The sequence below is a fragment of the Neopsephotus bourkii genome, unplaced genomic scaffold (genome assembly GCF_033783945.1).
Source record: "Neopsephotus bourkii isolate Nb327-2 ecotype Australia unplaced genomic scaffold, CSIRO-AGI_Nbou_v1 NB_1346, whole genome shotgun sequence".
In the NCBI taxonomy this organism is placed as follows: domain Eukaryota; kingdom Metazoa; phylum Chordata; class Aves; order Psittaciformes; family Psittacidae; genus Neopsephotus; species Neopsephotus bourkii.
The window spans coordinates 5283853-5354021 of NW_026901826.1; the positions used below are offsets into that span (position 1 = coordinate 5283853).

Below are 70169 nucleotides of genomic sequence, written 5' to 3' on the forward strand. Positions count from 1 at the left end.
AGCCACAGCTTCTTTGGGCAACTTGTGCCAGTGCCTCACCACCTGCATAGAGAGGAACTTCTCGTTTATATCCAATCTAAATCTACCCTCTTTCAGTTTATTCAAGAACTATCGCAACGGGGCTGTGTGGTGCTAACGTGGCTCCTACGACACGGAATCTGTGTCTGTCCCTCTTTATTTAAGCCTGCCGCTGGTGCTGTACAGCTGGTACAGCTGCTGCTCCCCACACACTAACCCTTCCGTTGCCAGCTGCGCCCGGAGGCCGCCAGGGCCCGGAAACAGCGGCTCGGGCGCCAGCCTGCTCCCGGGCGGGCCGTGAGGCAGCACTTCCTGCCTTCTCCACTCCCGCCGCTTGCCCCACCTTCGCTCCGCGGTGTCTCCGCAACAAGCTGGGACGGTCACAGCCCGGCCCCGCCCCGCGGCCCTGCTGTCATATAAGGCCGCTGCCGCCACTACGGCTTATCCCGAGCTTATGTGGAGCGGCGAGCTGGGGTGTTGCCGCCATGGTGTTGCACCCGGTGCTGGGGAAGCTGGTCAGCAAGAGGGTGGTGCTGGCCAGCGCCTCGCCACGCCGGCAGGAGATCCTCACCAACGTGGTGAGTGCGTGCCCGCCTCGCCTCGCCCCGCCTGGGCCGGGGGGGAAGGCCGGTGGTGCTGCAGCTCGACCCCAGGGCCCGGGCGCTGAGGGTGTGCAGGTGCTCAGCGCCCGGCTGGGCCTGCGGCATGCGCCGCCTCTCCGGCCGCCGGTCCGCCTGCACAGAGCCGGAACAAGCCCGCGCCGTGCTTCCTGCGGCAGCCGCGTGTGCTGCGCCCCGGGGCGATACCGGCGGCCCTTCCCCAGGCCGCCCCGCCAGCCGGCCTGGGCAGAGGCAGAAAGGGCCAGGGTTGCGCTTCGAACGGCTGGTGCTGCCCCTGAGTGCACGCTGTCTTACATAGGAATGTTACTGCTTTTTTCACTACCAGTATTTCTTGGTCAGGTTTCCTCTGTAAGCAAGTACCATGTGCGTCAGTTTCATTTACCATCAAGGTTTATATGAGAATGGATTAAAGTATCCTGCTGAGAGGTGGTGGTGTGATCAGGCAAATGGAAGACTTGCTCAGACTGGAAAATACCAACATAATTGTCTCTGGCGTCCTCAACATAAAAAGGACATGGAACTGTTGGAACAAGTCCAGAGGAGGGCCACGAGGATGATCAGGGGACTAGAGCACCTCCCATATGACGACAGGCTAAGAAGGTTGGGGCTGTTCAGCCTGGAGAAGAGAAGGCTGCGTGGAGACCTCATGGAAGCCTTCCAGTATCTGAAGGGGGCCTATAGGGGTGCTGGGGAGGGACTCTTCATTAGGGACTGTAGTGATAGGACAAGGGGCAATGGGTTAAAACTTAGATTGGATATAATGGGAAAGTTCTTTCCTGTTAGGGTGGTGAGGCACTGGAATGGGTTGCCCAGGGAAGTTGTGAATGCTCCATCCCTGGTGGTGTTCAAGGCCAGGTTGGACAGCGCCTTGGGTGACATGGTGTAGTGTGAGGTGTCCCTGCCCATGGCAAGGGGGTTGGAACTAGATGATCTTAAGGTCCTTTCCAATCCTAACTGTTCTATGATTCTATATAATAGTAAAATTTGGAAGATCTTACAACAGACTAAATGAATTAAAAATGTGTTTCCATTACCTTCTCTTTATCTATTTAATACCAAAATTTGTGAAAATTTTACTTCGGCTTCTGAAATTATGAAAATTTCATGGGATTAGTATTATGAGGCGGAGAGACAGGAGAATAGGTATCTGTCCCTTAGTCATTCTGCAGAGCGCTTTTGGGACACTAAGGGAGCTGTAATCCATAATTTAGACCATTCAGGCTCCATGGAAGCACATGCTGACCTCACTGGGCAGGCTGCAGGGAGCTTTTGAATGGCACTTGGCTATTATAATACATCAGGTTTAGATTGTTTGCTCTTGTTATTCTTCATGAGAGAAGTTGAATTTACATAGGAAGAGGTCGTTTTCAGAACAGAGACTTGGGGAAGCACCAAGGTTCAAGTATGCACAAAGTTAATAGAAGCACGGTGTGCCTGCTGGGTGTAGTAAATTTACAGGTATAACCTGAAGGCAAGACGTAGGAAGGGGGGGAGGGGAGATTTTGATAAAACCACACAGAAACTGTCTCATGTTTTCTGTTTATTACGTGTAATGACAAATAAAGTGTGGGTGGCAAATCTCCTGTAAGAGTGTGTACTACTGATATGCAAGTAAAGTGCAGTGGATGGATTCAATAAAAAATACCCTGTATCAGAATAGTTGTGAAATGTATAAGTTTTGTACTGTTAGATTTTTATGGAAGAAACCTTTAATAACAAGCTCAGATTGACTGTATTGCATTCCTTTGTTACAGGGCCTGCGGTTTGAGGTCGTTCCATCCTGGTTTAAGGAGACACTCGAGAAGTCATATTTTGCAGCCCCTTATGAATATGCTGTGGAAACAGCAAAACAGAAAGCTCTTGAAGTAGCAAACAGAATGCACATAGTAAGTCACCAGCTATTTCGGCAATAAGATTTTCGTCTTTAACTGGTGTGTGTTACTGTGACTTAATTTGCATGTATTTCTTAGGTGGTCTCTGAGTGCTTTTTCCCCACTGAAAGCAAATGCATGTTGTCATGTCATTTGTAAAAGATAGCTTCCTGAAATTAGCTAACCAAATCATAAGAAGTACTTGTGACTGCAGTTCAGGCTTGCCACAAACAGAAGTGACATATCTTTTCTTAGCAGCATACCTATGCCTGCTTGGGATACATACACTTCATAGTTCCTTCCAGCAGTCGGGTGTGTGGCTGGACAGTTGTGCACTCCAGGTATTTGTTGCTTCTGGAGGCATACTCTATGGAAAAACTCACCAGGGCTTTGCTGTATCTTTCATTGAACAGTAGTTAAATTTGAACAGTTGTGACAGGAGTATAACTGTCCTGATTTCAGCTGGGATAGAGTTAATTTTCTTCCTAGTAGCTGGTGCAGTGCTGTGTTTTTTACTTTACTCTGAGAACAGCACTGATAACACACCAGTGCTTTCGTTGTTGCTGAGTAATGCTTGCCCTGATTAAGGACTTTTTGGTCTCCCGTGCTCTGCCAGTAAGGAGGGGCACAGGAAGCTGGGAGCAAGCAGAAACAGGACACCTGACCCAAACTAGCCAAAGGGGTATTCCATACCATAGCATGTCATGCCCAGTATATAAACTGGAGGGAGTTACCCGGAAGGACCAGATCGTTGCTCAGGTCGGGCTGGGTATCAGTTGATGGGTGGTGAGTGGGTTGTATTGTGCATCACTGCTGTTTCTTGTCGATTTCTTTTTTTCCTTTCCCCTTTTAATTTTATATTGTCTCCCCTTGTTATTTCCTTTATCATTATTATTAGTAATATATTGTACTCTAGTTACTAAACTGTTGTCATCTCAGCCTTCAGGTTTTACATTCCTTTGATTCTTCTCCCTGCCCTGCAGGGGGGGGGAAGGAGGGAGGGATGAATAAGTGACTTGCGTGGTACTGAGTTACCAGCTGGGTTTAAACCACAACAAGCTCAGAGTGTAGAGGTGCTGGGGGAAAGCAGAAAAAGAAGACAAATTCAGTTTTAAAGCATTCTGGGCAAAGAAACAGCCAATTTTCTTTTAAGAAAGGAGAAGCTGACATGATTTCAGGTTCTGTAGTCATTGCATCCATTTTATATCTTCAGTATTGTCAAAACCAGTGATACAACTTACACTGTAAATGGTATATTTGACTTCTGCCTTGGCTGTGATAACTCTTGAGTACGTAAGGTTGTTCCCTACCAGAACCTATTTCAAAGTCTATCTGATTAAGAACCCACAAAATGTACCATAATACAACTCTGGAAGAGAGAAGCATGTTTGTTTGAACCTATACTGATGTCAGAAAAGGAATTTTAAACACTTTAAACCAACAGTGCTGCCAGAAGTCACCACTCTTTAGAGCAAATATTGCATGATGTCCAATGTAAATTGTTACCCAGGTTTCTGTCAGCTTCTTTTCAGAGTATGTTATAACATTAGGAGAGTGAATTTTAAACCCAGCCTTGCTAACTGACTTGTATTGGCCTTTCATTGCAAAACACTATGCTGTGATAAAATGGAATTTTTTTTAATGGTGCCTGGAATTAGTTTTATTCAAAGCACATCTTCAGCCTTTCTATAGAAAAATCACCTCCCTACAAACTTTTACTAATATAACGATCACAGTTGCAGACAAGCTTCGTCTTGCTGTATTAAATAATAACCATGTACCTCATAACATGCAAGTCAATCAAATCTCAGCTATGACAACAGATACAAGTTTTAACTTTATACTCTTACCTCTCAATTCCCCAAAACAAAGAGTATGTGTTCCCTTTTTGAGCAAAACGTGTCTTGGAAGAACAATCCTAGAGGGCTGTATTCCCTGGCTTCTATACACTTGGCACTTTCTTTAAAGGAATTGTGCCTGCCACCTTGAAGACCATGACTTTTGAGAATGCAGGTAGTTCTTTCCTGGATGTATTTGTTCATCAGTAATGTATTTAGGCGAAATCATGACCTAGGAATTGTCTGCTCATGCCTCCTGTTTTCCTCACTTTTATGGTGACATAAATTATTACTATTTTGTAAACACTACAAAAGGAGTGTCTTGTTCTCAGGCCAGTGCTGAGTCCCACCTGTAAACCAGCAAACTTTGTTTTCTTACCATAAGTTATAAAAGGTTTTGTTCTTCCTCTTTTGAGAAATACCTTCTTTTTTTTTTATGCCTTTGCAGAAACACCTGAGAACACCGGATGTTGTCATAGGAGCAGACACTATTGTGGTAAGAAGTCTTCTGTGGTTTAGCATTGTTTTAATTTATAACAAGTGTAGAAAGTACTTGTATCTTTAGGTTTAAAGTTTGAAAGCTGTCTTCACTGAGATGTTATACCTGCAGTATGATGTATCTTGTGGGTTTTGTGGGTGTGGGTTTTAGGGTATTTTTTCCCAACAAGGCAGGTTTTGGTATCCTGAGTGCTAAAAGCTTTGCTGCTGTTTTTGCAGAGACGCTAATGTTACATTAAATATTGCCTTGGATCATCTAGTATGTAAGGGAAATTCTGTTCTTGGGCAGTTGCTGACTGTCTAGAAGTCCAGATCTTGTGAACTACCTCGTAGTGGGGATCACTTTATACCTGTCATCTCCATAGAGACGGTGAAAGGTTAAGGACAGAAGAGGTTCAATTACCCTTTTGTTTGAGAGCTGCAGCCACTGGAGTGTAGAGTGTTGCACTCATTATGTGCTTGGTAATAAATCACCTGTTCTGACAAAATACCTGTGATTCTTGCTCTACCCAGCGACTCATTTTTTAAGCCCTACTTGAAATTATGGTTCAAATATAATTTCCGACCCCAGTTCCTGAAAAGTAAGAAAAAGCCTCACACTTTCTCTGTCTTTGTTTTAGTCTGTGGATGAACAAATTCTGGAGAAACCAGTTGATAAGCAAGATGCATATAGGATGCTCTCAAGGTCTGTAGTTTTAAGTAAGATTCTAAATGTGTGTGTTAAGTTGTTCTAAAAGGAGCTGTACAGATTCATTGATGTATATGAAGAGCTCCATGGCTGGTTGGTTGGTTGATTGTTTTGGTTTGGGTTTGTATGTTTGTTTGTTTTGGTGGGTTTTTTTTGCTTAAGTTCAGTAGGTCAGTTGCTAAATCATGGGCATGAAATGCACTTAAAATTTATCCTTTTAGAACTCCTCTTGATTTTTTTCTATATGAAAAGAATAAGGTGCAGACACTCACTGTTTCATCTTACGATTAATTAGGTAGAATGCTAGGGGGGATAATAAGAATGTGAGATGGATTACATGAAATAGGCTGGCTATTATTTAGGAGACTATTCCTTAACTACTCTCTTCAAAGATTCAAGTTCTTATGCTATTTATTACACTCCCATTGCTTACACATTAAATTAAAAGCTTGAAGCTCTCAAAAGGAATCGGCCACAATGTGGCGCTCTGGAGTCACTACCAAAGAGCCCGTGGGAAGGTCTTCCTCTGCACTCTGCAAATGTTCCTCTGGCTTGCCATGGGATCCCTGGGGGCAGTCTAGCTGAAATGAGTACATAACCTCTACTTGCCTATCAAATGTTTGGTCTAAATTACGTCACCTAGCTATTCATTGCCAGCTTTCAGTGAAGATGCCTGCAAGAGTAGTGTTTATGCTGATTGGCGTTTTCTTATGCATTTGAAATAGTCACTTCCTCCTGTTTACAGTAAATAAGCTGGTATCGTAGACTGCTGTGGACATCAGTACAAGTGAGATTTTGGAGACTTGAAATGTCTGAATCTCTTTATAGTATTTTTTTGTTTTGTCAATGTCTTTTCACCTATATTGGAATAAAAAAAATATTTGTTTAAGATAATACATCAAGCATATATATTAATATAATGGTCTGTCTCTCAGGCTGTAGTGACATAATCATGTAGAACATTTTTGCACATGGCAGATTTCATAAAACTGTTGCTTAAACCATGGGGTTTTTTCTCCTCACAGGTTGAATGGGAAAGAGCACAGTGTTTTCACAGGAGTGGCTATTATACATTGCAGCAGTAAAGGTATATGTGGCATTTTATTAAAACTCAGTGTTTGCATTAAAAATCATAAGGATTTGTACAAATGAAGAAACAGAATGGAAATGTTTCATACATAGTCTGAACCGGCTTCCTACTCAGATGAGAATTACTTTATCAATATGTAAATTAAAAGCTTCCCACAAAAGTCAGCTTTCTCATTGCATTCAGTTTTCACCTAGGAAGGAGGATGACAAAATACAGTAGACTTCAGAAATGCTGTCTCTGAAAGCTATAGGACTAGTTAAAAGACTAGTGTAAACTGTGGGAACACTACAAAATGTGGGGCTGAGCAGATTCAAACCATATTAACTATTCCTGTGTTCTGTTTACACTAGCTGATGAATAAAAGCAGTTTCTTGGGTTTTTTCCCTTTTCAGTAAATAAGGGAAGCTTTAGGCGGTCAGTGAAATAGTGGCTTAATGCCTCAGATTGTTAACGGATGGTAATGAATTGTAGGAAGTAATATGTTAGTGTTCTTTATCAGATAATTTATATAGTAAGCAAGTGGGGTTTATAAGAACCCTACCATTAATATAATTTAAGGAGTGTTTGGTTTGAGGGACCTCCTCTGATAATTATGCCAACATTCTTTTAATGGAACTTTTGCGTGAGTCATTTCTCTGAAATTTTACTGGACATAATCTTTCTGTAGACAAATTATTTACAGTTTTTAATCTTTACTGAAATGATTGCTCCTAACTCTTTTATCAGTCATCCAGTACCCCTTACTAATATGCTAGTATAGTAGAAAGGGAGCTGCTGCAAAATAGATAAAACATGTTATCAAGGGGTTCCTATGACCTATCCAGCAAGAATAATTGTTTAGGAAGAAAGTAAAAATGTACACAACTGTACTACTGATGATGTGACAGCACATCTCATTTGAAATATACAGATTTAAGCCATATAATATTCAAATGAATAAAATTACCATAAGTCTGCATATTTCCCCAAGGGATTCAATCAACTGAGTTTTGTAGAATACATTTTTAGTTTTAGGTTATAATTAAAACACTGTTGTTAAGTACCACATACATGTTACAGGTGGGATTTTCATCTTTTTTTAGCAACAGGATCCACACCTCTGGCCTTCTCTCAGCCACTTCTAGATACAGTAATCTTGTTATTTGAGAGATAATACAAAAATTACAGTGATGGTTACTGATGAGACTGCTGAATGCCTGAGTCTGCATTGTAGATGTAAATTCTCATTCAAGCATTTATAACAGCTATATGTTTAACTATGAAGTTTTGTTAAGAGTTCTTTGACAATAGTCATAAAGTTAGAAAGGTGTTTATAGCCTTCTTTGTTCTCAGTGCTGGATGTGTATGCTAGGAGTCCATAAATAGTTCTGCATAAACATTGTTAATTTACGAGTGCATTCCACATAGGAAGTGTCTCAAGACAGGGCTGTGGAGCTTGAAAATGCAAGCTTTCACTTTCTAGGGAAAGTTGAGTCCATTGTCCCTAAAGAGCATTATTAGTCATTTCATACATCTGCGTAATACTTTATTTTTTCCCAAGCAAAAAATGTCAGATGAATACAAAATAAAACTGAGCTGTTATGCTCTTTAAACTACAGTTTCTGCTTTTAATGAGACCTTTTCCCTTCTGTAGATAATCAGCTAGAGATGGAAGTCACTGATTTCTATGAAGAAACTAAAGTAAAATTTTCTGACCTGTCTGAAGATCTTTTGTGGGAGTACATTCATAGTGGGGAGCCAATGTAAGTAAGACCCAGAAGCTATCACACAGTATTTAGGAATAGGTTTTTGGTTGTGTTACTAGCTACAGGCATAAAACCATTTTGTCACGTGTTCTGCGAAGCTTTGCTGTGTATATTTGATAAATGATAGCATGGGTGTTGCAAGGTAGGTATTCTGTTCTTCTCATCTAGAGCTGATTGCTCCAGGGAAAGTGAACTACCTTTTTAGTACCCTAAGAAATTTGGAAAGTGAAAGCTGTTGAAATGATCTGGATTAGAGCAAGTACTCATGCAATATACAATTACCTCTCTGTTAACAGAGGCATTCAGGGAGCATGGATACCTGAGACAATGGATAGTTCTCATTATGAAAAAAGTGCATTGACTAAGTATTGGAGAACTTTATTGAAGGAAACTAGAACTTGGTTTAGTTTATTAAAATAGCACTGCTCTGCTGCAAGGAATGACGGCTAAATTTTCACTTATTCTTGTGGCCAGCTTATATATGTTCCTGTGCTACAGTTATCTCTTAACTTCCATGTTTCCACTACCCTTGTAATATACTAATTACTATAGACAACATTGATTCCCCAGAATAAATAGGATGAGAACAGAATGTCTAACTACTCCTAAGATGAAGCTGACTAGATTGTTCTGTTTATTTTGGGGTGAGGGTTTTTTTTGTTGTTTTGTTTGGTTGTTTTCTTTTTTGTAGAACTTATTTGAAGACAAAAAGGCTTTCCCTTTCCCTTGTATTAGCTGAAGCTTAGTAAAGGCAAATCAGGCCATAGTTAGCACTATGGATGGCATATCTGGTGATCAGAGGTGAAATTCTGGCTCTATAACTTCAATTCTGACTGTGTAAGAATATCAGTCATGGTGTTTTTTAAACTCATTTGTGCTATAAAACAACACTGTCACTTTTCACTGGGGAAAGAAGAACCACTGTAGATTTAGAATTTAAGTGCTTATGTGTAAATGGGGCAAGTTTTCTGAACATGTAAGGTTCCCAGCTTATTACAGAGACTGAAGCTAAATTGGATTATGCAGTGAAGAATGTTTTGGCAACAACACAGTTTGTAACAGAAATCCCTAGTAGGTTTTTGGAAGGTGATCTTTAGTATGAAGCTGATCAAACTTCAACTTTATGCAGGAGAAATGACCATGGATTTTTAGGAAGAATGTAATTTTGAAAAATATTTTGTGATATTCTGATTATTTCCTCTGGAAGAAAATATGCTTTAGCAGTTCTTTGCTAAAGCAAAAAGGCTCATGAGCAGCACTGGGTAATTCTGTTCATTCTGCTAAGCAGGGTGTGTGACAGCAAGGGCTTCCCAGGGACTAGAGTTTCAGAGAATGTATTTCATTACTCTCTGAAGCAGAAGCCAATCAATCTTCAAGACAATAGGAAGAGTTTGCTCTGGCCTTAGGAAAGAACTACTAAATGTAGTGTCCTTTTAAATTTTGCAAAACAGTAAGGTGAAGTCTGTTATGGGTTTTTTCCTTTGTTTGGGCTTTTTCTTCCCCTCCTCTGTGGCCACCCATACATACTACTTACACATTTATGTGCATACAGGTTTTTCTAAACACTATTGCAGTTCAAATGACCATTTGTTTATTTTTTAATGGCTACTTCAGTTTCTGAAAACATAAAAATCAATGATCACATGAAAAACTAAAAGAAAATTGCCCCTTTTGTGCTGTTTGGATTGGGCAGAGTTCTTTTTATAGCAAGGACAAAACTGGCATATAGTATTTCAAAAGTCTGTCACTGGTGACTCAGGGACTAATTGTAAAAGTGTATAGCTGACTTGACATATGCACAAGGAACGAGGAAAGAGCACTAGCTAAAGGTAGTCTATGATGAGGCTATAAAGCCCCTCAAATTTTGGCTGCAGAAAGATGGTCTTTCCCTTGTTTTATTCCTGTTTCTCTTTCCAACCAAGGGTTTTCTGCTGGCTGGCAGATCTTTTCTTGCTCTGTACAAAAAGGCTGGACTGTAGTAATCTTAACAGTTTTGTACTTGTGTAATCAGTAGATTTTGTTTCTGCACACCTCTTTGACCCGACTTCTTACTTTGTAATCTTTCCCTTGTGAACAACTTCCTCCATCTCTGCTAACAGCTTCCAGTTTGAAGATTCTATGTGGGTTTTGGTAACTGTGCTCTGAATGGTGGCAGTGAAATCAAAGGACCTTACTGCACTCTGGGAAAGAGGTGATTGCAGAAGCTGGAGCTGTACAATTTCAGACTTAACTATGAAGTAATAAATGCAGAATGTAAATGTCTTTCTTCCCTTGTATGATTTATCTTAAGAGTTACTTCTTTCAAAGCTATAGCAAATGTATAATTTAGATTTTGCAAATAATGTGTCTTGCAGCATAACTAAGCTCATGGATAGCTTAGAGGTTATCAGCTCTGAGAGCATAAGAGCAAAAATCTTCCAGGTGTAGGATTACAGAACACCTGTGCTGTTCTTACACTGGAATTGACTTTGAACCTTGGTTTTTTCACGTCATATTGCTACAGTTGACTTGTCTGTATGAAGTAGTTGTTCTACATTCATGGCTATGTGGACCAAGACACGTATATTGTCAGACACTTGTTCTTGCCTTTGGAAACCAACCTAAAACCCAACCAAGCATCTCCCTTCATCTGTAGGAGCCAAAGTGCTTGTTACTGCGAAAGTGTTTTATTTGATCATTGACTCAGTTGAACAATACAAATATTGTATACATGGTTATACTATTTTGTGGCATGTTCAAATTCTACAGTTAAAAAAGTAAACGTGCTTTAATGTTACATTTGGAAGAGTTACCTCCATTTTACGTCTGTTAACATTTTTCCCCCCATTGTATATTGTGTGTTGGTTTCTTTGGGAGTCTGTTAGGTTTTGGGTGCTGTTTGGGTTTTTTAGGAGAAAACAGTGGGTGTTGCACACATTCCTGCCGCATTGTGTGAGGGTTGGTTTGTTGGCTGATTGTAGGGGTTTTTTGTTGTTGTTGATTTTGTCTTTAAATCAGTGGATGTTGCACACATTCCTGCTGAAATCATCTATCTTTACAACAGTTGGTAACTGAAAAACTTTTCAGTTGCAGCAATGATCTTGCTGTTTGTCAAAAGGTCCTTAAAGTGAGTTGTATTTTATAACATAAATTAACCGATGCTGTGCATACTGTTACAAATGAAGCCTTGACATTAGTGCTACGCTAATAAAAGTATCCAGTTACAAAACCCAGTCAGATTAGCTAGAGACATTTGAGAGCTCTGTAAATACTGATATACTATGGATTTTAGTATGGAAGATGCTTGTTGAAAAAACAGTGACACTTTTACTAACTACATAGATTCATGCATTTGGACTAGAGCTATATTTGTGGTAGAGAATCCTTTTCAGGATCCAGTTCAGAATATGAAGCTTTGTATAAAAATACACAAGATGTGGGCAGTTGTGGTAATGTCCTTCCTGGGAGTATGATATCACTGTTTTTGATGGTCACAATGGTTTTTGCCTCCCTGTCAGCATATGCCATAATGACTTCATTCTACTGGACTGCTACTTCATTTAAAAAATGAAATTACTATTTAGTCATTAGAATATTTCTAATTTAGATGGTGTCTCAAGTATGTTATAAAAGAAGGAATAATTTAAACAGTGACAAAGCTAGATACTGCTGCTGTGTGCAAGATCAAGAGAAAAGCCTTGTTTCCCAGTTCATATCAATTAAAAAATATCTTTTGCTGGGATACTAATCCTCTGTTTCGTTTAGGAGACTATCAAAAAGGGAATCCAGGAATAAGTTCTAAAAATACAAAGAGCTGGTTCTGATCAACTCTAAGGTGAAAAGTCAGTAATCTTCTTTGTGTAGTAACCTTCTTTCACAAGTAGTTTGTGTAATTCCATACTATTTTAAGTTAGTAGATCTGAAACTGACCTTTGGTTTCAAAGCTTGCTAACTTAGGGTTCCAGATTCTGGTGTTATAGTAAGCACACTCAAAACTGCCTTGTTTCTTAAATGTGGACAATAAAATTGTTGTGTCTGTTGCAGCTTATCTGCCTGTATACATTTCCATTCCACATAGTGGAATTTGCATAATTATACCTAAAGACAGATTTCCAAGGTTACTTTCTGTGAAAATACATTTGTGCCCCAAATTACTAGTATTACAATGGCATCTAAGAGCACAGTAGTATGAACTACAGCAAGAACTAGACAGAGCTTAATGGGAGACTACTGGGTTTTGTATTTGGATAGGTTGCTCCTTCCCAGGAAAGTCCTGTCTTCCTGATCCTCGTTTTAGATATTTCTGTGACTAAGATCGACAAGACACATACTACAGTCATTTGAGTTCTAAGATGTCTTCTTCAGTGTGAGTTCTCTTTGGAGCTAACGTATTCTTAAGGCCCTTCAGCCTCTTGTGGAATAGAGTGAGGGTCAGTATGCAGCAGTGTGACCCAATAGTAATGTTAAGTTTGTTACCTTTTTGGTAGCCAGGACTTGGAGAATGCTGGGTGACCTATGCCAATGCAGCCTGACTGCAGCCAGCTGATGTACCCTCCTGCTTAGCTTACTACGGCACTTGGACTGTCTGAAGCATAAACAGCTTAGGCTGCTCACCCCTAGTAGAAATACTGATCCTTGTATTTATCTTGTGATTTATAAATTGAAGTGTTGAGTCTAGTAGATTTAATGTGACTTTGAGTACACTTGCCTTTATTCCAGACTCTGCGCTTTGTCTGGAGTATTTGTGATCTCTGCTACCTTCACTCTTAACTGTAATTAAATATATGTCTTTTTTGCTTTCGTTTCCCCCAGGGACAAGGCTGGTGGATATGGAATCCAGGCTCTTGGTGGAATGTTAGTTGAGTATGTTCATGGAGACTTCTTGAACGTGATGGGATTTCCTCTGAATCACTTCTGCAAAAAGCTAGCAGAATTGTACTATCCACCTTCTAAACAAAACATACAACATAAAAAGTATGACTCTATCCCTTCTGTAGACACTTTTGAGAACCTAAGTGACGGAGAAAGTGAATCTTCAAATTTCACAGAGCACAAAGGTGCTAGTAAGTTGGACAGCAGCGGGATGTGTTCATTGGGATCTATTTGCAATTCTGAAAACAGTTCTAGTGTCAGAAGTGGGTTTATGGTACCTCTGGAAAATCAGAATGGCGGGCCAGAAAATACAACAAAACTTCCATCTAAAATTCTAGAGCTGATGGATGGATTTAGAGCCTCAAAGGTAAGGGAAAAAAAACAACCCAACAAACAAAACCCTGCTTGCTACATGCCTGGCTGATACAGTTGTTTCATTAGACTTCAATATATAACAGGTAATGTGAAATACTTGAGCTGGTGTAAGAATGTAGTAATAATTAGTAAATGACCACTGAAGTATTAGAGAGTCCAAGATAGCTGAAACTTCTGGTGCAGTACAGATGTTGTTTTTTTGGGGGAATTTGCTTTTATCTGTTCTATGGAATTTTAATCACCCATTTGATAAAAAAAATTGTCTCTTGAGAGCAAAAAAAAGTTGGGTTTTTTTTGGTATTTTGGGGTGTGGTGGTTTGTGGTTTTTACTGCTAACAAAAGCACATCAAAGAGGAAGTTACCTTTGTATACTCTGCAAAGACAGCATTTAATATGGTTAGCTTATCTGAATTAAAACTGTGACAGTAACTGTATATATTGTATTTCCTTTCTAGCTTCTAATGCTTAGCATTAGAATTCTGTGGAGGATCTTAGGGGGATTTTTATTCCCTGTTAAGGAGATTTTTGTATGCACTGTTTCATGTTTTTATGACTTTTTTGTTTCACGTTTCATGATTTTTATATACCCTGTTTTCATCAGGTATGTTTAGCTGATAATACTCATGCAGTATCTGAAGGAGACATACAAGTAACTGTTTACAAACAGGTCACATGCTCTGTATATGAGCGTGATGAGAAATGAGTAGCTAGACATTTTACATGCTACCAGTTTTTCTACTCAGTTCCAACTTAGTGAAGACAATAGTGAAGAATACAAAGGAGAAATAAACACCAATCATTCTAAATAGGTCACTGATTTCCATCAGTCAGTCATGTTTTAGGAAGAGGTGAAAAAAACTGCTAAAGTGGCTGTGAAATTACAAACCTGGAACTAAGGATTTAACAAATTTCAGGGGGATGGAGGGAAACACACCAGACAGTGAACAATGGTTTTGCTGAAACAGCAGATAGTTGTACTCAGATCTGAAGAAAAACCATAATGTGGTCAGTGTAGATCTGTGGGTGTGCTGCTTGCAGGCATGCAAAACAGTACTGAGAGATTTGGAATAAAGCAGCCTTGAGATTGCTGCATTTGAGCTTTTTTTTGTCTTTAGAGGATGGGTTTTCATGTATTTGAACAGGTGAGATGATGTTTAGCATTTATTCAATTGAAGTAAAATATGGAGACTCATAAGGTTTTGCACATTATGTACACTGTTTACAGTTATGGGATGTAGAATTTGGTTTTGTGCAGTAGAGGCTAGAAATAGAAGCAGAAGCTTTCTTTTTCCACTAATCCAGTATAATGTCATAGTATGAAGTGCTGAGTTTTATGTTGAGCTACTGGGAATTTTTTTTTCCACAGGGTTTGGATCTTTGTAAAATGAATTACCAGTTGCAGTGAATGCTTCCTGTGATCTGACAAAACACAACATCTCTCCATGTGTAGAATAGTAATAAGAGCACAAAGGCATTTAGTTTCACAAAAGCTCTTAAGTTCTGTTTCATTTTGGTCCCTCAGTGTTGTTTCCAGGACTTCATAAAGCAGAACAAAACGTCCTCCTGGTGAAGTTGTTGCCACCTGTTTTACTTTGAACAGCTGCTGTTGCAGAACACGAGGGGATCAGGGTTAAATCCTACTTTCTCAAGATTAGTATGTTCTGAATTTGCATAGTCTGATCCATACTCAGACCTTTGGGGTTTTTCATTTGATTTCTCTCTACCTCCTTGAACTGAGAATTACAAAATAGTAGAAAGAGTGATTTGAATCAACCAAGTTGTTGACCTCGCTTCTTACAGTTTCCGGGTGGTATCAGTTCAAAGACTGGTCAGGTCTTGGAAGCCAAATGGTTGTAGTCAAGATGCAGTTAGCTCGGTATTGTGAAAGCCTGGATTATAATAAATCCCACCTTTATGTTATCATTAGAATAACAGAGGAAACTGTAAAAAGAGGATGACGATATGATATATATATACACACACACAGTAGCAGACCTTCCCTAAAATTAATCTCTTTTTCTCCAATTAATTTTTATCAAACAGAATGTCAAATCTTTTTTTTTTTTCTTTTTCTTTGGCTGCCTTGATTAAATACATTATAGTTGCCTGCAGTTGCAAAGAAATGGATTCTGTGCTTGCTGTGTGCGCTTCCACTCTTGCGCTCTAGAAGGTGTGCATGTAGGACAGTTGTGCTCTGAAGTTTTATTCTTCTTTTTTTTCCCCTTAATTTTTATTAACCAGACAAGTATTACAGCAACTGAAGCTGTTACACTGCCTTAGTGGAGCTTTCCATTCCTTATGTTTTGGGTAAATCAAATTTAATTTGATCTTTTGCCATTGGTTCAGATGCTTAAGAATGTTTGACCTTATGGACAATCTTACAGATTAGGATATGCTAAACATCAGAATAAAGAGGTGGTCTTCATGCAAAATCTGTAGGCTGCATTGCAGAGTATTTTGAGTTCCCTTCTCTCCCAAACACCTCTGGAAAAATTCTGTTACTTGGCTAAGAAAATGAAACCCTCATAGCGGGAAAAAAACCCTCAGATTATGTAATTATCATAGCAATTTTTAGGAGTTTTATTAAACCGTGATGCACTTAAAGAGTACTTCTGGAGAGTAATTCTAGGCAAAAGGTTCCTTGATTGCAGTCTTTTAAACACAGTATGCCAACAGGTGTTTTTCCTGCATTCAGGCTCTGTTTGTAGCCTCTAAGCTGAAGATGTTTGATCACCTGAAAAATAAAGGTCCACTGAAGGCTGTGGATATTGCAAATGAGGTTGGAACCTCTGTGTGTGGAACAGAAAGACTTCTTGATGCATGTGCTGCTCTTGGATTACTGGAGAAAACACCAGAAGGTGACTAATTCCCCCTCCCTGCAACTGTATATAGTACTAAAAGAGATGCAGGACTGGAAGAGCTGCTTTGAAGGTCACAGGTTTTAACTTGATATTGTGGGTAATTTGGATTTGGGGGAAAGGGGAATGGATTGTTACTTCTTTGCTTTACTTATTAGTAGCTGGAATTGTTTCATCTAGGAGTCAGGCTTTATCTAATGAACACATTCAAGTCTTTGAGGAAACCTTAGATTCCTTTTGCTCTCTGAATACAGCACTGACCAGATTTCTAAAAAAGTTGACAGTTCTGTGGGCAGTCTCGGGGAGCAGTGTGATAGCTCAGATGTATCATCTGCATTTGGGTCACAACAACCCCATATAATGCTACAGGCTTGGGGAAGAGTGGCTGGAAAGCTGCTTGGTGGAAAAGGACCTGGGGGTGCTGCTTGACAGCCGCTGAACATGACCCAGCAGTGTGCCCACGCAGTCAAGAAGGCCAACAGCATCCTGGCTTGTATCAGCAATAATGTGTACAACAGGAGTAGAGAGGTGATCATCCCCCTGTACTCGGCACTGGTGAGGCTGCACCTTGAATACTGTGTTCAGTTTTGGGTCCCTCACTATGAAATACTGAAGTGCTGGAATGAGAGAAGGGCAAAAGAGCTGGTGAAGAGCCTGGAGCACAAGGCTGAGGAGGATTAGTTGAGAAAACTGGTTGTTTAGCCTGAAGAAAAGGAGGCTCAGGGGGGAACCTTACGACTTTCAACTACCTGAAAGGAGGTTGTAGCAAGGTCAGTATCTGTCTCTTCTCACAAGTAACAAGTGATAGGGCAAGAGGAAATGGCCTCAAGTTGCACCAGGGGAGGTTTAGATTAGGTATTAGGAAAAATTTCTTCACGGAAAGGATTGTTGGGCATTGGAACAGGCTGCCCAGGGAAGTGGTGGAGTCACTGTCCCTGGAAATATTTAAAAACTGTACAGGTGAGGCCCTCAGTGTTAGTGGTGGTCTTGGCAGTGGTGGTTGGACTTGATGATCTTGGGGGTCTTTCCAACCTAAATGATCCTATGATTCTGTCTAAAATAAGGACCACATTCCATTCCCTGATGCATCAATGCAGAGTCACAGTCCTCAGCGGTGAATCAGGGTTTTTGCAAGGAGTGCTCTGGAATGTGTCCCTTTTCATGGAAAACAAATTTTAGTGCTCTTAACTGGAACAGTGCTTGAAGGTGTATATAGGTGAGGGAGTCAGAATTAACTCTTCCAGTCCACTCTATGTAGTTATAAGTTTACATATGCATCATTTACATAGTAAGACTTGAAATGGTAAATTGTCAAGAAAAGGAAATAAAGCAGGTCCTCAACTCTAACGAGGACAAGACCAAGGAGAAAGCCCTGAAGGCAAAACATACTGGAGAAAACTTGAACTAAGGGAAGGAGAAGCTGTAATCTAAAGCAAAATGCAGCTAAGAATGAGGAGCTTCTACTACTCTCCATTAAATATTAGGTGTCTAAATGAGCTACTCTGGTTAAAAATAAAATTAAAAAAAGAAAAGCCTATCTGTATCATCCAGTATCTAAATTCTTTCATAAACAAAGTACTTGCTCCTTTAAGAATAAGAAGGCTATTAGAATTATTTCATATAAATACTTGCCCAGTAAAGATAACATCAGGATTTTCTTGCTATTTAACAGCTGTGCAGGAAGACATGCCTTCAGATTTTAAGCAACAGTTATACTGAAACAAAGCCTGGTTACAATTGTTTTCTTCCCATAAGGGTACAGTAATACAGATTCAACAAATACATATCTGACATCAGATGGTGAATACTCACTTCATGGCTACATTATCCACTCAGATGACCACCTCTGGCCTCTCTTCACATACCTGGAGTCTGCTGTCAAAGAAGGCAGCAGGCAGAATCATAGAGCCTTTGGAAAGAAAGCAGAGGATTTATTTAAGGTAATACAAACTCTCATTAGGATCAAAACTAGCTGTGAGGAGTCCAGAACTGATCTAGGGGCAAATGGAGACTGGGCCATCTATGAAAGTTAGTAGTAACTAGTCCCAGACTTCTGTTCTTGTCAACTTGTTCTTGTCTAAAGTCTGGAGCAATCACAGAATATACTGGGAAATTTGAGTGCTGACAAAAATTCTCTGGCTAAAGTGTTGCCCAGCCAACTAACATACTCTCAGAACAACCTCTGGGCCTGTTTACGTTTGTGCCCCTTTTTAACACCAGATAGTAGTACCTAATCACACATTCACTCCTTCCACATAGGATGCCATTCACTTGATGCTGATGTGCATTCAGTTCAGTCTGTGTTGACTGCATAATCAGAGCTGTTTTCAAAGTCACTTTGAGTTGATGCAGACTTGTCAATTAGCCACTTGGTGAAGCAGGTTGAGGGGCATAAATATTTGTGCCTGTTTAAGGCGAGGGCTAGTAGAGTGAGCAGAATGTGTCAGGACTTTGCCTCTGACAGCAGAGCTGGCTAAAAAGTGTACTTCAGACTACATCCTGAGGTTCTTAATTTGTACTAATCTTCTAGATGCTGAAGAAGCCAGTCTGCTAGAGGAGATGGCTACATCCCCCATACACAGTTGATAAAAAGCAAATAAGGGCTTTTGGAAATTAAGGTCCTGTTATTATAATGTTAGTATCACTACAGTGAAACAGCGAAGAAGCTAGATGAGCAATTAGTCAATGGCACTTTTAACATCTTAATTTTAGAATGCTAATGTTAATGGTGTGCAACTACTGATTCGGTTGTGCATAGTTTTAATTAAGTCATGAAACTAAATTTCAATTATTGTGGGGTTTTTTTTTCTCTTTTTAGGACTATTATCACAGCCAGGAAGTGAAGCAACGTTTTATGGCTGCCATGCACAGCATTGCCCACCTGACAGCAAGAGACGTGGCTACAGCATTTGATCTTTCACGGTTTAAATCTGCTTGTGATTTAGGAGGTATTGCCTGTAATTGAACGTTAATATGAATTTAAGGGAAAAGCTTGATTTCAGTTCCATATTTTATTACTTAAAACATATATGTATTTTTTTACTAAAACTGCAGTCATAGTATCTACTGTTATTTTTCTGGTATGGTAATGTCAGGATAAAAGGGTTAAGTGTAGTTACCTGAAAGCAGAGTTACTTAAATGGTGTTTAGGTGGTTTGAAGTAAGCGAGTGTTTGTCACAATCAGTTACCTACTGACACTGCTCAACACAGAAAACAAGATTTGTGGCTCAGGAGATAGAATATTGGGCTGGGAGCTCCGTTTTCAACTGTGTTACTGCTGTCCATTAGCATGTCCAAGACTTTCAAAAGTAATGAAGGATTTATTTTTGAATCCTTGTGTATTGGGGTGTCAAAGTTGAAACACTACACTGCTAGAACAAAAAGTTTTGATGCTTTTAGTATTGGTTTGGTTTGTGTGTAGTTTTAATTCTGATTTGATGTCTCTATTTTAGTGTTATATACAGCCTTGTCTTTAAAAAATTCTGCAAATGCTGGAAGAAAAGACTTGATATGACTTTTTTAAACTTTCAACAGGTTGCACTGGAGCTCTAGCTCATGAATTAGTACAAATATACCCAAATCTCAAAGTCACAGTATTTGACCTTCCAGAAGTCATTGCAAACACCTCTTCCTTTCAGCCTTCAGCACAACACACAGCCCCAGTAACGTTTGTATCAGGTAAATGTAACACATGATCTTTTGTCTTATTTCTGTTATCCTAGAGCACAGCACAGGCTCTTTTGCTGCAGAAATTGGTCTGCTACCCTGCTCCAATCTGACTTGTCTTAGTACAAGGCAATGCATGCTTACCCATGCTAAATAGGGACATTGTATTTCTCAAGCCCATGGAAGTAAAAAAAACCTGGCTACGGTTGGAGAATGTGGATAAATAAGGAAGTATGAATTAGTAATGCTTTTAGCACCACTGGGAGCAGAGGCTCCATGTCCTTATCTCAGGCTTTTATTTTCTAGGCAAGATCAGTATGGTGGCTACAAAAGATTTTGATGTCCCCTTCCTTGCTTTAGCCTTTCTCCTCATTTTTATGTGTTATGAAATTCTTACCTGTGTTCTGCTCTTCTCTTTAACTATGCTTTCCTATCTGCAAATCAGTGCATACCTATACCTGTTCATTCTTGTTTTCTTTCTTTACCTCTGCTGAAGCTCCTCATTTCTCTGCAGTATTTTAATTTCATTTTGTAGAAATGTCCTCTGTGGTTTCTGCAGGAATGTACTAACTCTGCTTTCCAACAGGGGACTTCTTCAAGGATAATCTTCCAGAAGCAGATCTCTATATCCTTTCACGTGTTCTTCATGACTGGCCTGATGAAAAGGTACATGTGCTTTTAAGCAAGATAGCAGCTGTTTGCAAACCAGGTAAGTTTTTTTCATTTTGTGGGCTTAAAGGTACATGTTAATGCATAAACATAATGAGTAATCATTAGAAGTCCATATTTAAAGGTGTATTTTTTCTGTCCAGTCATAGTAGTCTTTGCTTGAAATCTGTGCTTGCATTATATGAATACCTACTAAGAAAAAATGAAATAAAGCTAAACACAGCTTTATTCCATTCCTTGTGTCCTGTCGCTGGCCACCAGAGAGAGGTGATCAGTACCATCCCCTCTGCTGCTCCTCTTGAGGAAACTTTAGGCTGTGATAAGGTTTCCCCTCAGCCTTTTCTTCTCTAAGCTGAACAAGTCAAGTGACCTCAGCCACTCCTGAGTCTTGCCCTCAAGGCCTTTCACCAGTTTGGTCACCCTCCTTTGCACACCCTCTAGTAGTTTGATGTCCTTTCTGTATTGAGGTGCCCACAACTGCACATGGTACTTGAGATGGGGGTGCACCGGTGCACTGTACAGTGGAACAATCACTGGTTAGCAGTGCTGTGCTTGATGCACGCCAGGATACAGTTAGCTGCTTTGGCTGCCATGGCACACTGTCTCATGTTTGCACGGTACTAAAGATCAAAGACGACAAAAAGTAGAAAAGCCTACACTGCTAAGATTAGCTGCTTCTTTAATCCAACAGGATTAACTACCTATAAGGTTTGTTTTGTAAGAAGCATTCAAAATTAGCTCTAGGCCATAAAGCATAATCCCATTTGGGGGGGGAGGGGGATAAAAAAAAGATAATTGTGGGTGACTGTCTTAATCTTATGCAAAAATTGGGGTATGACAGATGCTTACAGGAGCTGCTTCGTACAAATGGAAACACAGCAGTTTAAAAACATAGTCAAAAAGTGATCTGAACTTCACTGAAGTGAAGACAGTGCTCTAAACTCCCCCCTTCCTTTTAACAATTAAATTGTTGCTTCCAGGAAGAGATTACCGAACGTAAAGTTCTGCAACTGATTGCCACTGAATACCATTAAAACATTAGTGTGAGGGTCCTCTGAAACCATCTCTGAACAAAACACTGAAAACCTGAAGCTAGAAATACTTTACTGAACCACTTTTGGTTGTTTTGAAAATGCAGGAAGTGCCTTGCTAGTGGCAGAAAGTGTGCTTGATGAACAGAAGACATGCCCTCCTACAGCTGTACTACAGTCCCTCAGCATGACTGAAGGCAAGCAAAGAAGTGGCTCAGAATATAAACAGCTGCTGGAGAAACATGGATTCACAAATGTACAAATTAAAATCACAGAAAATTTACTGGATGTTGTTTTGTGCTTCAAGACCTTGTCACCATAGCATGCCCAGAAGCAGACTGAGATGCTGAGTTTTTACAACACTTGTGCAATGTACTCTTCATCAGCCAGCACATACTGTCAGTTTAGGATCGTTTTGACCCTTTATCTAAGGAATAGTTGTTACAGGCCTGGAATAAAAGTTGGACTTCAGCTTCTGCAGGAGTGAGTTCTATGCATTTAAGAAATGTATGGCCAAAACTCCTATGTATTAAATACGTTCATGTCTAGTTATCTTGGCTAGTTTGCAGACTGTATTAAGCTCAGACTTGCTGTCTAGATGTATTGCATGGCAAGATAAAACTAAAAGCTTTTATGAGCCACATTAATACCTTTGTTTTCCTGAACCTCGAAATTAAAGAGAATTCTCCCTCTGCAGTATATTCAGTGGTTACTGCTCATTTTTACTAGAAATAATAATAAAAAAAGGGAATACTGCACCATCTGTCTGAATGCAGGGATGCTTGTCCTCTTTTTCACTTTTCTGTGGGGCTTCCCTCAAAAACAACTCAAAGGTGCTCTTTTTTTTAAGCACTTTATCCACAAGCAAAAGTGAAAATAGGACCAAGCTCAAACGTATTCCTACAGCACCTATAATGTCACAGAGAAAGTTCAGCCATTGTATGCACCCCGCAAGCTGTAGTAAAACCTGTTCCTTTCAGGTTTGGGATTTTCTAAATATGGTTAAATGGCCATATATGTTTTCTGACTCATTACTTGAGTTTTAGGATTTATGTGCAAATTCTGTTACGAAAATTAAAAATAGAAGCTTCTTCATGTTCTTCCAGTCTTTAGTTGGAGAAGTACGTACTGTATCCCATCTCTTCAAGTAATTTGTCACTAATGTCACATTTCCTAACATTTTGTTGGTTGCTTGTTTTCCCTGGTACTTCATTAATTTATTTTTTTTTTATTTAAAGTGTACTTTGTAGTGGAAGCCTTGCTAGAGATTAAAGCTGCACTTTCAAACTAGCTTTCTTCTCTATCAGTTGAGAGTTTCTCGCCTGTCACACTTCTACAGCAATAATCCCAATAAGCCAGCGTGAGAGTGGCAATGCCTATGCTGAATCATGAACCTCAGCCAGTTAAGGAGCTGATGAGCAAAGGTCAAGCATCTGTCTGGCAGACTCTTGTCTTACATTACTTAATCAGAAGTTACTTTGCACTTTGAGCACTGAGCAAAGTGAAAGTGCCACAGTGATTCAATTCATCATGAGAAATATGCTTACTGCAGAACATTTCAGCTGCGCAAAATCAGGGAAATGCCAGACTTTTATATCACTGGGGCTTTATTCTTGGCAGGAGGCTTTTATGAATGGAAATTCGACTGATCACATCTATACAGACATTTAAAGAGATAAGGCAAAATATTCAACAGCTGAATTAATTTTAGATGTCTTTTCTATATTGATGTGGAGCTTGCTGTTATGCTTAACAGGCTTGTATTTTGAGAGAGACTCACTCCAGCAATCAGATGTTTCTCATGTCATAATTATTCATTTAGTTTATAATGCTGTTCTTTAAGCTGCTATAAACTGTTTGAGTCAGAAAATTTCAACCCTAATGTTGGCGCACCTGTAGCTGTCACAGACTTTAAAACTGTGCCTCTGAGTACTATATATCCGACTGTAAAATTTGAATAGAATGTCCCTGGCTACCATACAGCTTCAACATAGTCTGTGATTAAAGCACAATGGTAATACATGTTAAGCATTAATCCTTTGGGCATGGTGTCTGGTAATGCACCACAGCTTTGCACTCTCAGGATAATTAAGCATTGGAGCACGTTGCCCAGAGAAGTTGTGGAATTTCTGTCCTTGAGACAATGAGGGTTAACGGAATGATAGATGAGTAATAGAAACAAGAACTTCAGCACTTGTTCACTGAACAGTGAGGTAAGAATCCTTGAGGAAAACAGAAAGTTTGTAAGAAAGAAGAGACATAACTTGATTGGCTGTCCCAGCACAATCATTTTTATATCAGTTTTTGACCTTGTTACAGCTATTAACAGTACTTCTGCCTGGAAAAGGAATGGAACAGAAACAAAGGGTAGTATGTCATCTGAGCTACCCAGCATAAAAGCTTGATAAGAGCTATTTAATGGCTAAGCCCCTTTGTATGGACTGTGAATTCATTTTTGGATGTGTTAGCTGACTGCTGGATAGTGGAAGTATTTAATGTAGGGTTTGGTTTTGTTCTTAAAAAACAGTTTTTGGAGGGCTGGAAGTCTCCTCACTCTCCCTCATCTTTTGGCAGGATATTACACCCCTATGTTAGCCACACCACAAAGGCCTCAGTTCCTACAGAAATAATGCACAATAATACTGACTTTTTCTCTGCTTCTATAATGCTTGCCATCCACCCTTTTGTCCGCTTGGCACCACTTCAATATGAATGGGGAGCAGTAATATATCCCCAAGAGATGTAGCTACTATTCCTGTCTTATTGTTTACCATAACCATCATGCCAAGTCTACAAGAAGTCATCCCCTCTTCCCCTAAAAACAGAGAGGTGACTTGACTTGCGAGTGGTTCATCCCTCCATAGTGTGGAAAGGAATTTCCTGGGTTTTGTGAGAGGAGTGGATTATACATTTAATGGTGGATCAGTTATAGCAGAGCAAATCCATAGAAATTATAAATGAAATCACCTGCACCTGGTAGTTTGCATCCTTACATATGAAAGCAGAAATTCTCTTGCCTGAAAATGAATTAGTCTTGTTCCATGCCTTTGTTTTTAAATTAGGCTGTGAGATTTTGCTGGCGGAAATGGTACTGGATGATGAGAAGAAGAAGAGGAGCACAGCTCTGCTACAGTCTTTGAACATGCTTGTGCAGACAGACGGAAAGGAGAGAAGTGGCTCTGAATATCGAGCCTTACTGCAACAACATGGATTCACAAATGTCAAAATCAGAGTGACGGGAAATTTGTTAGATGTCATTCTCTGCATTAAGACCTAAAAAAAGGGGGGCGGGGGCATTTAATAGTAAAATCTAGTCATTTCTAGTCATGTTTTATGTTTTCTAATTATGCAGTTACATTCTCAGTTTCCCATCAATATTGTAAACAAGAAATGTTATGTCAGCTTTATGAAGTTATTTTTAAAAAGGGGAAGGATTGATTGCATTTATTTTAAACTCAAGTATAATGAAGCCAGAAGATTCTACCCTCAGAAAGAAGTCTCCAGCCACAAATACAGCCTTACAGCAATATTCACATTGCTGAGAAATCAGTTTCTTCATATGTGGTGCAATTAGAATAGTCCCGGGTTTAGAGCAGCTTTGCCCATTTCAGGGGATCAGCGCACTTCAACACTCCATCACCATCCATTTTAATATCATCTTATGTTACGCACCCTACTGTAAAAAAAAGAAACATTCTCTAACAAAGTCTGGAGACTGCGAATGCAGTGGCGTGAGCAAGACTGGAAATAGAAGAACTACAGTGGTACCTGCTCGAGAGTCAAGGTGGACTCCTTCTGTGAGGTTTCTGGAAAAAGGCAGTTGTATAAAAGCATAAGTTTCATCTGTGATTATAACAAGATGAAATGTAGGAGCAGCACATTCGGTTCAAGAACATCTTCCTCCTCATTTTTAGCCCTACTTAATTTGTGAGCACTTAAAAAGTGGCTAGCAGAATATGAGACTAAGTAAAGAAAAGAAAATAATTAGAAAAAATAAAAAGTGCAGAAACAGAAAAGAATTTCCCACAGTCAGATGCACTCGAGCTCCAAAGGTGAATGGGACAGGACAGCTACTGACTGGGCAGTTTCCTATCAAAAAAGTTATATGCATTTTGCCTTCATTTTTCAAATTGCTAACACTTCAGAATCCCAGAAAATGAAGTTCTTTTTTAATCAGTAGAAAGTTTTGGGGGGGGGGGGGGAGATCCAGCCTTGTACTTACTGCATTGTGTTGTGAGAATATTAACATTTTGTTATGAGCTTTCTTAAAAGAAAAACACACTGAGCCGTGTTTGCCTGTCTGAGAACATGCAGCACAGAATTATATTAACCACATACAAAATTTGGTTCTCTAACACTGTATGTGCCTAACCCTGTGCCAGCCCAGGAATCACCTTGCTACATCTGTATTATGATATAGGGTATAAAATAGTATGCAATTTACTTTGTTGATGTGCAAACAACCCACCCCCACCCCCACATGTTGTGAGATATGGGCCTGGGAAGAATACAGGGATGTTGTCCAGGAAGCTAGGGACCAGGTTAGGAAAGATAAGGCCCAGTTAGAATTAAACTTGGCTTGGGATGTGAAAGATTTATAGGAAGGGATTCTATAGGTACAGTGCAAATAAAGACTAGGGACAACATGGGGCCTCTACAGAAGCTATAAGAACTGGCTACCCTGGATTTGAAGAAGGCTGAGGTTCAGAATGACTTCTTTGCCTCAGTTTTCACTGGCAAATGCTCTGACCACACCATTCAAGTCTTGGAAGGCAGAGGCAGGGACTGTGAGAATTAAGACCTTGGGCTCACTGTAGGAGAGGATCTGGTTCGAGACAATCTCAAGAACCTGAACGCACACAAGCCCATGGGACCTGATGAAATCCATCTGTGGGTCCTGAAGGAGCTGGTGAATGAAGTTGCTAAGCCGCTGGCCATCATATTTGAAAAATCATGGCAGTCAGGTGAAGTTCCTGATGACTGGAAAAAGGGAAATATAACCCCCATTTTCAAGAAGGGGAGAATGGATGACCCAGGGAATTACAGACCAGTCAGTCTCACCTCTGTGCCTGGCGAAATCTTGGAGCAGATTCTCCTGGAAGGCATGCTAAGGCACATGGAAAACAACAAGGTGCTTGGTGACAGCCAGCATGGCTTCACTAAGGGGAAATCCTGCCTGACCAAATTCGTGGCCTTCTATGATGGGGCTACAGAGCTGATGGACAGCGGTAGAGCAGTTGACATCATCTACCTGGACTTGTGCAAAGTGTTCGACACTGTCCTACACAACATCCTTTTCTCTACATTGGAGAGACATCAATTAGATAGATGGACCACTCGGTGGATAAAGGACTGACTGGATGGCCGCACACAAAGAGTTGCGGTCAGTGGCTCAATGTCCAGCTGGAGACCAGTAACGAGTGGTGTCCCTCAGGGGTCGGTGTTGGGACTGGTCTTGTTCAACATCTTCGTCGCTGACATGGACAGTGGGATTGAGTGCGCCCTCAGCAAGTTTGCCGATGACACCAAGCTGTGTGGTTCGGTTGATACGCTGGAGGAAGGAATGCCATCCAGAGGGACCTTGACACACTTGTGAGGTGGGCTGATGTCAACCTCATGAAGTTTAACCATGCCAAGTGCAAGGTCCTGCACCTGGGTCGGAGCAATCCCAGGCACAGCTACAGGCTGGGCAGAGAAGAGATTCAGAGCAGGCCTGTGGAGAAGGACTTGGGGGTGCTGGTCGATGAGAAAATGAACATGAGCCAGCTTCAGTGTGCGCTTGCAGCCCAGAAAGCCAACCGTATCCTGGGCTGTATCAAAAGGAGCGTGACCAGCAGGTCGAAGCAGGTGATCCTGCCTCTCTACTCTGCTCTTGTGAGATCTCACTTGGAGTATTGTGTACAGTTCTGGTGTCCTCAACATAAAAAGGACATGGAACTGTTGGAACAAGTCCAGAGGAGGGCCATGAGGATAATCAGGGGACTGGAGCACCTCCTGTATGAAGATAGGCTGAGAAAGTTGGGGCTGTTCAGCCTGGAGAAGAGAAGGCTGTGTGGAGACCTCATAGCAGCCTTCCAGTATCTGAAAGGGGGCTATAGGGATGCTGGGGATGGACTCTTCATTTGGGACTGTAGTGATAGGACAAGGGGTAATGGGTTAAAACTTAAACAGGGGAAGTTTAGACTGGACATAAAGGGAGTTCTTTACTGTTAAGGGTGATGAGGCACTGGAATGTGTTGGCCAAGGAGGTTGTGAATGCTCCATCCCTGGCAGTGTTCAAGGCCACGTTGGACAGAGCCTTGGGTGACATGGTTTAGTGTGAGGTGTCCCTGCTCATGGGAGGGGGGTTGGAACTTGATGATCTTAAGGTCCTTTTGAACCCTTAACTATCCTGTGATTCTATATAGTCCACAGTATATTGCACTACAGCAGAGGTAAAGGCTATGCCTGGCACATCCTGTTCTCACATGTCCTCTGAGATAGATGCTCTCATTCTGAAATCCTGCAAATTATACCCATGAGTAATCAGTGGTTTCAGACACCTCAGTTTCTGCTCCTTTGTCGTTTCAATGGTCATGTATTTAGAAAAAAAAAAAAAAAAAGAAAAGGAAAAAGGCTTTACTTACTTTTGTAGGACACATCCATTAAAAGTGAAAGGAACAACAAAAGGTGTGCATTATCTAATGCCCTCCAGCTAGAACATCTTCAAGACTTACTTTCTGAAATAATAGGTATGCTTTCAGACAGAAGTTGGGCCATTATGTGTAAAATTTCACTTTAGGCATACAATAAAATTAGCAGGAATTGGCAGAAATTACTGATGGAGAGTAGGCCTGCTTCAGCAGGGGCAGAGGCCCTGATGTGTGTGCCTCCTTGGAGAGCCTGCAGAGAATCTTTTGACAGTATCTAACATGAGTGATGAAACGAGAAGATAGGACAAGGACCACCTCTCTCAAGATGATGAGATGCTGGGGTTGTTCAGCCTGTAAGACTCCAGGGAAACCTTAGAGCAGCTTCCAGTACCTAAAGGCAGCCTACAAGATATCTGGAGAGAGGCTTTTTACAAGGGTATGTACGGACAGGACAAGGAGGAATGGCTTTAAACTTAAAGAGAATATTTAGATGTTAGGAAGAAATTCTTCACTGTAAGAGTGGTGAGGCACTGGCACAGGTTGCCCAGAGAAGCTGTGGCTGCCCTATCCCTGGCAGTGTTCAAGGCCAGGCTGGAGTGGGCTTTGAGCAACCTGGTCTACTGGAAGGTATCCCTGCCTGTAGAAGAGGGGTTGGAAATGGATGCTCTTTAAGGCCCTTTCCAACACAAACCATTCTATGACCATACTTCCTCATCATCCGCTCTGGGAACTGGAGTTAAGTTTGTTGACATTTCATTGTCTCAGATCAGACCAGTGATAGACAGGAAAGCCCATTGATGTGACTCTTGGCACCGCCATGTTGAGGAAGCACAGGTGGGAGCAGAACCTGGAAACAAGATGCTTTTGATAATTACCAAGGGTGTTGAGCATGGAGCAAAACCTGCTGGCATCCAGACAGACAATGCCCCAAATTCGCTCTCCTCCACCTAACAGCTAGTGCTGCCACTCAGGGCCCCAGACAGAAACCAGGGCTCCCACCCTACACTGGCTTCCATAGTCGCCACTGGACAGGCCTCACAGCTGTCCTGGCTGTCCCGCTCACTGCCTCCCTGCCCAGGCTCACCGACCGTACCCCAGATCCGGTGCTCCACCGCCTCGCCCTCTGCCTGCGCGGGATACACCGTTTCTGCGAGACACGAGCTGCTGAATTTGCGTTCTGCCAAGCAGGGCACAAAGCGGTCACAGAAAACGCTTCGGAGAGCCACCCTTATGGGAGAAGATGGTGCGAACAACGGCGACCTTGACCGTATGCTGCTGGGCTGGGCCGGGCCGGGCCGGGCCGGGCCGGGCCGCGGGAGAGGCCTCTCGGCCTTCAGAGGCGGCACCCGCGAAACAAAGGTCAACCTGCCCCCACCGACGCGGCGCTGCACCACTGGCTCCGCAGGGGCGGGGGCCGCCTAGAGGCCGCCTAGAAGCCACCCAGTCCCGCCCGCCCCGGCGCCGAGTCCCCGCCCCCGGGGCGGTGTGACCAATGGGGGACCGGGAGGCGGGGCCGACGGGACCCGGCATTTAGCCCATGCGCGGGGGCGGTCCCGCCCTTTCGGCTTGAGCGGCAGTGGTGTTTCATTCCCGGCGGCTCCGGCGCGGCGCGAACATGGCGGACCAGGCCATCTCCTTCCTCAAGGACTTTCTGGCGGGCGGCGTTGCCGCCGCCATCAGCAAGACTGCGGTGGCGCCCATCGAGCGGGTCAAGCTCCTGCTCCAGGTCAGCGGCGCGGCCGAGCCCGGCGGGAGCGGGAGCAGCGGGCAGCCGTTCAGTTTCCTCCGCAGCCCGCCTCCAAGGCCTAGGCATGGCGGGCCGGGGCAGAGGAAACGCCGTGCGGCGGGAAAGGCCGACCATGCGGAACAAAGGGCTTGCGCGGGGCCGGGGCCCGGTGGCGGGAGGTCACATGTGCTGCGGGTGCCCGCGGCGGCGGCGGCAGGGAAGCCGGTTCCGCTATGCGGGGCGCGGCGTTGCGGCGGGGTGGGGAGGGTAGAGGCGGAGAGGGGGCGGCTCCCGGTGTCACTTCCTGCCGTGCCGCGCCTGGCGCCAAGGGCGGCAGCGAGAAGCCATCTTGGTGACCTTGACGTGCGGCGAGGCTGGCAGTTCATTGGTCCGGCGGCGGGGCGGGGCCTCGCGTGCCCCCTTGGGCGGGGCGCGGCCTAGTGCACCAAGGTGACTCCCGCGACCTTCGCCGCGGTCGCGGGCAGGAGTGGTCCTGTGGAGGGACGGGACACGGACACACGGCATTGCCGCCGGGGCTGTCGGTCCCCTTCCCATGCCTGCTGGAAGTAATCTCGGCGCAATGCGGGCCGCTGAGGTGCCCCCGCGGCCCGGCCACGTCAGTGACGGTTGCCGGCTCTAGGTAGTGCCGGCCTTCACCCACCTGTTCTGTGCTTGCCCTTGCTCCTCACGGCCCGTTCTTGGAACGTCTTCAGTTCTGGAGAAGTTGGGAAGCAATTTTAAGGCTTTTTCTGTTAAAATTATGGGTCTTCTGTACCCATGGTTCTTAATGGAACCATGACTTATTGTACATTTTCTGGTATCACATACATTTGTGTGTATGTAAACCTAGGCTTTTAATTCCTAGGAATTAAGGCAATTGCTGAGTTCCTTGCTCTTCACAAAATATGAATAAGTGACGGTTCATCTTGGTCTTAAGGTTCAGGCTGACCCACGAGCTTTTGTTTGGAGGTTTGCTGTCACAGCTGGTTTACCGTGGATAACAGAGGCTTAATCTGTGCACAACTGTTGTCAGGCATTCAAGCTTAACATCGAATCATTTATAGTAGAAGCAGACCTATGCATAGCTGTAGTGCCTGCCTGTCAAGGCATACAGTAAAAATATCTGTTTTCATTTACAGGTACAACATGCAAGTAAACAGATTGCTGCTGATAAGCAGTACAAGGGTATCATCGATTGTGTAGTGCGTATTCCAAAGGAGCAAGGAGTGCTGTCTTTCTGGCGGGGAAACCTGGCCAATGTCATCAGATACTTCCCAACTCAGGCTCTCAACTTTGCCTTTAAGGATAAGTATAAGCAGGTGTTCTTGGGAGGTGTAGACAAGCACACTCAATTCTGGAGATATTTTGCTGGTAACCTGGCTTCTGGTGGTGCAGCTGGAGCCACTTCTCTCTGCTTTGTCTACCCCTTGGATTTCGCAAGAACCCGTTTGGCTGCTGATGTTGGAAAAGCTGGCGCAGACAGAGAATTCTCTGGTCTAGGGGACTGTCTAGTCAAAATTACCAAGTCTGATGGTCTGCGTGGCTTGTACCAAGGGTTCAATGTATCTGTCCAAGGCATCATCATCTATAGAGCTGCCTACTTTGGGATCTACGATACAGCAAAAGGTAACGTTTCAGAGGGGATCAGATAAACCTGTTTTCAGTGTCTGTGTCTGTTGCTGGATGTTACCCTGTGTCTCTGCTAGCTATGTGGAGGTGGAGGGGGGATATTGGTGCCAACTGCAGTGACAGTGCAGTGTTGAAGGCAGAATTTCAGCATGTGTCAGTAGCAGCAGCCTACTAAGTTATTTTTTTTGTTCAGAGCATTATTGTACTCATACTGGACCAGTTCATGTGTGTTTAGCTGAATGGGTTTGAGAGGTACTTTTACAAAGCATTTGTTAAGATTTGGCATTGGGACATAAAGGTCATTGATATACTGGCTTACAGTTTAATGTAATACATAGGGACAGTGATTTAGTGATATGTCTTTCTAAAAAGAGTATGGAATAGTTAATTACTTCTCATGTCAATCTGAAAAGAATTCTGGTGCTGAATTGTTACCTACTTTGATTACTGAGAAGAAAATCCTCTGAATTTTCTTAAGTGTGTTTTATATTGCTTCAGTGTGTGTAAAGTTTAGCAAGTGTTTTGTGATGTCAGAGTATGGCTTTACAATGTTTCAGAACAGTTTGTGTAGTAGCTGTCATGCAGTGAGTGAACCAGAGGAGAATGTACAAGACAAAAAGTTAATTCCTTGGGTTTTATTGCAGGCATGCTCCCAGATCCCAGAAATACACATATTGTTATCAGTTGGATGATTGCCCAGACGGTGACTGCTGTGGCTGGTGTGGTCTCCTACCCTTTCGACACGGTGCGGCGTAGGATGATGATGCAGTCAGGGCGCAAAGGAGGTAGGCTGTTAATTTATGCAGTTTTTTAAGCAGCACTGACAGCATGTTCTTTTTTCCTAATAGTCATCTCTCAGCACTTACAATTCCTTGTTTTGTAAACCTGATTTAAGCTATATTACATTTAAATGATCTGAGGAAATGCAGTAGAGCTCAACTTCTGGCATTTGTCAGGAATTAGGCTGAGGACTTTTCATTATAGAAGATGAAATGGGCCAATGTTTGCAATGACAGATTAAATCAAGGCAGTCAGGGCATAGTATAATTGCTGAAAAGAAGGCTTCGAATTTTTATTTTGTCACTTAGCTTTTAATAAGGAGGCAGGCAGATAGGAAGCTTTTCTATTGCCTGAACTAAGTATTGTGTTACAGTCTTAAAATGTGCTTTGGGGCATAGCAGAGTTGCTAGAGAAGTGAAACAGGGCAGTTGTATCTAATGTTTTTTTAACAATTTTGGGAGTTAAAAATGACTCTGCTCTTTTTCTACAGCTGATATCATGTACTCTGGAACAATTGACTGCTGGAGGAAGATTGCGAGGGATGAGGGAGGAAAGGCGTTCTTCAAGGGTGCATGGTCCAATGTTCTCAGAGGCATGGGGGGTGCTTTTGTGCTTGTGCTGTATGATGAATTCAAGAAAGTCATTTAAACAGCCTAACTAGAATTGGAAATCAAGTTGAGCAGATAATGTAGAATAACTACCATTATGGACCATTGACCTTCAAGAAATTCCTGTGAGTCTTATTTATCGGAGCCAGATGATATTTGTAGATGGGGCTAGAAACTGACACAGAGGACTGATCCATTTTTTTAGTAAAATGCATGAAGACACTGAGTCTGTCAATTCAGTGTGGTGATCTTTTTTTTTCAGGAATGAGTGATATTGGTTCTGGGTCCAGTTTAGGCAGAAGAAATTGCTTGCCTGTGGACCAGTCCCCAGTTTCAAGTCCCATCTTCTAGGACCATAAAATTGTATTTGAAAGTTCTTGCTAACAAATCTTGTTCTTTTCCACTTGTACTGAAGCACTATGTACCATTTTGCACAGCTGAACATCTAGCAATTTTGTTTTTAAATTGGGGCATTCTGCTGTAAAACAATAAACATACTCTGTCTGTGTTGAAATTACTATATAAAAGCTTTGGGAAAGCCTCTTTTCTTTGAAAGCTTGTTTCAAATAATGGTTCCTCTGGTACAGTTACACTGCACTCTGTAACAGAACATTTAAAAAAAATTGAATGTGAGAACTTTGAGGAAGGGGAAGCATGGGTTATACTAATAGAAACCAGTCCCATTCTTTGTGCCTGACAGTGTGTGATGGGCTGCTGCAAGTGGCTTTTTGCATGATTCTTAAAAAATGGATTTGCATCCCTTCATGATTTAAAATGGGGTTTCCACTGTAGTGCTGGGAGAACCCAAATTCTCAAGGACAGTCAATAAGTAGTACTCTTGCTCTTGGTAAAACAGCTTAAACTGATTTGGGATTTTTTTGTTGTTTTTAACCCATGTAGAAAGCAGCATGCTATTCATGCAAAAATCCAGAACCTAGTAAATGCCTTTGACTCCTGAGTAACTTGTGTATTGTGTTGTTGCTGCTATTTGAAATGCTGATTGTGCCATTTGAGATACTGTTTGGCCTTATCTGTAGCAGTGGTCAGTACCTCTGTGGAAGGTGAATTTAATCTGAAATCAGGCTCATTCCAAGAGGTGATGGAGTATATGCAGGGTAATAGGTGTGCTTCTGTGTAGCTGTAATAATAGATCAAGGTAGGTCAGCCTTCAGTACTCATTGGTGTCTAATTCTGGAGATTGTCAGAAGACCAGAATTGGACTGAATGGTTATACTGCTATTCAAGAGAATGTAATACCTATGTGCCATTCTTCATACGTATATAATCTTACTTTTGTACTTTGTAATCTGCAAAGACATCATAGGAGGACAAGTAAAACAAGGTGTTAATCTTCCAGTTTTTAAGAACTCCCTATATCTTAAAAAAGAAACTGTGTTATTTTATGAGTCATTGAAGGCTGGCTGAGCTGTCTCTTGTGTTCTCTGTGTGCCTTCCAAGGTTGCTTTTCAGGATGAAGTATTTAAATTAATTACCTGGTTTTGGCTGATTATTACCTTCCTCACAAACATAATTTAGCTTTCTCCTTCAGCTGTTTCACAAGCATTGCTTCAACATCTGTGTATGTAAGTACATTACACAGCTACATTGTGCACAGGCTAATAGCAAACCTTATGTACCTACTGCAAGTGAGTTTATCCTGTTTGGCAATGGTAGTTCCCTTTTCGTGTGGGCAGGTTACTTGATGTTGACCTTGCCAAACAACTCGCTGCTTCAGTTGTAATTACATTGATTGGGGGGGGCAGGGGAAGAGTTTTTGTCTCTATAAACACATTGCTTATTTTCTGTATTGGTGGCTTGAAAGGTAGGGAATGATAGGATGCATCACAAATCCTCACTGAGCACATGGTGGCCCAAGTTTTGTGAGGAAGAACCAAACCTGACAGTTGCGTGAGCAGCCTCTGAAGGGGGGAGACCTTTTTCACCTTACCTCCTCCTTCCACTCCAGACCTAGTTTTTAGGCAGATGAAATGGGAAAACAAATCAATGAAGGTGGAGACAGGCAGGTTTTTTTTTAAGCAGAACTGCAATTTACCTATGCTGTGTGTTCAGCATGTAGTACTTGGTGTTCCTTTTTTAGTTTTTTTTTTGGGGGGGAGGGAGGGTATATGACTTCCATTAGTCATGCAGCAGCAATTTTCAACGTGTGATTATGCAGTGTTGGAACATGAGGCAAACAATAAATGAGACTTCTAAAAAATGAGCATTTGTTTTTTGCCTTATTGAAACACTGAAATATATTTGTTTTGAATGGTATCTTTAACAGGAAACTATTCAGAAGAAAATAATGGCTTCTAAAGCTTTTTTTTGTTTTAAGGCATTGGAAATGGGGCTTAAAGCCTTTGAAAGAAGTCAAATACACTGGTGTGAGAAAGTCTTTACATTTAAAATAGTTACTAAAACATCACAGATTTTATTCTACTTCTCACAACCGTTACATTGGGGGGGGGGTGTTTTGTTTTGTTTTTGAAGACTTGCATACTGGAGTTCAGTCCCTATTAATACTGCAGAGGAAATACTGAGTACATGAAATGGCTGACTGGCAGCCCAATAGGAATAGCTTTGGCAAGTATAATTTAATTCCCTTTTTTGTTTTGCATAAATCTAATTGCTATAACAGTTTGATGTTGCTGGTTGGAAGGTTGAAGGATAATTTGAAACACATTTTGAGTCGTTTCTGCTTCAGAAAATACTCTGGGTAAGTAAAAATTACAAGCTGGTAAAAGTAGTTACTGAGGCATTCCTAACCAGTCCTATCATATTGTAGGGAATTGTTCTCTTCAGAGGAAAGAAGAAACATGGCAGTGAAGGCAGGTATAATGAGTTTCTTCTGTGTTTTGGAAGAGGCCTTGTCTTGCATTTTGAGGACAATCTTGGCTAAGTTAAAGCAAGTCTTCACAGTAGGTGTTAGCAGAAAAGCTGCCAAGCATTGACCGAAGTGAAAATTACAAAGTTTATTGATGATCTCCATCTTTCACTCTGTTCCATTTTGGGTGGATTTTCATGGGACAGGTTATTATACTAATTTTTAGTCTGGTTTGAAGTCTTTTTGTCAGGAGCATTCATGATTTTCTTGCATGTTGGTGGATCCAGTTGGGGAAACCAGGTGTGTTCTTTTTTGGAAGTTAGGTCATGTCTTCAACCATAGTTACTTCCTCAGTACAACCTTTTTTTGGTAAATTTACATATTCTGTCTAAAAAGGAAGAAAAATATGCAGTAAGCTACAGAGTTGCTTGGCAATTGGAGAATGCTTCTAAATGTGAAGTAACACCAGTACCAAAGGCAGTTTGTCTTGCTGTTTAATACATCAGTAATGCTTGCAAGGCAGGAGAAAGCAGGTTTAAGGACAGGCTGAGAGAGCTGGCCTTGTTCAGCCTGGAGAGGGCTCCTGGGAGACCTTATAGCAGCTTCCCAGTACCTAAAGGGGGCTCACAAAACTGCAGAGGGACTTTTTATAAGGGCATGTAGTGACAGGACAAGGGGAAGGGCTTTATGCTGAAAGAGGTCAGATTTAGATTAGATATTGGGAAGAAGTGCTTCACTGTGAGGGTGGTGAGGCACTGGCACAGGCTGCCCAGAGAAGCTGTGGCTGCCCCATCCCTGGCAGTGTTCAAGGCCAGGTTGAATGGGGCTTTGAACAACCTGTGCTGGTTGAAGGTGTCCCTGCCCATGCTAGGGGGCTTGGAACTGGATGAGCTTTAAGGTCTCCCAAACCCTAGCTATTCTATGATTTAAGTTTTTTTGATGTTTAACATGTATGATTAATACTACCTGTATGCCAGTGGAAGGAAGAAGAATAGGAGGTAGCCTTAAGTGGGACAATAGAGAAAATGGCTGACTGGCTAGTATTGGCTGGGTTTTCTATACGTAGACACTAACTAGACTTGTAGAAAAACCAGTTTGTTTGCTATTGTACAGTTTTACATTGGTCAACCCAGAATTCTAAGAGCAGAAGTTTCTAGACAAGATCATAGTATTGATACAGTGCTTGGGGCTTAAAATACTGATGGGAGATATATTCGATTTGTAAATAAGTAGGAGGGATAGTACGGGTGGGAGGGAGCAAGCTTGGAATCATTGTGAGGGTATGTTACTGAACATCAAACCAGGACACTTTGATGGGGAATTTTGCCTAGGAAATCTGTGGGATTGGTAAGTACTGCAGGGCTTTGCGGTCAGGGTTTTTTGTGCTACTCTGCCATTCTTTGGGGAAAGAAATGCATGTGCACACATAGTGTGTATTGCAAGTTCTTGGAATGCATTTAATTCCAGAAAACAGGAAAAGTAAGTATTAAAATGTAGTTCTGAGTGAGGGTGAGGAAGTAAGCAATCTGAGGAGGCTGCAATTTTTGAAGGGCAGCTTGCTACTTTATTGTTTATTTATATGATGGACTATGGAATGCTGCTGCTTTGTTGCCTAAGCTCTAGTAGCCTGGTATGACATGAGAAATCGGGTATTTATGACTTAAGGTATATGAGGAAACTCATCCAAGTTGCATTACTCCCTGCCTTCTATTAAAGCCAAAGATGGTAGGAGTAAGCAAATAAGTTAGGACAATGTGCTAGTATACAGGTACCAAAACTAGAGCGTTTTAGTAGCGAAGCTTTGAGGATCCTTTGTAAAGGATTGAAGGAAAATCTGTGTTACTTTTGAAAGCCTCATTGAAAAGGGTTGTTTTGCCCACTGAAATGCAATAAACTAGCCTGATTTATTGACCTAAAGTGCATCTTTGCTTCAGCCAGCTGATACAAAGCATTCCCTCCCTGTCCAAGCGCTATACAAACTACTGTTCAAATGTGCAAATTGGAAGACAGGCATTAATGGTTTGAAGCTTGGTTGTCATTATGTGAATAAAGACTGGAGGAGTTAGTTGCTGTTAGCACTATGCAAGTGTGTAAGAAGATACTGTAAACAGGAAAGTAATAAGGATAAAAAGCAATGGACTTTTAAGTGCGGTAAAACAGGCCATTGAAGTTTTTTTTCAGTAAGGATAATTAAACATTAGAATAGATTGCAGAGGGATGATACAGAATATTGGTCAGACATAATTTGCACAAAACATCAAAACTGTCATAGCCAATCCTCTGCTGAAGCAAAAAGGAAAGCTAGTTAAGCTGTTGAGACTGCCAACCCTGCTGATTTTCATGATTCAGTGCCACAGGTTTCTTTACATGGCGATAAGACAAAATACATGCTGACATTGCACTATGATCACTGATATTTGAAAATGCTAATGGAAAATGCTTCCTCACTTGGGTTATTTTCAGAGTATGAACAGCAACCTAGCAAAACTGCTACACACAGAAATTGCTGGTCTCAGTGAAAGTGATAACTCTGGTCTTAAAATATGGCTACGAATACATACGGCACTGGATAGAGCATTTCTAATTCTAAACCAGCATATTTTGTATGAGAGCAAATTAGTTGTTAATGGACCACATTAAACACTCATCTTTATATGCCAGTTCTAGTCTTTGGCCTATCGTGCTTTACAGTTAACAGCTTTGAATTCAAAAGAAAGTGTACCTGGATATCTTCATCAGTTGATGCATTAAATTTGTCTCTTGGTTGTGGTATGGGAGAAAATATGCTCTTGAAATTGCAGTACCTTTGGGTAGAAAATGAGATTGTGAAGAAATTAAAAATACTGGTAATATAACTTACACATTTTGTGTTGTACCTCAAGGACATTTTTTACTTTCAAGATAGAACAGCTTTTTCTCTACAGATCACCAAATGAGAAATAAAATATTTTGAGTGTAGACTGATTGGGTAACTATTATAGTAATCACTTGGGTAACTAAAATCTATGTTGCGGTGAGAATCACAGTAAATACTATTAAACAACGACTTTGAATAAATCACATGGCATAACTTTGTTCCACCATTAAGTGGAAGTTTTATCAAACTAATGACATTCATTTGTCCTGATTCTCCTTGTACTGTGTGATGCCAATGGCTTCAAAGTGATGTGGATGTTGGATGCATACAAGTAAGAACAGAAATGTTTTTGCATGGTCTGGTGGAATCAATCACTTACTTTAATACCCTTTCACCCTTTTTCACTCGCAATGAATTTGTATGCCAAAAAGCCATCTCCAACAGTACTAGTAGTAATACTTCATGACATTGATAGAATCATAGAACAGTTAGGGTTGGAAAGGACCTTAAGATCATCAAGTTCCAACCCCCCCCCCCCCCCCCCATGAGCAGGGACACTTCACATTAAACCATGTCACCTAAGGCTCTGTCCAACCTGGCCTTGAACACCATCAGAGAAGAAGCATTCACAGCTTCCCTGGGCAACCGATTCCAGTGCCTCACCACTCTCAAGTAAAGAACTTCTTCCTGATATCTAACCTAAATCTCCACTGTTTAAGTTTTAACCCATTACCCATTGTCCTATCACTACAGTCCCTAATGAAGAGTCCCTCCCCAGCATCCCTATAGCCCCCCTTCAGAAACTGGAAGGCTGCTGTGAGGTCTCCACGCAGCCTTCTCTTCTCCAGGCTGAGAAGCCCCAACTTTCTCAGCCTGTCTTCACATGGGAGGTGCCCCAGTCCCCTGATCATCCTCGTGGCCCTCCTCTGGACTTCTTCCAACAGTTCCATGTCCTTTTTACGTTGAGGACACCAGAACTGCGCACAATACTCCAAGTGAGGTCTCACGAGAGCAGAATAAAGGGGCAGGATCACCTCCTTCGACCTGCTGGTCACACTCCTTTTGATGCAGCCCCAGAATACAGTTGGTTTCTGGGCTGCGAGCACGTGCTGAAGCTGGCTCGTGTTCATTTTCTCGTCAATCAACACCCCCAAGTCCTTCCCCTCAGGGCTGCTCTGAATCTCTTCTCTGCCCAGCCTGTAGCTGTGCCTGGGATTGCTCTGACCCAGGTGTAGGACCTTGCACTTTCACGGTTAAACTTCATGAGGTTGGCACCAGCCCACCTTACAAGCATGTCAAGGTCCCTCTGGATGGCATTCCTTCCCTCCAGCGTATCAACCGAACCACACAGCTTGGTGTCATTGGCAAACTTGCTGAGGGCGCACTCAATCCCACTGTCCATGTCACCGACAAGGATGTTGAACAAGACCAGTCCCAACACCGATCCCTGACGGACACCACTCGTTTCTGGTCTCCAGCCAGACATTGAGCCATTGACCGCAACTCTTTGTGTGCAGCCATCCAGGCAGTTCTTTATCCACCGAGTGGTCCATCTATCGAGTTGATGTCTCTCCAATTTGGAGAGAAGGATGTCATGTGGGACAGTGTCGAACATTTTGTACAATTCCAGGTAGGTGACGTCAGCTGCTCTGCCCCTATCCATCAGTTCTGTAGCCCCATCATAGAAGGCCACCAAATTGGTCAGGCAGGATTTCCCCTTAGTGAAGCCATGCTGGCTGTCACCAAGCACCTTGTTGATTTTCATGTGCCTTAGCATGCCTTCCAGGAGAATCTGCCCCAAGATTTTGCCAGGCACAGAGGTGAGACTGACTGGTCTGTAATTCTCTGGGTCAAATCAGATCATTTAAATTTGTAGGTAGGAAAGTAGGAGGTAGAAGGAATGTGTTTCATAAAAACAATACCCTATCAATAGGAAACCAATAAGGTTGATTTACCTTTTGAAAAGACAATATTGGAGCAGTGTCACTGAGATTGTTCCAAGTGCTATCAGAAATAAAATCACAAAAGGAAAGTGATCTTTCCCGTGACCTGAAACATCCAAGACAGAGAATATGTGGAAAAGCTACCTTTGTCACTGTCAGTAATGGATGAAAATGTCACATAATTCTTTTTTTTAACAACCTGAAGGATTTCAGCTTGACTTCTTACAGGTATGCTTGATGCATTTCAAACCATTTCAAATATTTAAAATGTAGAGGAAAAAAAACAAAAAAAAAAAAAAACCAAAACAAAAACCAGAATAGAAGAAACTGTCACAGAATGAATTACAGAACAAAAGTGGTATAAAAAGGCTGTTGAGGAAAGGGTGAAAAGGAAGGTGCAGTAGAAAAGGGATGATATTCATGATAAAAGCTTAGACCTAAAAGGCAGCCTCAGAACTTGGGACCAAATACAAGACATGAGTGTCTCAGCCTTTTCCTGTAGCCCTGGCATATGAGTAACTGCTGCCTTCGCAATCCCAACTAATCAAAGACTGCTATCAGCCTCCCTTGCCATTGTAATGGAGGTTCTCCTACACATTAATAATTTCCACCCAGTTTCTTCCACATGATTGGATAAGATTTAAGATTTTATTCATGTTTTTAAGTGGGAGAAAAGGAGGCAACATGGTAACACTGAAAAAAAAAATTAAAATATTTGAGTCTTACCAAACTCAATGGGTTCATTCCATTCCCCCCAGTTTGAGCTTACGAGACAATTTTTTCCACGTGCTCTGATTTTCAGAATGTACTTTTTTTCTTCATTGTAATTTTGGAATTCATATCTGTTGTTCCTTACCTAAAATCAAAACAGTCAGACTGTTCATTTCACCCCGTAAACAAATATTTGTAACATTTGGTTTTAAATTCGTGATGCAATTTCTACAAAAACCCCTAATTTGTATGACTGTAGGTCTGTACTAGTTAAACATTCTTCTCCCTAAATGTAAAACTGTGATAAATTAGTTCAACTGCCATCAAGTCTTTCTGTTTCTTTGAAGTTTCAAGCTGGATTTTGAAGTTTATTCGGTCTTTATTTTATTATGCTTTAAGCACACCATTTTTTCCCCTGTTCCTTTTTATGTATCCTAAAAATCCCATAACAGAAAGTTGAAACTGGAGAAGTACCCTGTAAATGCGCCTTGCATCCTTTACAGGGATTAATCATGCAAATGGTCCTTGCATGGTGCCTGTCTTTGCTAAACAGACTTAATGTTTTTGAGACAATCCAAGAGCAGATATGTACCATCTGGCCTCATGATTATTTCTACAAGGGATGGAATCTGCCAAGCTTAAGATGCTTCCGGGGCTGAAAGGACCACTCATTTGTTCTGGAAGACTGTGAACATCTCTGTGTTCTCTCTATCTAGCTGTTTGGAACTCCAGTGGTATTTTTTCACCAACAAAGAAAGAATGCTTCCAGTTTTTGTTAAGCAAAATATCACATCTGTCATAAGCAAAAGCTATTTGTGAGATAAATGAAAAGTGTGAAATTTTGTGAAATTCATTGAAAATTCTGCATCTCCAAAAGGGATTTATTAAGTTTACACATGAAGATACCACAGGGATATATTTTCCTGGATTCTCATTGCTATATTGATATAAAAACTATAGTTCTAGAATTAAGTATATTTTATGTAATGGTATTTAAATGCTTAAGTGGGCAGAAGCACAAATTTGTATATAAAAAGAATACTTACTCTTACAGGAGGATCCTTTTTCTCTTCTTTGGGTTCATCCTGCAAACAAAAGACAAATCTTCATTTTTATTATTTTCTTTTGTTCTCATTTTCTTGCTTATAAAGATCACAAGTAATTTTAAACTGACAAAAAAGTAATTGAATATTCTGCTCCAGTAATGTTCTAGAATGTTGCGCTTTATTATTGCGCTTATCTTTACCAAGTCTTGGGAAACGGGAGAGGTGCCTGAGCACTGGAGGAAAGCAAATGTCACTCCCGTCTTCAAAAAGGGCAAGAAGGAGGACCCGGGTAACTATAGACCAGTCAGCCTCACCTCCATTCCTGGGAAAGTGATGGAACACCTTATCCTTGGTGCCATCTTAAGGCATATCAAGGATAAGAGGGTTATGAGGGGCAGTCAACATGGCTTCACCAAGGGGAAGTCATGCTTGACCAATCTCGTAGCCTTTTATGAGGAAATAACACGGTGGATGGATGATGGTAGAGCGGTGGATGTGGTCTACCTTGACTTCAGCAAAGCGTTTGACACAGTCTCCCACAGCATCCTTGCGGCTAAATTGAGGAAGTGTGGTCTGGATGATCGGGTAGTGAGGTGGACTGTGAACTGGCTGAAGGAGAGAAGCCAGAGAGTTGTAGTCTATGGGGCGGAGTCTAGTTGGAGGCCTGTATCTGGTGGAGTGCCTCAAGGGTCGGTACTAGGACCAGTATTATTTAATATATTCATCAACGATTTAGATGAGGGAATTGAGTGTACTATCAGCAAGTTTGCTGATGACACTAAGCTGGGAGGGGTGGCCGACACGCCAGAAGGCTGTGCTGCCATCCAGAGGGACCTGGACAGGCTGGAGAGCTGGGCGGGGAATAACTTGATGAAATATAACAAGGGAAAGTGTAGAGTCCTGCATCTGGGCAGGAACAACCCCAGGTTCCAGTATAGGCTGGGAAACGACCTGTTAGAGAGCAGTGTAGGGGAGAGGGACCTGGGGGTCCTGGTGGACGACAGAGTGACCATGAGCCGACACTGTGCCCTTGTGGCCAAGAGGGCCAATGGCATCCTGGGGTGTATTAGAAGGGGGGTGGTTAGTAGGTCGAGAGAGGTCCTCCTTCCCCTCTCCTCTGCTCTGGTGAGACCTCATCTGGAATACTGTGTCCAGTTCTGGGTCCCTCAGTTTAAGAAGGACTCCATTTAAACTTGAGAAGAAACTTCTTCTCAGTGAGGGTGACAGAACACTGGAACAGGCTGCCCAGAGAGGTTGTGGATTCTCTTTCTCTGGAGACATTAAAAACCCGCCTGGACACGTTCCTGTGTAACCTTATCTAGGTGTTCCTGCTCTGGCAGGGGGATTGGACTAGATGATCTTTTGAGGTCCCTTCCAATCTATAACATACTGTGATACTGTGATACTGTGATACAGAGTTTTGGCTTCCTCCATTCCATTTTAGAATAGGAAGGAAATATGGATTATTTACTTATCTGCCCATGGGTTTATGGGCATATTAACACTGTGCATCCTCACACAGCAGAAGTATATCCAATTTACACAAGCAATCAAATCATCCTCCAAATACAGCAGATGCGGAAGCTGTGATTTCATAACAGTTTGATAACATGGTGAAGACAATTGGTGTGAACAATAAATTTACCCTCCTTCCAGTCAAAGTCTCTATTAGACATCTGAGTGATCTGTACACAGGGGCTTCCCCCAAAGTATTGTGAAAAGCCTCTTGCACATCCCATACAATCAAAGTTTAATTAAGAAGAAGCAAACATTAACCTGGATCAAAGGACCTGAAAATTCTGAAAAAAAAAAAAAAAAGAAAAAAGGATAGGTTCAAAAATGAGTGAACAAAACAGACAACATCCTTTCTGCGTTGTATCTCTGGTTAGTTTGAAAGGTCGTGACTGCTGCGATATGAAACCAGCAGGGCCAGATCAGGAGGACACAGCTTATGAGAAAAAAGTTAATAAATAAAGGAAACAGAAATTTGCACATTATAGATATGCATGCATGCAGGTATGGTCTCAATGCAAACCAATTAATTGTTTTTACCTTATTTTGTATGCTAATTTCATACTGAAAACACTTTATGTTTTCCACATGACTTGTAAGGGGTGCTTGCCATGTAATTATGCAACCTGCTGAATCTCCAGTACAATTGACAGTGACATTTAATGGAGGAGTGAGTATTTCTGGAAAGAAATTAAATTATTAATGTAGACATAGACAGTAATCAGCTACAACTTATCCATTCATAGCAAAATACATCTGAAGTTGAGGCAACTGATGTACAGCTGTATGCTACTGATGTTAACAAATGTTATCTGGTAAACGAGAGTAAAATACAGTAGCAAAACTTCAGTTATTGGACACCTGAAGTAACTGACTTTCACGTAAAAGAAAGTACGAAGGATTTTGTGAAATTAAGTAGCATAATCAGCAGAGTTCCATTTTCTTCTGCATCTAAATTTCACATTAGCAAGTCCTCATAGGAAAAAAGATAGAAGTTTTGGTGCATGTGGTATTGTTCATGTAGAAGACCAAGTCATCTGAATTTGGGTACCTACAATACAGGTGAGATCTCATCACTATTGCCTGTGATATCTGCAAAACACCGTGGAGCAGGTCTGCTTGTCTGAATAGCTCTGGGCTTTACAGCCTTCACCAGCTGCAAGCAGGAGTCAGTCTTGTGCTGTGCATACAGCACACAGGACACCCAGGAGGACCCTGATTTCTCACAGGTCCTGGACCACATCTGTAAACCTTGTGAATGCTTCAAGTGTCTGAGGATGTCTCAAATGACACTAAAGGCATGTTTTTAGGCAGCTGAATCCTGTTCCAGATCTCCATTAGAGCCCTGTCACCTATCTCCACACATAGGTACCCACATATTTAACTAATGCAGAATTAATTTGCAAGTCTATCCTCCCCCCCCTCCCCCCCCAGTTATAGGACATGTAGCTCTTGCAGCTCTCAGAGACACATAGAACTAAGGGATGGAAAAATGAGGCCATTAGAAGGGTGGCCTTGAAAGTCTAACCATTGCATTTCATCATGGAAATGTTCACACCACTTGAGCAGTTACTTCAGGCTGCTTCTACCTTCTGCTCATTTGGGAATATTTGGAACTATATTCTGTCAGCTATCAGGATGAAGGCTGTCCTGCAGTGCCAGATCCTACGATGCATACAGACTTTGGCTTATTCTTTTCTCTTCAGAGAAAAATTCCCCATTTCCTTATTTTATAAAACAGTAATAAAATAAAAATAAACTATTTTCTTACCTATTTTATACAGTTCGATGTACTCATCATAGAGCTGGATCAGGGAGTCTTTGCTAGAGCCATTCACCAGGAAGTAAGCTTTTTCAGTCTCTATCCTCACATTTTGGAATCTACATCCTGTATTTCTGCCATTTTCATCCTTAATGTAAAGCTCACATTCCATCGCATCATCATATCTATATACAGCAAGGTATTTTAGATAAACATGGGCAATGTGATGTGTTGAATGAGAATTTGGACTTCCCTAGGCTCAAGCAGACCTACTTACCGGGAGTTCTGCCAATAGAGAAAATACTGGGTATCTCCTGGTGCATCTTTGCCTGCCTGCCAAGTGCAGTTCATGAAGGAAATGTTATAAATCACACAGGAGAAGTTTTCAATGGCTGATCCATTTATGCCTGCAGAAACAGGAATATCCATGATGAGTAAAAATCACGTGACTGCTCCAAGCTGGAGCTAAAAAATTGCTGAGTTAGTTGTAGGAAACTTCTTTTCCCAGAAACATTGTCATAAGGCTGCAAAAACAGGAAACAAATTAAGGAATTGTCGTGGTTTAACCCCAGCCAGACAGATTGTGCACTCGTTCCCCCCCCCACTTCTTGCCCTCTCCCTACTCCTGGAAGGATGGAGAGAAGAACCAGAAAGAATGCAACTCCCACGGGTTGAGATTAAGAACAGTTTAGTAACTAAGGGATAACACAAATCACCACCGCTACCACCACTAACAACAATAAGAGATAATAGCAAGGGAAAAGAGTACAATACCACCCGCCGAACAATCAGTCTGACCCGGCAGACCCCCTGTCCTTCCGGGTAACTCCCAGTTACATCCTGGGCATGACGTGCTGTGGCATTTAACAAAGAAAGGAGCACTAACATCTTAATTTGTAACAGATAGAACAGCCATTTGAATCCACCCTTAAACCACTGTAATTTAGTGGTATTTTTGAGCCCTAGTATGAAAGAGAATAATGCAATTATCGAAACATTTGTGGTAGTGCATCTCTTGCAGAATTTTGGAAACATAACAGAGCAAGTAGTTTTAGCAGATATGCAAAAAATATTTTTTAATAGAAAATAAAGCAGTTACCTACTCTGTAAAGAACTGTTTTCCTTAAAAGATTGCAAATGGAGAAAGCCTTACCCATACCATAAACATTACCTCCTGGGATAAAGGTGAAGGTTTTTGAGATGTTTGTGTTTGGCACTTCAATAGTAAGGAATATCCCTTTGTGCAGAGGCAGGTATAGTTCCACTGGAAACCTGCATAGTGGGCTATCCACCTGGAAAATAACATTTTGATGTTTTATTTCTCTGTTTTTCCTCTGCTGGTGTTAGATGATGCTTGCTCTGGAAATACAGAAACTCAATTTGAAGGCCTGGAATCTCATGTGTATATGTGTGTAGTTTAGGCTCAAGAGCTAACTCTCTCCTTTACCACTTGAAGGTGATGTATAATGGTGCTGAGTGACCAAAAGCACAGCTACTCAAAAAGCTTTGCCGCTCAGGAGTTGGATGCTACACTAATGTGCAACTATTAGAGAAGCCTAATAGTATCCCAGTAGCATTAACAGAAGATGGTTAATAAATAGGGGAACCACAATGGAACTTAATCAAAGGATTAAGTAAAATAGAAGTACTTGTCAACCTCCCGAGGGGTCGGAAAGTTGTCTATGGCATTGTACTTATAACCTTCAATAAAGTTGTAGTGTGGTTTTGTAATATGTGTTTCTAAATAAGGCATCTGCTTTGCTATGCTAAATAAGCCATCTCTATCTCTCTGTCTGTCAAGCTTCCTACTTTTCTCTTTATATGATGTGGGATTACTTTATAACCAGTGCTACAGGCATGATCCAGTTTACCTGGAAACAAGTGAAGAACTGGAGATAATGAAAATCCATGGCAGTATTTGGGGAATTTTTTATATGAAGGGTCTCTGTCTGAGTCTCACTTAGTCTTATAGCCTCTTTTTTCAGCAGCTACATCATTCATAATGGAATGTAGGTACAGTTCAGGCCATTGCTTCCTTTCTACTTTGTTGAAAGAACATCAGTTCTGTATAATGCACAGGATGTCCTCCTGCAGCAAATGCACCCTGGCACTGGTGGCAGCTTTCCACAGCCCCTGACAGATCAAGATGTGGACTACAAACAATCACCGATTGGATTTTATCTGCAACCGATCATTTTTTCCAAAGTAAGTGAAATCAGTAAAAGGTAAAGAAAAAAGTGCAATTATTTATCTCAATGAATAACAAGTTTACCTCTGTCTGTATCCTTTCAATGTCCCTGTCCATGATAGTACATTTGTACTTAGAGAAATTTTTGATGCTGTCCCAGGTCAGTTCCATTTTTCTCCAATTCATTTTCACATTTGCAATAGGTGACTCTTGTGCCTCTGCTGAAGTGTTACAGAGTAAGTTCAGTCATTTTTGTTGAATGCAGAGGATAGTATCTATCAGGCTTAAGATGACAATTGCCAGATTATTTGCAAATATCTCTGATAAATGAAGAATTCAACCCCGTTTCTCAGATTATATCTGCAAAAACATACTTACGCTCTACATACTGGATGTCAGCATGCAAGGGATGAAATAGCATCATATAACACCACATCATGCAAATGAGTCCAAGTGTATCAAACATTTTTCTTCTTTGGAAAGGGACACTGAAGCCTTCAGGAAAACAAAATAAAAACAAAATAAAACAAAACAAAAAAGGAAAACCATACCAAACCAAAGCAAATAAAAAATCCCCAAAAAATCATCTAAAACCCCAAACTTTCTACCCTCCCCCCCCAAAAAAAAAAAAAAAAGATGCCAAAGTGTACTTTGGTTTCTGCAAAGCTTTTTTTTTTTTTTTTTTCATGATAAGAGTCAAAATGCTCTTTAGAAAGGTCAAGCAGAGAGTGCTTCAGGATGTCCAACAGGCACCTCTTTGAAAAAACTGAATAGGCTCACTATTGTCAATAACAACACAGCAGCTTGAGGCAGAGGCCACAGGTTCTCGTTATGATACATACACTCACTGTATTTGGTGCAGAGACCATGATTTGACACATGTAATTGACATGCTTGTGAGGTGGGCTGATGCCAACCACATGAACTTTAACCATGCCAAGTGCAAGGTCCTACACCTGGGTCGGAGCAATCCCAGGCACAGCTACAGGTTGGGCAGAGAAGAGATTCAGAGCAGCCACACGGAGAAGGACTTGGGGGTGCTGGTCGATGAGAAAATGAACATAAGCCAGCTTCAGTGTGTGCTGGCAGCCCAGAAAACCAACTGTATTCTGGGCTGCATCAAAAGGAGCATGACCAGCAGGTCAAAGGAGGTGATCCTGTCCCTCTACTCTGCTCTCGTGAGACCTCACTTGGAACTGCACACAATACTCCAAGTGTTTGTATTGTGGAGTATTGTAGTTCTGTACAATATTGTGGAGTATTGTACAATATTGTACAATATTGTGGAGTAATTCCGTACAATATAGTGTACAGTTCTGTACAATACTCACTTGGAGTATTGTGTACAGAGTGTTCTGCACAATTCAACATAAAAAGGGCATGGAACTGTCGGAACAAGTCCAGAGGAGGACCACAAAGATGACCAGGGGACGGGAGCTCCTCCCGTATAGGCTGAGAAAGCTGGGGCTGTTCAGCCTCTGCAGAAAAGCTGCGTGGAGACTTCATAGCAGCCTTCCAGTATCTGAAGGGGGGCTATAAGGATGCTGGGGAGGGACTCTTCATTAGGGACCCTTCAATGTCCAGGTGAAGACCAGCAACGACGGGTCTCCCTCAGGGGTTGGTTTTGGGACCGGTCTTGTTCAACATCTTCGTCGCTGACATGGACAGTGGGATTGAGTGCGCCCTCAACAAGTTTGCCGATGACACCAAGCTGCGTGGTTCGGTTGATACGCTGGAGGGAAGGAATGCCATCCAGAGGGACCTTGACATGCTTGTGAGGTGGGCTGATGTCAACCTCATGAAGTTTAACCATGACAACTGCAAGGTCCTACACCTGGGTCAGAGCAATCCCAGGCACAGCTACAGGCTGGGCAGAGAAGAGATTCAGAGCAGCCCTGCGGAGAAGGACTTGGGGGTGCTGGTCGATGAGAAAATGAACATGAGCCAGCTTCAGTGTGCGCTCGCATCCCAGAAAGCCAACCGTATCCTGGGCTGCATCAAAAGGAGTGTGACCAGCAGGTCGAAGGAGGTGATGCTGCCCCTCTACTCTGTTCTCGTGAGACCTCACTTGGAGTATTGTGTGCAGAACCAGGAATAGAGGGTTTCTGCCTTTGGCCAGGAGGAGGAAAGGGGTGGCTGGGTTTACTGGGCTGTGTGGATTTGAAGGTCTGGTATATCTGACTACGGAAGTATGAGGTTTTGGTAGAAACCGGAGCACAGTGTACCCTGGTTCCATTGCTTGCCTATCCTTCTGTATTAATTTTCGTGGTCATTTCAGGGTGTTGATTTCAGACTGACTTCACTTACAGTGAAATTAAAAACCCAGCCAGACCTTCCAAGCAACCTGGAGTCTTGAATATTTCTAGGAGTCACCTCACATTTCATGGAAATTAGCTTGATGTGACCTGTCTGTCACGGTCTCCATGAATCAAGCCAAGACAGGACACCATGCTGGGATTGCAACAGTCGCAGACTTTTCACTGTCACCTGATTCTTATCAGCTTATCTCTTGCAGCATCTATCATCGTGCTACTGTAAGGATGTGGCCACAGCTGCTGGGAAGTGATACAGAAGAATCTTAAGTGCAAACAGTATGGAGGACTGGTCATGAAATGCTGTGTGAGATACTGGTCTCAACAGTTATTTCCACTTTCCCATGATCTCAGTGATCTCCCCAGTAATGCACATAATAACCTTAAGACTTGTTATTCTAGTCTGCCCCTTTTCATATAAGCATGCTTTTCTCAATTTTGTGCCATCTGTTAATTACTCTTAACCTTTTTGCCTTCCTTTCCTTATCCTATGTTCCTTTTTAGGCAATTGTTTTCCTATTCTGTGGTAACTGTCCACCTTTCCTTTATAGTATTTGCTTCATTCTTCTTGTCATCGCCCTCTGTCTACTCCCCCTGATGACTCCTTTGCTTTCAAAATATCCTTCACATTTCCTATACATGACAGCAACCCCATACTGCAAGCACTCTTTACACTTTCTCATGGAAATGCTTGTTTGGAGTGCTGAGAAAGGAGTCATCTGCCTGCTTAGAGGAGTATTTGCTGGCACCATTGCCTCCAGGCTCTGCACATGTCACTGGGCTTGCAATGGGAATAGCAAGGCCTGCAAGTATTCACTTTCCTCATAAGAAATGACCATGTTCTTTGACCACAGCGCTAGGGTGATTTGTTTCCCACAGGGTTTGTGTTTCACAGCTGACTTAAAACAAATTGCACAAGAAAGGATCAATGTTGGGTTGTGCCTATGTTCTCTCCATCACCACAGCTGAATATATGAACACATAGCCAGATTCCCTGGTTTTTCTATTTCCTGCAGGCAGGATAAAAGATATAGGAGCTGTGGTGAAACCTAAGCCATTTAACTGACTGATCCATACTTTCTGACCAGTGGCCAAGCAAATGGCTCCAGCAGCACATCGGTAGAAGCTTTTCTTCGTCCACCATCTCCCAAACCAGTCTTTTGCAGACAATTGTGGTATAACTTCCTCTGCTCTGAACAGACCTCAGTATTGAAGGTTTCAAAAGGAACACACATCTAACTGGTTGGGAATGTTGTTTGTAAGATCGACCAGAAGAAACATACATTCTTTGTAAGTGGCATTCCTCGCATTTTATTAATACAGGAGGTAATATAGAATTTATTAGGGTGAAACCCCCTATCCTTAACTCTGCTTGTTTCTGCTTTACTTCTTTCATTTTTTCTCCCCCGGCCAGCCTCACAAGTGCCTTGACCTCCCCTGCTACACTGGGGACAAACCCAGAGGGGACTCCAGCACCTGGTTTGCACACTCCTCAATTCTTAAGTCACTCCCTAGTTATCTCCAAGGCAGGTCTGCTATAAATCGGATCTATTCACCTAAGCTGTGTGAATGTGAGTCAGCCAGTGATACCTAGCCTTGAAGCTTTCTCTTATTTGGAGGTGTGTGCATCTACGTAGACTGTATGTTCATTTTTTTCACTAGCAAGATCTTATCAACGAAAACGTTGCTAAACTTATTATCTAATGTTACCAGAGGTATGATGTCCTAATAAGCAGCAGTGATCATATCACTCATAAACTTGATGACAGCAAACATAAGTCTGTCACTAAAATCCAAGAAATAAACTGTCTAACCAGAATGACAGGTTAGAAAGATATTACTTTATTGTGGTACTGGGTGCAGGGGGGATTGCTCTACTTAACACACACACTGAAAAGAGACAGTTTACAGCTTAAAAATCTTCATGATGAACATATTCATTATAATTCCAGAAGGAAGTGCAGCAGGAAGGACAGGAGACCTCCTTGGACGGATAATGGGTTGCTGAGGAAACTTACAGGGAAAAAAGAGGCATATAAAAGGTGGAAGCAAGAACAGGCGGCCTGGGAAGAATACAGAGACATTGTCCAGAAGTTGAGGACTACGTTAGGAAAGCTAAGGCCCAGTTAGAATTAAACTTGGCTAGGGATGTGAAAGATAACAGGAAGGGATTCTATAGGTACATTGCAAATAAAAGACAGACTAGCGACAACGTGGGCCGTCTCTGGAAGCTATAAGAACTGGCTACCCTGGATTTGGAGAAGGCTGAGGTTCTTAATGACTTCTTTGCCTCAGTCTTCACTGGCAAATGCTCTGACCACACCGCTCAAGTCTTGGAAGACAGATGCAGGGACTGTGAAAATGAAGACCTTCAGCCCACTGTAGGAGAGGATCTGGTACAAGACCATCTTAAAAACCTCGATGCACACAAGTCCATGGGACCTGATGAAATCCATCCATGGGTCCTGAAGGACCTGACAAATGAAGTTGCTAAGCCACTGGCCATCATATTTGAAAAATCATGGCAGTCAGGTGAAGTTCCTGATGACTGGAAAAAGGGAAATATAACCCCCATTTTCAAGAAGGGGAAGATGGATGACCCAGGGAATTACAGACCAGTCGGTCTCACCTCTGCGCCTGGCGAAATCTTGGGGGAGATTCTCCTGGAAGGATTGCTAAGGCACATGAAAAACAGCAAGGTGCTTGGTGACAGCCAGCATGGCTTCACTAAGGGGAAATCCTGCCTGACCAATTTGGTGGCCTTTTATGATGGGGCTATGGAACTGAGGGACAGGGGCAGAGCAGCTGATGTCATCTACCTAGACTGGTGCAAAGCGTTCAACACTGTCCCACATGACATCCTTGTCTCTAAATTGGAGAGACATCAATTTGATGAATGGACCACTCAGTGGATAAAGAACTGGCTGGATGGCCGCACACAAAGAGTTGTGGTCAACAGCTCATTGTCCAGCTGGAGACCAGTTACGAGTGGTGTCCCTCAGGGATCGGTGTTGGGACCAGTCTTGTTCTACATCTTCGTCGATGACATGGACAGTGGGGTTGAGTGCACCCTCAGCAAGTTTGCCAATGACACCAAGCTGTGTGGTTCGGTTGATATACTGGAGGGAAGGAATGCCATCCAGAGGGACCTTGACATGTTGTGGTGTTGTTGGTTTTGTTGGGTGGTGGTGGGGTGGTGGTGGGGTGTGGTTGTAGCCAGCTTCAGTGTGCACTCACAGCCCAGAAAGCCAACCGTATCCTGGGCTGCATCAAAAGGAGTGTGACCAGCAGGTTGAAGGAGGTGATCCTTGCCCCTCTGCTCTCATGAGACCTCACTTGGAGTATTGTGTACAGTTCTGGTGTCCTCAGCATAAAAAGGACATGGAACTGTTGGAACAAGTCCAGAGGAGCGCCATGAGGATGATCAGGGGACTGGAGCACCTCCCGTATGAAAATAGGCTGAGAAAGTTGAGGCTGTTCAGCCTGGAGAAGGCTGTGTGGAGACCTCACAGCAGCCTTCCAGTATCTGAAGGGGGCCTATAGGGATGCTGGCGAGGGACTCTTCATTAGGGACTGTAGTGATAGGACAATGGGTAACGGGTTAAAACTTAAACAGTGGAGATTTAGGTTAGATGTAAGGAAGAAGTTCTTTACTTGAGGGTGGTGAGGCACTGGAATGTGTTGCCCAAGGATGTTGTGAATGCTCCATCCCTGGCAGTGTTCAAGGCCAGGTTAGACAGAGCCTTGGGTGACATGGTTTAGTGTGAGGTGTCCCTGCTCATGGGAGGGGGGTTGGAACTTGATGGTCTTAAGGTGCTTTCGAACCCTTATGATTCTAATTCTATGAAATGCCCATCCAGTTTTCATTGCTCATTCATACGGCAATTTGGGTAGGTAATGCTGTGGCACGGGCACTGTAGATTTTGAGGTGTGGTCTCTGGGGGTGGTGGTGGTCATCTGGGGAGAAATACCCCTACTCATTTTGTCCTTTTATGGAAATCTCTTAGTTAGGGACATTGGAATGTGTTTAATCTTTCCAATTAACTATATGTTCTTTTTTAGTCTAATTTATGACTGACATGCTCCTTGAGTTGTTTTCCTTTGCAGCCATTTACCTTTTTCTCAGGCTTTACCAGCAGGAGGAAGACCTATAATGGTTTGAGAGAAGACATCTGGTTCTCTTGTTACATGCTTTCATTATCTCTATATCTTCTATACACAGTCTCTCTTTCTATAGCCTCTATACACAGTAAAATTCTAGTTTAAGAATCCTTGTAGCACTGTCTAAACCTCTATATCCAGTGAAATACTCATTTAATTTGGTATCCAGTCCATTTGATCTTTTGCAGCAAGACAAGGTCAAACCTAAGTTTGCTCTAGAATGATCTCTGTATCAGTGTGTCAGAAGAAAATTATGGTCACATTTAAAAGCTGTGTATGTCTATAGTAGTTTTTATAGAAAGCATCCACTAGATACTGACTTAAGCCCTTTCAATTCTTACCCTCTTATTTGTACATTCTGTTGTCTTCACTCTTAGGCTGCGAGTGGAGTTTGCTACCAGAAAATGTCACCTGAGACCAATGTTCCTTGGTTCTAATTCCTAGCTTTGTCAGTGACTTTACTTTCTTGAAAGGCTCTGGGAAAGTTACTCCTGCCCATGACGCACCTCTAGAAATGACAAATGGAATTTTACTTGTAGGGTAATGTGGGGATAAACTGATGCTTATACGCTGCGGACATACGGAGAATATCATACACTTGCTTACTGTACCAGGAGGCATAGAAATAGGAATAGAAACCTTACAATGTATACCAGGAAATGAAATACTACTTGCAAATTGCTGCCTAAATAACTTCCCCAGAATTGAATCAGTCTTTAGATCAGGATTTTGGTTTTTGTAGATGAAACAGAACTGGGGGAAGGGGTTGATATACCACTGTTCCACTTCAGAAGAACCTGGACTGGCTGCAGGAACGGCCTGACAATATCTGAAATTCACCAAAAGGAAATGCTCAATCCTGCACCTGGGGAGGAACTACCTTGCCACCAGCACAGGCTGAGGACAACCTGCTGGAAGCAGCTTGGCAGAAGTAGCCCTGGGAGTCTGGTGGACACCAAGCTGACCATGAGCCACCAATATGCCCTGGAAAAAAAGGCAGCCAGAGGCATCTTGGGCTGCATTAGGCTGAGTGTTGCCAGCAGATCAAGGAGGTGTGATCCTAGACTGCTGGGTCCAGTTCCGGGACTCCTAGTACAAGAGAGATGCAGATCTGCTGGAGGGAGTCTAGTGAAGAACCACAAAGATTATTAAGGGATCTGATATGAGAAGAGTCTGAGAAAGCTGGGACTGTACAGCCTGGAGAGACGAAGGCTCAGGGACATCTTATTAATGTGTATAAATACCCAGCTGTGGGGAGTAGGGAAGATGGAACCAGACTCTGCTCAGTGGTGCCCAGTAACCAGATAAGAAGCAACAGGCAAAAAAAATGAAATAGCGGAAAATTAGTGGGGGTAGTCAACCACTGGACCAAGTTTCTCAGTGAGGTTGTGGAGCTTCCAGCATTGAGGATAATGACTGGACAAAGCCCTGAGCAACCTACAGTAGCTGACCCTGCACTGAGAAAGGGGTGGGACAGGACAAGGTACCCAAAGTGCCTTTCAGTCTCAACCATCCCAAGATTCTGTGATTTACTCTTTTCAAGAAATGGAAACCCACATTAGTGAGATTAATTTATAGATAAGGGACAGAAAATAGCATTTCTTTCAGTTATTACAAAATAAATGTCAGATAACAAATGTTAAATAGCACAACAGACATCAGAGACATTTCATAGTCTTCCCTGAATCCTGCAGAAATCTTTAGAAATTTTATATACACACAGATTTACAGTTTTAATCAAATAGGCTAAAATATTGCCAAAATTTTGCTTCGTTTTTTTTAAGCAGGAAGCTAATTCATATTTTGCACATGTGCTAGTATAACTGCATCTAACTTAATCCTTGTCAAACATTTGTATTCTGCCCAAAATCTTCTGTGGCAAAAGAAAATCAATAGACACAGAGAGACATACCTCTTATAAAAGCTATCCTCCGTCTTGTTTGATTTGGGATCACAGCAGTAAGGACACTTGAACTTGTCATTGTGCTCACGCAAGTATCAGTAAGTGTTTTGCTCTGCTAGTTAACTTTTTTTTGCTGCATGCCAGTGTTAATAACAAATGCTGCAAGTTGGAAAGTGACTCAGTTTATCATTTCCCTTACTGCTTTTGAACTTCCTTACATTTCCTAATTTGCAGATGTTAGCGATTTCAAGTGAACTGATCATGCAACTATCTCTTCCTTCCTGTTATGTTGGATGAACTGAGCATTAATAGTCACAATATGCAAACCCATTATACAAAAATACATACTCTGTAGTCATAGTTCATGAATATGCTCATAGAAACACCTCTCCTAAAAATAAACACATTTTCATCAATAATATGGGAAATAACAGCAGTATTGTGTGACAAAGCCATGTTTAAATTGCTTACAACATGGCTATTTATTTCTGTCAGGACCTGACTAGCTGTATGCAGTCCAGAAGATTCTTCTTTGAGAAAGATCAATCCTTAGCATGTATTTGCAAACAGCTGAGAAAATTATGTCTTGCATATTTATAGGCAAAGAAATTGTAAGGAAAATATCAGATCCAAATTTCTGAACTTTCTCACTGCCTGATTACTGGTTAATTTTATTTGGTTCATCTTAGGCTACAATATTGTGGGTTTGGTGCAAAAGTGTCCATATATTCAAATTAAAAGGAAATATCCAAAGCATCTACGGAATTCAGTAATGTCAAGTCCACAAAAGTCATAAAAATAGAGAGTATAAGCCACAACGTTTGCTTTAACTTCCAGCAGCTTTAGGTGTGGCTCTGGGTTGTGCTGAGCATTATCCACTCCCCAGATTGTTTCACATGATATCTGGCGTGCAGATATGTAATCTTAATGTAATGGGTTCTCTTTATTTCTTGCTGTTCTCAAACACTTGTAGCATGGGTGATTTTAATTGCCACCTATATTCTACTCCCAACACGGGCACAATAACAGGAAGGTGGAGAATTCTCCAGGCTTCAATTACTAATTAGTCTGTTAGAGAAAGAACTGTTCTTAACCCTGCTTTCTTTGAACCAAAATTGTTTGTTGGGAATTTTTGTTTGGTTTCTTGTTTTTTGGTTTGGTTTGTTTTGGGTTGTTTTTTTTTTTTTGTGTGTTTGTTTTTGCTATTGCATGTGTCATTTGCTCAATAGCAACTGACATTGCAGACATTTCAAACTTTAAATGTCTTTGCTTTTCAGTTCACATTGTTCAAGGTCTTGCCTACCTTTACCCAGGCTGCCACCAGCCACCAACTCAGTGACCATGACCACCTTGCACAACTTTTCTATAGAACTATTCTCCTTTACCACACTAATTTCTGTTGCAGAATGTGTGATTACAAACACCACAATGCATGTGCCAGTATGCCTGATTAATAAATCAGCATATTAAATTAAGTAAAGGGATTTGCCCCAAGGCTCTATCCAACCTGGCCTTGAACACTGCCAGGGATGGAGCATTCACAACTTTACTGTAAGGTTGGTAAGGCTCAGGGAAGAACTACTTCCTTCTATCCAATTTGAATTTCCCCTGTTTAAGTTTTAACCCATTACCCTGTGTCCTATCACTACAGTTCCTCATGAAGAGTCCCTCCCCAGCATCCCTTCCGATACTGGAAGGCTGCTGTGAGGTCTCCACGCAGCCTTCTCTTCTCCAGGCTGAACAGCCCCAACGTTCTCAGCCTATCTTCATACAGGAGGTGCTCCAGTCCCCTGATCATCCTTGTGGCCCTCCTCTGGACTTGTTCCAACAGAAACATGTCCTTTTTATGTTAAGGACACCAGAACTGCACACAATACTCCAAGTAAGTTCTCACGAGAGCAGAGTAGAGGGGAAGGATCACCTCCTTCGACCTGCTGGTCACACTCCTTTTGATGCAGCACAGGATGCAGTTGGCTTTCTGGGCTGTAAGCACAAACTGAAGCTGGCTCATGTTCATTCTCTCATCGACCAGCACCCCCAAGTCCTTCTCCTCAGGGCTGCTCTGAATCTCTTCTCTGCCCAACCTGTAGCTATGCCTGGGATTGCTCAGACCCAGGTGTAGGACCTTGCACTTGGCATGGTTAAACTTCATGAGGTTGGCATCAGCCCACCTCACAAGCCTGTCAAGGTCCCTCTGGATGGCATTCCTTCCCTCCAGTGTATCAACCGAACCATGCAGCTTGGTGTCATCCACAAACTTGCTGAGGGCGCACTCAATCCCACTGTCCATGTCACCAACGAAGATGTTGAACAAGACCGGTCCCAAATGATCCCTGAGGGACACCGCTCGTGACTGGTCTCCAGCTGGACATTGAGCCATTGACCACAACTCTTTGTGTGCGGCCATCCAGCCAGTTCTTTATCCACCGAGTGGTCCATTCATCAAATTGATGTCTCTCCAATTTAGAGACAAGGATGTCATGTGGGACAGTGTCGAACGCTTTGCACAGGTCCAGGTAGATGACATCAACTGCTCTACTCCTGTCCATCAGTTCCACAGCCCCATCATAAAAGGCCACCGAATCGGTCAGGCACGATTTCCCTTAGTGAAGCCATGCTGGCTGTCACCAAGCACCTTGTTGTTTTTCATGTGCCTTAGCATGCCTTCCAGGAGAATCTGCCCCAAGATTTTGCCAGGCACAGAGGTGAGACTGACTGGTCTGTAATTCCCTGGGTCATCCATCTTCCTCTTCTTGAAAATGGGGGTTATATTTCCCTTTTTCCAGTCATCAGGAACTTCACCTGACTGCCATGATTTTTCAAATATGATGGCCAGTGACTTAGCAACTTCATTCGTCATCTCCTTCAGTACCCGCAGATGGATTTCATCAAGTCCATGGACTTGTGTGCATTCAGATTCTTAAGATGGTCTCGAAACAGATTCTCTCCTACAGTGGGCCCAAGGTCTTCATTCTCACAGTCCTTGCGTCTGCCTTCCAAGACTTGAGCGGTGTGGTCAGAGCATTTGCCAGTGAAGACTGAGGCAAAGAAGTCATTGAGAACCTCAGCCTTCTCCAAATCCAGGGTAGCCAGTTCTCCTTATAGCTTCCAGAGACGGCCCACGTTGTTGCTAGTCTGTCTTTTATTTGCAATGTACCTATAGAATCCCTTCCTGTTATCTCTCCTGATAGCTTCTGGAGAGGGCCCACTTTATCCCTAGTCTGTCTTTTATTTGCAATGTATCTATAGAATCCCTTCCTGCTATCTTTCACATCCCCATCCAAGTTTACTTCTAACTGGGCCTTAGCTTTCCTAACCTGGCCTCTAGCATCCCAGACAACACCCCTGTATTCTTCCCAGACCGTCTGTCCTTGCTTCCATCTTTTATAAGCCTCATTTTTCCTTCAAAGTTTCCCCAGCAACTCCTTATCCATCCAAGGAGGTCTCCTGGCCCTCCTGCTGCACTTCCTTCCAGTTGGGATTCAACACTCCTGAGCTTGTAGCAGGGGGTCCTTGAATATCAACCAACAGTCTTGGGCCCCCTGCCCTCTAGGGCTATGTCCCATGGAACCTTACTAAGCAAGTGTCTGAAGATGCCAAAGTCTGCTCTCTTGAAGTCCAGGGCAGTGACCTTGCTGCATGCTCTTCTCACTGTCCTGAGGATCTCGAACTCAACCATCTAATGATCGCTACAATCAAGGCTGCCCTGGAGTGTCACATTTCCAACCAGCCTTTCCCTGTTGGTGAGCACAAGGTCAAGCATGGCACCTCTCCTTGTCAGCTCCTCTATTACTTGCAGGAGGAAGTTGTCTTCCACACAATTGTGGAACCTCCTGGATTGCTTGTATCGGACCGTCCTGTCCCTCCAACAGATATCAGAGTGGTTGAAGTTCCCCATGAGAACAAGGCCTGTGAGCATGAGGCTGTTTTCCTATCTGTCTGTAGAGAGCTTCATCCACAGATTCCTCTTGATCAGGCAGTCTGTAACAGATCCCCACAGTAATGTCTCCCATCGCTGTTCTCCCTTTAACCTTGACCTACAAACTCTCTGTTGACCGATCACCTGTCCCCAGACAGAGTTCCATACTCGCCAGCCTATCCCTAACATAAAGGGCAACTCCCCCTCCTTGCCTGCCAGGCCTGTCTTTTCTAAAGAGCCTGTAACCTTCCATCCCAACACTCCAGGCATAGGAGCCATCCCACCATGTTTCTGTGATGCCTATAATATCCTACCCCCGTAGATGTGCACACATCTCTAATTCCTCTTGTTTGTTACCCATGCTATGGGCATTTGTATAGAGGCATCTGAGCAGAGCTCCAAATGAAGCTGGCTCATTGGCTGGAGCAGCCAGAATATCTCTACATTGCTCCGAGCATTTATTATAGATGCTGGCAACTGACTGGGTGTGTTGGGATGGAATGATGCCCTCCTCCCCCAACACATCAATTTAAAGCATCCTTGACCAGTCTGGCATGCCTACCAAAACCACTCTTCCCCTTTAGACCAGCTCCACCAGCCCCCACTAGACCTGGCCTGCAAACTTGGGTCCCATGTTCAAGACTCCCAAACCCCTGACTATGACACCACCCTTCCAACCATTTATTAACCTGGCCAATCCTCCTAGCCTTTTCAAGGTCCTCCCCTTTATCCTGGAGAATTGATAAAAAGATAGCCTGAGCTCCAGAGCCCCTAACCACCTCTCCCAGGGCTCTGTAGTCCTTCTTTATGTTCCCCAGGCTACTACTATCTGTATCCTTAGCACCCACATGTATCTCTAGAGGTGGGCAATAGACAGTGGGACTTACTAGAGCAGGCAGCCTCTCTGTAACATCCCTGATCCGAGCCCCTGGCAGGCAACACACATCCCTTGAGACTGGGTCAGGCCGACAGATGGGTGCCTCTGTCCCTTTCAAAGTAGAGTCCCCTACTACTATGACCAGCTGCTTTTTCCTGGCAGCACCAGTAGAGATCTTTACCAGTGCATAAGCCGGTTCTTCATGGTGTGTGTTTCTTCATCAGCCCCCTGTAGGACAGCAAAGCAATTCTGGGTGGGGACAACAGATTTAGGAGGAAACCCCATGCTTTTAACTGCCCTTCCTTTTTTTTTTTTTTTTTTTTTTTTTTGCTGTTTCCCAGCTTCCAGAGTTAACGGCCTCCTTCTTTCCTCCACAAGCTACAGGGGACGCTTGTGGCCCCTGCACAGTTCGGGCCTGGAGCAAGCAGCCCAGCTCCCTCTCAGCTCCCTGACACCTTTCAGCTACAGTGTCCCGCAGCTCAGCCCCTGCTGCAGGAGGACCCTCACCAGGGCGCTGCCTGCCCATTGTGCACCCTCCCCTCAACCAGAGCAGTGCAGGCTCTCTCTACACTCCGAGCTCTGCTCTGCAGCCTCCCCTCTCGCCGGCTCTGTCTGAGTGCCTACGGTGGCCACCGCCAGGGCAGCCAGAGCAGAGCCCCCAGAGCGCCCTGGTCACACGGCGAGGGCTCACCATCCCGCCCGCCTGCCCGCGCCAACTGCCTCAACTCGCGCTCCCTGGGGCAGGTTTTTAACCAATCAGAGCTGGCGCCGCTCCTCCTGGCTCCGCCCCTAGTGAGTCCCTGCTCGCGTCAGCTGAGCTGCCGGCTCCTGAGGGAATCCTGTCGAGGACTCGAGGCTCCCTAGGTGGCTCTGCTCTTGTCGCTCTGAGTTGAGGCTCCTGGTCGCTAAGCTTCCCCCCGCTCCGGTGTTGAAGGTGTCCTCTCTCGAGCTACTCACCTCATCAATTCAATCTTCCCCCTGTTCTCAGTGTCTGACTGCCTGTGCTCCTTCAGTGGCGGCTGTGGATGGGCTCTGCTACCCCCCCCCCCCCCCCCGGGAAATCCCAGGACTGTGAAGCTACTGGGGACCAGCTTCTTTCAATACATATGAAATCTTTTGCGTTCCCCTTCAGCATGTCCCCTCAGATGACAGGGAACAGACATCTCAACAGCTTGTGAACCGTCCGTCACAGCCTACGGCTATCTACTACTATCTACTGTTCATGATAAGCCAGCAGGTTTTAGTTAATATATCATTCTGTGTTTTATTCTAGTTCAGTACTGGAAATGTGAGCAGCTGAGACTCCCCCTAGAGCAGTCAGGGGTGGGCAGAGATGTCTCCAGTTCTTCCAAGAAAGCTCCTTCCAGCACCAGAAGTCTTGGTCTGTAACTGTAGAGTGGTCTGATTGGTTTGGCACTTGCAGTGTTAGGAGGAGGTCTGAGAAAAACACTAGACTAACAAAAGCTTCAGAAATGTTACCAACCAAAAAAGCAGTAGATGGAACAATTGTGTCATATCCTTCAAGAAGTTGCTAAATGTTGTATGAAGCTGTTTTATAACAGACAAAAAAGTGCTGCTGTTATGCACAGAGTTCTGAGAAATGAACAGCATGAGTTTTCAAACAGTTTTTGAAAAATCTATTTTAAAATAATGATATATTTTTAACCTTTTCCTTTTCTAGACAATGTAAATTCAAATGAGCATTGGATTATTTCAAGGTTCCCTTTGGGCTATTCCTCCAACCTGTCTGGGTTCCTCTGGATGGGAGTCCTTGTCTTGAGCAAATCAGCTAGCACCTCAGTTTGGTGTCATCTGCAAACATGGTGGCAATGCACTCCATCACCTCTTCCCAGTCATTGATAAAGATGTTAAACCAGACAGGTCCCAGGATAGACCCCTGTGATACCCCACTTTTCACAGGCATTTATCCTTGGTAAAACCATACTGATTATTCCCAATGACCTTCTTCTCTTTAATGTGCCCAGAAATGTGTTCCAATAGGATTCACACTATGAGTTTTCCAGGTCGATAGGCCTATGTGTTCTTTGTGTTGAACTTTTGGCCTTTTTTAAAATATGGGTGTAACACCTTTCCTGAATAAGTTGGAAGTATGTTAACTTTCTCCAGGATAAAGCAGGAAACTGTTTAGCTTCTATTTAACAAGACCATAATGCCAGCTTCTGAGTACCTTGATATTTTCTTTGTTATACTTTCCTATTCCCTTCCTGACAGAGAGCCACTGAACAGTTCACAGCTCATGGCTAGGTTTGAATGGGTTAGAGCCAAACTATGCTTCACTGGTAATTTTGTTCACAAGGAGCAATATTGTGAGAGGTTGTATAAACTAGTGTACTCTAATACAACCCCATCACTCTTTCAGCAAGTGATTGTGAGCATTTCAACTCTGACCACTGCTGCATACTGAGAGAAACAGAAAGATGGTTTACACATGCGTCCAGCATGAACTCAGACTTGCTAAGAAATTGTCCTTGTTCTGATCTGCTGTGGAAAGCTTCCCAGGTGATTCTTTGACCAGAAGGCAATCATTAACTTTGTCTGCTAGGGCAGTAGGTGTGCCAATAGCTGCTTGCATCCAGCTACCATAGAAACTGGACAGTGTGGGGTATGGCCTTGGGCTACTCTGGTAACTGAAAGACTCCCAGCACTGGAACATGTCCAGGAACAACTGTTCCGAGCATTGGTTTGGCCAGGATTTTCAGGCAATGTCCTGAAACATCTCCTGGACATAGTCCAGAAGTTAGCTCAGGTCAGGGGAAATTTCTAAAGGCAGTTTACATGTGTCCACCTTATTTAAGGGTTTAATAAAATGTACCTGGGCTCTTACATGGCAATTGGCCTCAATGCAAGAAAGTAGTCTTGGGAGTATTTAGTGTAATAATAAAATGTCTAGTATAATTCTAAAATTGGCCTAATAATCAAATAGCTATGTTCATATGTCTAGTATAGAAATTTGAGCCTTTGAGTCTCAAAGTGAAAAGCAATTTAACAGCAAAACCTGATGTGCCAGCGATTGCTCACCAAATTATGAAAAATATTGTGAAACCCCCAAATCTGAATCTTGAAGACCAAAAGAAGCAGCAAGATATATGAATTGTCAAAATTAATGGGGCTAGTCAGAAAATAAACTTATTTTTCTTATGAATGAAAGTGCATAAAGGCTAATTCTGATAAGAGGAGAAACTGCTGAACATTTTCTCTTTATGTCTTAAGACCACCTTAGAAGTCAAGGTGAGCTTCCAGCATTGCATCCTCAGGTAGGACAAGTAGATGGTTCACTAACCAGCCATCTGAACTGGGGAATCAGGTGATAAGACTCTTTTGGTATAACTCCAGATCAAGGCTGAGCCTTGTAAGGCATTAGACTTTCAGCCGAAGATGGAAGTTTTGTCTGTGCTCTGCTATTACTTGCTCAAAGTCTGACTTTCTTGCTGGAATATGCTCCTTTCCCAAAGGAAGGAATCCAGAAATCAAAATATACCAGTAAAATAGTTTGTTGCTGTGCTCCTGATCTCTCTGATATGTATCAAACGATACCTCAGGAGGTAAGGGTATTTGCCTCTTGTCTTGTATGCTGCCCTCACAGTCTCTACTGACTACTCAGCTCTTACAAAGACTTATGTTGAAGAAGATGCTTCTGAGTGAAGCGGAAGAGGCATGTTTTATGCAGTAGCTCTCTAGGTAGGCAACTACCATTACATAGTAAGACTCCAGCTCTTTCAGTTGCTTTATGTGTACAAATAGATACCATTGTTTCACAACAGGGACTCAAAGACTGACCAGCTTTGACAAAGAACCGTTTAGAGCAATATTTAAAGAAATACTTAGGTTGGAATGTACCTCTGAAGGTCGTTGAGTCCAATCTCTCACTTCAAGCAGAGCCAGTGTCAGGTCCAGTTACTTGTCCAGTTGTGTTTTGGATATATCCAAGGGTGGAGCCTTTGACACCTGTTACAGACACCATTCAACCACTTTCCCTTGTAAATCGTTCTTTTTCCTCATATCAAATTGGACTTTCTCTTGCTGCAGCTTGTGACTGTTCCTTCTTCTCACACTGTGCAACTCTTAGACAAGTCTGTTCTGTCTTCTCTATACACAGTGGAAGATTTTAGTAGATCCCTTTAGCTTCTGTTCTCCAGGATAAAAAAGTCCAGTTCCTTAAGACCCCCATAGTCATATTGGTGTCCTGATGCTGAACTTTCCCAGCAGCGTCGATGTCTTGCTCGTACTAGGAGGCTGAAATCTGGAACTACATGTACAGGCTCATGAGTGCTGAATAGAGGGAATAATCCTTGACTGCTGCATCTGCTCCTCCCAGTATGTGGATAGTTTTCATCACCATAAGGAAGCACTTCTGATTTGTGTTCAGTTGATTGCCCACCAAAGCCTCAGAGCCTTTTCCGCAGACCTATCACTCAGCCATTCTCTAGGATACATGCAGCTTTTTTCCCCAGCTATTTGGCTTTGCATTTGCTTAAGAGGGTCCTATCAACCCCTTTCTTCAGCCTGTCAAGAACCCTTTGAATGGCAGGCCTGCCCTCCACTGTATCAGGAGGTGCTCTCAGTTTGCTGTCATCCAGTCTTGCCAAAGCTGCATTTCTTCCCATTGTCCAAGTAGCTGTTAGTACTAACTGTGAGTCTCAGCACTGATCCTTGAGGAGAACTGCTCATGACCAGTCAGTGCATTCAACAACAGCCTGGGCTGTTTTCCCAATACCTTGTCTTAACTCTATGGCTCTGAAAACTTAACTGTTCAGCTCAATAGTAAAGCCCTCTATTTGAACAAAAGAACACAGATTAACTGAGTCATGCACTCAGTATTTTACAATACTAAATTAAAGTAGTAAAAAAGCAAGTGAGCAGTAAGAACATTACGAGCTGGATACCTATAGAAGTAAATTCTGAGCTGATGTCAAGTAAATGGTGGATGATCTCTGTAACAGATGTAAGCTCTAGCATCAGTTAGGGTTTTAGACATATTCCTGTCCTTTGATATTCCTGTTGATTAGAGGCCACCACTTTCTGTCAGCTTGTTTTCAACCCCATTCTCAATTTTCTAGTAGCTTTAATAAGAGAGACAAGAAAACTTCAGGTATGAATAGGCCCATTCTTGACAGTAGAACAATGGCATTCAGGCACCAGAAATTTTATAAAAAAATATTTATCTCAATAAATTCATTCTTAATCTTTTTAATATAAAACAAAGTCATTATTTTTCTTTAAACAAAATAAAATGTAACTAAAATTTCTTGATTGAAATATTTCAATCATATTCACAAAAAGGACAAGTCACCCAAACAGTCAAAGTTAGCTAAAACTAGAAGTAAATACAATAGCATTTAAAAAAATTACATGTGAGGTATCATTCTCTTTTGGCTTCACTACTGGTTTTGCCAAGAAAAGGAAGAAACTGAAGAAAGCCCGTACATTATTCCAGACTTTCCACAGGAATATACACTTGCCTAAGCTAAGAAATACATTTTCAAATTCCTCAGGGATTTTTGTTATTTCAATATGTCAACAACTAAAGTTATCTCTTCCTTATCAGATGTTATTGCCTGAATTTTGCTCTCCATCAGCTGAAAGAAAAATAAGAACTTCCATTAGTTTTATATATGAGGTGTCTTGTTTTCAGCTGGGATAGAGCTGCTTGTTAGCATGCTGGTCAAATGCCACATGTGACCACTGCAGTCTGTCCTGTTACCTTACAAAATCCTATTTTGAACTGTTTTCTGTGTCAGCTTGCTTTCTATCTTGTGTGTGTAACTTCAAACAACAAAACTCATTGGAGCTGGGACTAGTGGGTGGGTAGGAGAGAGCTGCAGTGACCAAAGGTGAGATGTGGTGACCTGATCGGGTGACCCAGGATCCAGACACAGAGATCACATGTAAAGAACTTGCAAATTTATGGCTGTTGTACCTGAAGAGAGTGAGGGTTTATGCACTTCTCACTGGCAAACTTCAGCCCTGCTCAGCTGGCAAGGAACAGGAGGACTGGGATGTCTGTGACCCTCTTTATGTGACTGCTGGTGGTGTTGGCATGCTGCTGGTAAAGGCCCCTGTGCTGGTCTTTGTGTCTGCCTGCGTTAGTGTCCTCTATGTGTGTGCCATTGTACATATGTATGCCTCATGTTGGGAAAACACACAGCCCTTGCTGCTGCCTGGACATACCAGTGGGAGCATCAGCCCCAGCACGTATGGGACTAGAACAGGAGAAACTTTCTGGGTCTGTAAGAGCATTGCATTTGACTTCTCTTAACAAATTTGCCTGCTGATTTCCTCTTGTAATTCATCAAAATACGGCAAAGGAAGTTATTCTCTGTGTTAAGTTCCTTATAATTTTAACAATACCTGCAGTAGAGTCTTGTATGTACTTTACATATTTAATATTAAATAGAAAGAAAACATACCTCTGTATTATCAGGCAGTCCACAAAATGCATTTTTTGGCTCTGGGACTTGTGGAAATGCTGCTTTCCAGGAGCCAGTCCTGAATATCAAAAGGGGTGGGATAGAAAGTTAAAAATAAGTAACGGTTGTGCCAAAAGCATTGTACCCTTGAACCAGCTCTTATCTTTCTCTTACAGCATGGATGAGAAATAAAAAGCCCATATTATCTCAGCAGAGAACGAACACATCAGGAAAACACTAATAATTTGAGTAGTAATAGTTTCATTTTTGGTTAAAGATTCACTACAGTTATTTTCTTTGAAAGGAAAATGAATTTCTCCTGCTCTTTAAGTCACTACAACCAGTGAAAGTGGCTGCTAAAATTTTCACAAGTTGGAAGAACAGTATCTTCTCTGAATTATTGTGTATTTCTGTACAAAGTGTATGATGCAGAAAAATATCCTTTTTCTTTCTGTTCCGCTTGAGCTATTTTAAGAAGCAAGCTGCTTAGCTTGTGTGCTTTCAGATACATTCAGTTTACTAGGACAATGCTAGTGAATGTTTCAAAATCTTTACTGGTAACCAAACATATAATTGCATATAATTGGTCTCCTTGCCATGTTGATACAAGAGGTCGAGGAAAAACTTGTATGGATCAGACAGAGAGGGACTTTGGGCATCACCATTATCATACTTGTCTCAGAATCACTCATTTGATTGATTTCTAGTACAGTGTGAGTGAAAAAGTTGTATCTATAGTACTGAGACACCTCTACCTCATTTGTTTAAGAATTGCAGATGTTTCATGCACCTACACAAAATAAATGCATAAATTGTTTACCTTTTGCAGAATAAAATTGTTACAATTGCCACTAAAACTGTCCCAACTGCTACCACAAGTAAGATCCATACTGAAGAAGAAATAATTTCTTCATTTCCTGAAAGGCAAATAGTCATAAAGTATTATCATTGATAAAGAGGAGTAGATGCACAGCTGTATCAAACATCTACTCTGGTGACTGATGGGTAAATGTTTATATAAAGATCAAGTCTTTAATTTAGCACCTTTGCAGTAACATCTGCTGGGAAGTATTAGCATTAAGCCTCTTTGTCCATCCCATGCAATAAGCAGGACTGGGCAGCACTAGCAGCTGCATGGTACTTGGTAGTGGTACTTAAACCATGACAGCACTTCAGCTGCAGATGTGTAACTTTCTGTATTTATTTCCAGTGTTAGAGTGCTAAGAGATTTATTAAGTCTCTTCCTCCTCTTCTCTGCAGTGTGGAGTGAAACAAAATGTTTGCCAAGCCTTTATAGATCTGTGTGTCTAGGTGCGCATCAGTGTGTGAGGTAGACAAGACATCACTGAGGGATGAGTAGCCCAAGGCATGGATTTGGTCTTACCAAACTCTACAGGTGCACTCCACTCCCCCCAGGCTGGGCTCACAAAGCAGACACTGCCAGCTGCCCTCATTTGCAAGAGACACTTCTTTCTTGTGTTGTATCTTTGAAACATGTGGTTATTTCCCCCTTCCTAAAAACAAAGCAAAGCTGTGTTTTATTTTGTTGTGTGCCTAGGTCTTGATAATATGCAAGTGCCATTTACACATGAAACTTCCATGAAGCTTTAAGGGCATTGCTTTGTAAAGTAGACTGCTGCTCTCGAGCAAAAAATTACACACGTTAATATTTGTTATGTACATAATATGTACATGTCTGTGTATCCTAAAAATAGCCAGTCACTCAGACAAAAATTTAAGTTCAGAAGCTTTTCGTATTTTACACTATGTCTTGTAATTTCTAATGATATATATGATGCACTGGTAATTTCCCTCAGCACATTGACAGAGGCAGAAAAATATCTTGAGCTGTCTCATTTCAACACTGTTAGAATTGAGGAGACAGAACTGAGGAATAAACTGTCTGTGTGCACCTCACCTTCCTGAGTCTTTGCACTATGACTTTTCAGGAAAAGAGTAACTTTCCAGCCAAACCTGTAAAATAAATACAAGACTACAATAGCTGGTGTTACTAGAATTTACTGAAACATGCTTGCTATTGAAGACTTTCAGGATAGAGGTGGGATGTGGAAATTGAACTGATTGGAAGGAGGTGCAGCATACCTGGAAGGCAGTCTCCATCCCAAAGGGCTTTTATGGTCTTTGTTTTTTTTATAAACAAAATAAAATGCCTAGGAGGTGTTTTCTCTGTGTGTGTTTTCTCAGCTGTCACTGATGTGTAACTTGAAATTCTGTTCCAAATATTTGAGGTGGAGAGTGGCCAATGTAATGTGAAATGGAAAGTTTTTCAAAATACTTGCAGAATAGTTCTGCCCTTGAGTATATAATAAATGACAAGTATCATGGTGATTTAAAGTTTGATACATTTATGAAATCTATAAAGATCCCATAAAGCACAGGACATTGGACACATAAAGATTTAAAGACATTTGAGTGCCATTCATTTTTCACACTATGAAATTAACACATATTGCTGATTAATAGAACAAGCAAACCTACTTGTATAGAAGTATAGATGGTTTTTCCCTCAGG

General features: G+C 42.2%; 4 protein-coding genes across 6 annotated transcripts in view; 2 read left to right on the forward strand and 2 right to left on the reverse strand.

Annotated features, from left to right (window-relative positions):
• Positions 1-420: 420 nt before the first annotated feature.
• On the forward strand, positions 421-25111 carry ASMTL (acetylserotonin O-methyltransferase like). 2 transcript variants are annotated; one of them, XM_061366549.1, is made up of 13 exons: positions 421-596; positions 2393-2524; positions 4796-4843; positions 5466-5530; positions 6559-6620; positions 8257-8365; positions 13160-13586; positions 16290-16452; positions 18208-18392; positions 19271-19400; positions 19988-20131; positions 20706-20828; positions 24882-25111. In XM_061366549.1, exons 1-13 carry the CDS (start codon positions 504-506, stop codon positions 25094-25096), a joined length of 1896 nt encoding a protein of 631 aa, XP_061222533.1. In that variant the 5' UTR covers positions 421-503; the 3' UTR covers positions 25097-25111. The 2 variants fall into 2 exon arrangements, with proteins under 2 accessions (XP_061222533.1, XP_061222532.1); XM_061366548.1 differs by lacking the exon at positions 24882-25111 and adding an exon at positions 21927-23109.
• Positions 25112-29994: 4883 nt separating this feature from the next.
• SLC25A6 (solute carrier family 25 member 6) lies at positions 29995-33700 on the forward strand. Its single transcript, XM_061366550.1, has 4 exons — positions 29995-30177; positions 31317-31803; positions 32451-32591; positions 33077-33700. Exons 1-4 carry the CDS (start codon positions 30067-30069, stop codon positions 33232-33234), a joined length of 897 nt encoding a protein of 298 aa, XP_061222534.1. The 5' UTR covers positions 29995-30066; the 3' UTR covers positions 33235-33700.
• Positions 33701-36178: 2478 nt separating this feature from the next.
• LOC133219302 (granulocyte-macrophage colony-stimulating factor receptor subunit alpha-like) lies at positions 36179-48503 on the reverse strand. 2 transcript variants are annotated; one of them, XM_061366551.1, is made up of 11 exons: positions 48416-48503; positions 48122-48258; positions 47021-47141; positions 46127-46256; positions 45859-46034; positions 44628-44767; positions 42576-42614; positions 41545-41674; positions 40831-40924; positions 38741-38822; positions 36179-36406 (listed from the first exon to the last, which is right to left on the reverse strand). In XM_061366551.1, exons 1-11 carry the CDS (start codon positions 48501-48503, stop codon positions 36338-36340), a joined length of 1206 nt encoding a protein of 401 aa, XP_061222535.1. In that variant the 3' UTR covers positions 36179-36337. The 2 variants fall into 2 exon arrangements, with proteins under 2 accessions (XP_061222535.1, XP_061222536.1); XM_061366552.1 differs by having other exon boundaries at positions 48122-48255; positions 48416-48501.
• An 18222-nt stretch (positions 48504-66725) lies between these two features.
• Positions 66726-70169, reverse strand: part of LOC133219303 (granulocyte-macrophage colony-stimulating factor receptor subunit alpha-like) — a 10993-nt gene continuing 7549 nt past the window's right edge. Inside the window, exons 6-10 of the mRNA XM_061366553.1 lie at positions 70137-70169; positions 69022-69151; positions 68458-68554; positions 67638-67716; positions 66726-66806 (exon numbers count right to left, since the gene is read on the reverse strand). The exon at positions 70137-70169 is cut by the window's right edge and continues 6 nt beyond it. Coding sequence (XP_061222537.1) covers positions 66732-66806; positions 67638-67716; positions 68458-68554; positions 69022-69151; positions 70137-70169 — 414 coding nt within the window. The 3' untranslated portion in view covers positions 66726-66731. The remainder of the gene's footprint in view (positions 66807-67637; positions 67717-68457; positions 68555-69021; positions 69152-70136) is intronic.

Bases quoted from the DNA above. Each gene is read 5' to 3' on its own strand.
- ASMTL (XM_061366549.1), top strand. From the start codon at position 504: ATGGTGTTGCACCCGGTGCTGGGGAAGCTGGTCAGCAAGAGGGTGGTG. The intron at 6,621-8,256 runs GTATATGTGGCA...TCCCTTCTGTAG, and splicing joins TATACATTGCAGCAGTAAAG to ATAATCAGCTAGAGATGGAA. The intron at 19,401-19,987 runs GTATTGCCTGTA...AACTTTCAACAG, and splicing joins ATCTGCTTGTGATTTAGGAG to GTTGCACTGGAGCTCTAGCT.
- SLC25A6 (XM_061366550.1), top strand. From the start codon at position 30,067: ATGGCGGACCAGGCCATCTCCTTCCTCAAGGACTTTCTGGCGGGCGGC. The intron at 30,178-31,316 runs GTCAGCGGCGCG...TTTCATTTACAG, and splicing joins GGGTCAAGCTCCTGCTCCAG to GTACAACATGCAAGTAAACA. The intron at 31,804-32,450 runs GTAACGTTTCAG...GTTTTATTGCAG, and splicing joins GATCTACGATACAGCAAAAG to GCATGCTCCCAGATCCCAGA.
- LOC133219302 (XM_061366551.1), bottom strand. From the start codon at position 48,503: ATGTTTGATACACTTGGACTCATTTGCATGATGTGGTGTTATATGATG. The intron at 46,257-47,020 runs GTAATGTTTATG...CTGTTTCTGCAG, and splicing joins CTTCACCTTTATCCCAGGAG to GCATAAATGGATCAGCCATT. The intron at 40,925-41,544 runs GTAAGACTCAAA...TGGATGTTTCAG, and splicing joins GAATGAACCCATTGAGTTTG to GTCACGGGAAAGATCACTTT.